The following is a 52,548-nucleotide window of genomic DNA, read 5'->3' on the forward strand; positions in this document are numbered from 1 at the left end:
TAATAATAATAATAATAATAATAATAATAATAATAATAATAATAATAATAATTAATTGTACCGAAAGTCTAAACATTTAACAATTGATGTATTTAGTAAAACCTAAAACTAAAATGAAAATATTAAAGAATGCATGCATCATACATATATTAAATCGCGTATAATTGTCATACCTTTTTCGCTTTCAGGAATAAACAACAACAAAAATATATACAAATAAATACAGTGTCTTAATTAGCTTCTATACTTGTTTTTCTTTCTTTCTTTGCCTTTAAAAGGAATTGCCACTGCAGGGAAAAATAAAATTGATCAACACAATATTATTCATATCAATTATATGTTTATTTGTATAGCGAATTCTGCATAAAAACACCTCGCAGAGCTTGGGGCCGCAATACAGTGTAGTCGGAGCGGTAATGTACATTAGGGGAAACAGTGACACCTATAGGTAGAAAGCAGCAGCCTGGAATGTTGCAGCAGCTATCCGTCTCAGGCACGAGGTCCCGAAGTAACTTGCTGCGGGGTTCAGCAACAGGGTATGGCTGTATACTGAATTCAGTGTCTTGCTGGTAAAGAATGGGGATAAATAATACAAGGTCAATACAGATATGCTTGTGATACTATTATTATTATTATTATTATTATTATTATTATTATTACAACGAATTAATTAAATCAACGTTCGATTCAAAGTGATTATTAGAATAGCAAATACTAGATGCATTCAAGTCTCAATGCAGAATACACTATTAAATTCTGCTCACGTACCTGGGCGAACCCATTATAACTTCTGGCTTTTGTGGAACGGATCGCGCTTATGTTCTACATAGAACCATTACTGTACAGCAGATTCCATTTGTTCTAACAGAATCCTAATTAGAGGTTCTAAATTCGATTCGAAGCACCTGACTGTAAGGAACCCTTGAGGGTTCCAAACCCGTCTGGTTTCATGTTGGTAGACTACATCTATAGCATCATGTTAGCTATCTACTTTATATAGAAGACGAGACCTTTATTTATCTATGTTAATATAATGATTAGAATTCATTTTGGAAATGGTATTATAAAAAGTTACCTGCATTTACGAATGCTAGTAAAAAGAAAATAATATTGTGGTTAATATATATATTATTTATACTATATCTATATATATATATATATCATATATATATATATATATATATATACTTATATATATTAGATATATATATATCTATATATTATATATATATTTATTAACGTATATTTAAGTGCGGTTTGTTCATTGTTTTTAACCCAAAGGCTGGTTTCAAATAGCCGGGCGGTACTCATCCTTTGAATTTTAAATGGGAGATTATACAAATAATATTAGACACAGTAGCTGTACAATGCAACACAGCACTGCAAATTCATTTATTATCGGTCGGCCATTATTAACATTATCTAGCAGATAACAAACATGTTGCAAATAATAATAGTCATAATAATAAAAACGAACGGCATTTCAAAACAAGCATTTCAGAATCGGGTTTTATTCCCTAGCCCTACCACCAGTCCCTTCCACACACACACCCAGGCACTTATACACGTGGAATAGACCAATGGTGTATTCTCCAGAAGGCGCGCACGCCGGAATTCCAAATCAAGAATTGGATTCTTAATTCTGGTGTGTCATTAGAATTCGTTCAGTGTTCCCCCAGTCATTTAGTTTTTGGTCTGCCGGATTCTTACTGTAATCTTCGGAATACGGATTATTATCCATGCCATTACATTATTACTGCATTTTGTAGTAAATGTACCCTTTTTTCCCCCCTGTGTTTTCCTGTATTTGTGTTATCTGATATGGGTTAGGCTCGAGATCAAACTACAATTTATTAAGGTACAGGCTACAGCTATGGCCAAAAGTTTTGCAGCATGCACTAACTAACTTTGCTTCATAAAGTCGAAGGAAATCTGCTGAACAATGTTACGTTAACATATTGAATTACACGCCGCTTTGTAGTTTTTTCCATATATATATATATATATATATATATATATATATATATATATATATATATATATATATATATATATATATTATATTTTTTTATTATATTATAAATAATCAATAATAAATAATAAGAGGTGATGCAGAATTTTTGGATCACTACGTCTGAAAACCCGTATCGACGTCCCACACTAGTCTTCCCGACTTTATATTATGAGTACTGTCGTCTAGAATGGACACCTTATAAATAATGTGTTTAAAAAATTTTCGATAATAAAAGGATAAATTATTTAATATTAATAATAATAATAATAATAATAATAATAATAATAATAATAATAATAATAATAATAATTTTTGTATGTCTTATCAGATTTCAAACAGTCAAAATGAAGGGGTAATACTTCCATGCAGGTGCACGTCATATTACCACTTAACCCAAAATTAAGTACATTTATTAGGTATATTCAAATTCAAAGGAAGGACAATTTGACGATTTCATAAAATAATAAGTAGATTATATATATATATATATATATTATATATATATATATATATATATATATATATATATATATATATATATATATATATATATTATATATTAAATGCACTGTCAGAGAATTTATTTCAAAGCAATTCGTGTCTGTACTTGCAATAGGCTTTGATAAATAATATGATTAGAAATACTGTTAATCTGTTTGCAGTTTGATAGACTAACTCATGTTGATAATTATGAAGAAGGATAAGAATTGAAACTTAGAACAGAAACCCTCTTATCTAATTGAAATGAATGCGTTATCCTAGCCCATGTCTTTGTGTCTCACTGTGCCATATGCTTGGATTTTTAAAGAGAATAATAATAATAATAATAATAATAATAATAATAATAATAATAATAATAATAATAATAATACGATATTAAAGTGTTTGAGTTTGCGTAAAGGCATTGCATTCATATTTAAAGCAAGAAGAATACTTTTCAGCTGTTTATTAATTGAACCATATTTCCGCATATTTCTTTTAAAATTTTAAGTGCCGTTGTTCTCATTCGAGGACAGGCTACTTTGTCATTATTTGGAGCTTTTTTTAACTGATATAATCTACTTGCGAGTTTAATTTTCTCTTGAACTATACTGTTATGATAACACTTTGTTAGCCGCAAAAGTTAAGACATTTAATGTATCTAATTACATAAATACATCTTGGTTCTGATTTTTCTTTCAAAGAATATTTTATTTGGAACTTCATGGGTAAAAGTATCTTTCATCTGGACATCAGATTTACAAACTTTTAGCCACCTCCTAGATTCGTGCTTTTATTTCAGACTTCCCAGCTTGAAGGTTGTTTCAGTGCTGTATTGTTTTCTGAATGTCCACCGTCTTCTATGTCTCTGTGGGTCAAAGCGTGGACTGGCTTCAAGCATCGTTAGTAAAAGTTTCTCGTGTTAAGTAAACTTTGATTTCCAGGTTTCTAATATGTTTCTGAGTCCCACCGCCTCTTTATCGTGATTCACAGACACTCTGAACACAAATACACGGCCTGTTTCATACGATACAGGCGCTAATTAATGAACGGGGGAATGCGAAAGCACCTGCAGACGATTATGCGTTGTCTACGCACGCTTTGTTTTGAAATTTTCAAGTAAAAATGTTGAATTATAATTCTGATGTGTTTAATTCACTCACCAGAGTAAATCAAAAACCAAAATAAGTGGAAGAATCTCTAATGACCGGCAAATGTTGGAGTGTAACCCGATTCCATTAAAAAAGCTTTTACTTTAAATGATTATTATATACATCTTATGCAAGAGATTGTGAACCATTTTAGACCATTATAGAATTGGCTCCTCATTCTATGTAGCCACTAAAAACATATTTAAAAAAAACACATTGAAACCATTCAATGTTGCTCAAGAAATTTCGAAAACTTTCATTAATAGTTTAATCTCAAAGAAAACACAAACATTTAATAAAACAACAATCGATTAAATTGGTATATGTATATGTTTTTTATAACGTATTATTAAAATAGTGAGTTTTCAGTTTGTCAATCAGTTTTCGTCTTCATTAGCAACATACCAACGTTTTTGATCACGTGAAATTATTGAAAAGGGCTGTTGCGATTCCTTGTTAGGTTGGTTTTATATGTGAAACATGTTCCAAACATTTGCAGTGTTTTGCAATGCGACACTTCCAGTGCGGTATAGTAAAATTCTATTCGATCCACCAGTGGAATTCATCTTTTCACAGGGGTTAATAAAACGCAATATTGTACAACGTTATTATAATTTTCTTACAATATCTACAAGTTGAATTTATTATTATTATTACTATAAAGTACTGTAACTCCTACTACTGCTATTAAAGCATTATCATCACTAGTGAAAGATTCACATGTTGTATTCTCTATATAAACTATATCCATAGAGTTCTCCTATTTAAACAAATGGCATTATTTTGCACTATAGGTATTTGACATCACAGAGCACAACAAGTGACCCAGTATATCCAGGCATCAAGTTAATCAAGGCTGTTATATTTTCTAAAGAAAAACTACAATTTTGTTAATCATTTAAAAAAAAAAAAAAAAAAAAAAAAAAAACGGTCGAGCAAGGACCAAATCCTGTTTTTGGAACCTATTGCTTCAGTGTACCTCATAACATTATTTTTTTATTTTTCTTTGAATTTCTCTAATGTTTTTTTTTTGTGAACTATGCTGGGTAGGAGAAGTTGTTCTGCCAAGACTTTGAAAAACAAAAACAAACATATCTGCATTATATAGTACAGCATAGATAATAAATTTAATATGGTTCAATTATACACACAGTGACAGAAGGGCGTTTTCTCAAAGCAATGATAAGTCTGCTCCTGCCCTATATACAAGAAAACGAATTTAATTTCAAAGCTCCATACAAGCGTCTTCATTGTGCCTTTGTAGCCCTGCAAAATTAGCAGCTTGTTTTCAACTCAGCAAAGTAAAGCTTCATGAGTTTGGCTCTTACAGGGTTTTAGTTTTCAAAGTCCTTCACTCTAGAACTCGCTTCCAGATTTTATCCGGAATGCTGGGTCTGTCAGTATTTTAAAATCTAAGCTTGAAACATAAATCTCTTTGATTTGGTCTTTCACTTGCTGTTGGTTTTTGTAAAGCGCCCTGGAATGCTTGCACATGAAAGGCGTTATATAAACTCTATTGGTATGGTATGGTATGGAATGGTATGGAATGGAATGCTATGGAATGGTATGGAATGGAATGCTATGGAATGGTATGGAATGGAATGCTATGGTCTATTTTATTTAAGCAGCAGTGGATATTTTAATACCATCACCTTAAAATGTATTCTGTTTCCGATCGCATTCCACTGTCATTTTAAATAAATCTTTAGTAATTTTAATAAAGGAGGTCAATAGATCACCACTGGAGGACACCCCAGGAAGGATTAAGACAGAGTTAAAAGGGAGGTGGTATTTAGATTATTAAAATAGACCCCTAAATGTGCTTCTCAATCAATTCGGATAGTGTGGCTTACTGTACTACTGCAGGGACCGGCTCATTTTAAACAGACCCATTTAATTGAACTGTGACGGTCTGCAAGCTGTCCAAATAAAACAGTAACAGGAAAACTGCTAACAACAGTAATATCTGACCCTAACGTATAAATGCTTCTACCTAATGGACAGAATTGGTGCAGTCTTTTATCACTGTTTTAAAATAATAGACCAAATCTATTTCCGTTGTTTTTGGATTTTTTTGCAGGGGGGTCCATTATAAGTAGGACGAAAAGGGCAATGCTAGTTCAAACACAGTAAAGTAATTCTTAATGCATTCAAAGGAAGGAGCAGTCAAGAGTAATTTCTGAGTACCGTATCTTGTTCTTTTAATAATAGGTATTATTATACAAGCAGATGCAAGTATCTGCACCTTAATTTTCATGAGTTATATTAGTAACTGTATCTATATCAATCTATATCAGTAACTGTATCTGTATCAGTCTATATTGATCTGTAAAACAGAGAAGGCTTAACAACAGTGTTTTGAGGATAAACCAGAAAAATAAAATGCCCCACTGTGCAGCACAGATTTAGATTTCAAAACTACATTTTGAATCAAGCAGTGTTTTCGTCATGCAGGTAGAATATTCATTCCAAAAGGTTACATTCGTGCAGATCCCAATTTCTAATTATGCAATGAAAAATGAGAGGAAAAGGTCTCTGTTTAAAGGATGGATCACCAAAAAAGGAAGACAGGTGAAGGACTCTCTGGAAGTAATATTAACTTGATACCATTTTTAAAAAAACAATACTGTGGGAAAAAGGTTTGAGGTCTGAGTTTCAAGTCCTCTTCCGATAAAACAACATTCAAAGCCCGTCCACAAAGCCTGCTTCTCAATGCTTTCTTCTGCAGACAGGACCCTGTCCTATGTCTGGGGACAGTAATTCAAAGATCCCTGGAGCGATGGCAGCCTCTGATTGGTGCTTGGTCCTTTTTAAATAAATCAGTTACAGAACGACTTCTCTTCAAAATATCAGACACCTTGACCTTGGCATTTTACAGGACCTTAGATAATAACCTGTCCGTCAAACCCAGCTGTGTCACGTCTATAATTTGTAATGCTTATTTGTTGGAGCCCTCCATTCCCAGACTCCTTGTCCTCATCTCTGTCCAGCAAGCCACTCTAGCTTCTTCAAAAAACTGATCTTAAAGTGCCGGGAAACTGGTTGTCAATCTGGATATCAGAGCTAAAGTCTTGAGACATACAGTCCAGTAGCAATCCCTATAGCATAGGGGTTAATTTGACTGCAGAACTCTGGGGTCGCGCTCAGCAGATGAAGCTAATATTTGAGCACTGAATCTCTTGGGTCAGGGACTTGTGTCTAGATCATGTGGCCAGTCTGCCTAGGGTCTACAAGGGGTCCTTTGATGGTGAGTTTTAAGCCAAAAGCTACATTTAATGAGGAATGTTAAACCATCAAACAAACCAAATCTAGGGCTATGAACACATAGTTCTGAGTAATGGTTTTCAAAGCTATTTATCACAAAGGAGGGCTGTTTTAATAATGTAAACCGCAGAGTCGTAATACTACAGCCCTCTTAAACTTGCTCTAATGCAGATCTGATTCCACTGCATTGTGGTTTGTAATGTTAATCAGGGCAAAAACGCCAGAGAGATTCATGGAAAATGTAATATAAATCTCAAATGAATAGAAAATCATTCTCACAGACTTCAAAGTGCATTGCTGCGATGAACTTTGCAATGCAGTGCCCCACACCAGTTTTTGTTCAATATCTTTAAGTAGGTTATATAAGCAATTTGTTTGCTCTGTAAAATTGTATTGGTATAATAATGCAAAAAGAAAATGTGAGCCAGAAATGTAGAGTGAATTGAAGGCTAAATGGACATTTGTTCAAAATCGAGTGTGATTGCGGGATGCTGTGGCTTTAGAGACAGTGGCACAAAAAGTATGTATACAGCAACAGCATCAACACTGATGACACAGCATGTAGCTGCCTCCAGCACATACAGGAGCTGCTATCCACTCTCTCTGTGTGTGCCTGAGGATGCACAGCAGCAAGGTGCTGAACTCACTTTCGGATCCCCTTGCAGATGAGAACTTGGCAAAGCATTTCATCCCCGGTTTTATTCATTAGCACACAAACAAAGAAACAAACCTCTACAACCTTTTGTCTCTCCGTGACGGGCTACATCAAAGAGTGTTTTCTTTTGTCAATGCAGCACTGCTACAACCCTCACTTCATTCCTTAAAATTAGCGACGATTTCAAACAAAAACCCAAATCCACCAGTGCAAAAATGAAGCCTGTGCATATTCCAGGAATGCATCTGATTTCACTTATTGTTAATTGTTAATGCACAATACAATCCTACAGCAAATATTAAAGAACAAGAGAACAGATTAGCACCTGGATATGTGATTAAACCACACACTATAATACCAGCAGCATTCTTCAGATCAATCTGGCAATATGATTCTTGTCAATTCATTAAGCTACTGATATTAGTTATTACTTTGAAGAGGCAGTTTCTCAGCATTTCAGTATGGATAACATATTGCAATTTACAATCCATATACAGTATATATACACACAGTCTATCCATTCACATATTTTCTTTTGAATTTTGTCATGTGTGTGTAGGTGCTGCAGATGGCCTGGATTCCTGTATTGCATGCATGTAGAGCTTTGTTAGGGGTTTAGTGCGTAAGCTGTGTTGAATCAATGTCGATTATGATGTCATTTTACATCAATACGCAAGCATAGCAGTATTCAAGTACTCACCCAACACCTGTTAGATGGTACCTGTACTGTTATACAAAAAAAAAGTTATTGGGCTTGTATAGAACCACATGCTTCCATCAGTAGTTCTATAAAGAACACATACCGAGAGTTCTATAGAATGGGTTCTAAATACAACAATTTGATCCAGGAACCAGTTTTTTCTTTAAGTGTGTATATACTGCTATTCTTAAGGGAACTGTCTTCTGGGAAGATCTTATGCATGCAGTAGTAATGGTACAATGTAAAAGGCTAGAGTTGCATGGCTCTATCTTTGCTGATCTTAATACAGTCAATATGTAATGCCGGTACATTACTGCAAACCTACACAAAACCAGCACAGGCAAGGTTACTCACTGTGACTCTATTTATGTTTATAAGCAAGTGTGATGCTTTCAATATAAATAAAACGCTCTTGTTCTCCAATGCAAAAATGACACTTAAAATACAATTCACTGAGACAAACCATGATAAGGGATAAGATGGCATCACTTCCATATATATTATTAGTGCTGATTGCACTAGAGCATTCATTACAGAGATGTGCTGTTCATGAAATAACAGCAAGACTTACAAGGTCAATGTCATTATCAGAATACAGTAGAATTTTATAAGGACTTTTAATAGGACTTATTGAAATGGTTTGTTACACACACACACACACAGAGTAACTTTCTATAACATTCCTGAAGACTCTTTATATATTGATAATGCGCCAGTAACTCTTTAGAACACCGAAACAGTCATTCATTGTGCTAACAGCAGTGAATCTGCATAGTGTACCAACTTGTACTGTCACAAAATGTAATGATATATATATATAGACACACACACAAAACGTCAAATGCATGGGGCAACACAGTTGTTTCATTCTATCAGAGTGTGAGCCACTAGAAAATCTATTGGCAGCTGCCAGTAAGAAACCCCAAAAATTCAGCTGCTTGTAACATCAAGGCTGATGAAAGAGACATATTAACATGGCATAGGCCTTCGTTTAAAGGAAGGGACATAGGTAGTTATGTTTGACATGTGTCTTGTGCAGCTAGTGGCAACAGCAAAATCCTATCAGTTTAAATTGGAAGTATTTTTAAGCGTGTACACGTGTAGGCAATGTATTGTACTTTTCAAGAACTATTGAAAAAGAATAATAAGTCACAGCTTTGTGTTCTTGTGTAACTCTTCACCTCCAGAGCACTCCATAAAGATATGCCAAGGTGTATTCCCAAGAGGTGCCCACCGTGCAGGTGACGTTGAGCCAGTGATAATGCTGATAAATGCTGATTGCAAAGCAACACATGTTAAAAAAAAGACCCAGTTTTTGTGTTTGAATGGGGACGCCAACACATTATAGTTTGTAGGCTAACCAAGAAGAACACAAACATGATTTCACTTACACAAATACACAAACACTAAGTCATTTTACATACAGGGCAACCAAACAAAACAAAAAAGTTTAATAATATAACAAAATGATTGCGTTGAGTATTTGAGACGCTTTTTAACTTCAGGACAAACAGCCATGTACACCAGTACTACTAATTCTAATATTAATAACCTTTTTATAATACAAAGTGAGAATAAACATTGTATATGGAAGCTGGATCTTGAAATAGAAGTCCATAAACTCCGCTTTAAATGTGATATAGACTTATAAAAAAAAGTAATGCTTACTTACCACTGAGAAAGCCGTGTGGTGCCGGGTGCTTGGTGCGGAGTAGTGCGTGAGGACTCTGGCTGTGGTGTCTGGTGAAATAAGCCCCTCTCCCAACTGTTCCTTTTCTTTAATTAGAAGCGGGCTGAGTTTTATGATAATGAGGGTTGACATCAGCCGTAACAACTTGTGCAGCATAAAGGAAGGGGCGCAAGGGGCACGGGAGCTACCTCATTTCGCATGCAATTCCCATGGTCAAGTTCAAGCTTAACCGAGCGCTCGCATAGAACCGAGTGCGACTTCGGATCAATTGTTGTCTGTGTGCATTTCAATGCGTCCCACACGCAGCATCTGCTTGGGGAAAATACGTGTTCATAAAAATAACAAGCATATCAGAGCTTTGACTTGTGCACTTAGTAGATCATTTGGTTTACACAATAATGCGTTTTTTTATGTTATTATTGCTAAAGGCAAAATTAAAAAAAAAAAATGTGGTGGAGACTGTTTTATAAATTCGGTTTTTGTTATGATAACGAAAATAAAATGTAAAAATGGTTGTAATTTTAGTGTCTATCACACTGCGTTAATTCTGTAAGAAAGGCCATTATAATAGCCTATTGGCAAAATAGTTGTGCAATATAATCGGGTAGCGTCCTATCAGCAAAGTCTGAACAACTTTTTGCAGAAAGTGATGAGACGATGAATACAAACCAAATTGTGTAGACCTACTCCAATCGACATCTGCGGTTAATATAAAAATACAATGTATAATATTAACGGATATAATTATCACCACACTGATTATGAACGTGCTTTAATAGTACTTAATTTCTTCATCTAAAAATAACATAATTGCCTACATGATGTACTTTATATTAAAAAAAAACACAAATACAACAGCATGTTTATTGCATAAAAGCAACATAGAAAATGCATCCAGAATGCATTATGAACTTTATTCAATTATATTAATGTATATAGCCCAATACCCTACATCCTTCTTGTTTAACAGAATGTTATATTGATGTCACGAAGCCCAAAGGTTCTGTATAGCTGGACCTCAAATTATGGGGCACTATCTTCACTATCTAAATGAGACAGATCCTATTACAAGGGTTTAAGATAACAGAATTTTATTTGTTTTAATATGTTCATGCATGTTAAACTGAGCATGCAGACTGCAGTAGGAACAATACTTGATCAAGGTTCAACATGGGCACCCCTATTATAAATCATTAACAAACGCAGCACTTCTAAGTAAGAGGGTATGCAATCTTTTAAGTTAAATTACTGTAGATGCAAAAACAAAATATGTGCAAGTTGCACTTCTGATCTAGAAGCATGCTGCATCCTTGATATTAATGGAAACGCATCATGGATAGGGCTATATTGATTAACAAATCAGTGCATTGTTTTTCAAAAGGCTAACACACGTCGAGATTCAAATGTAAAAGCATGCCCATACAGGATCAGCATTTACTGTGCACTATTCCCTGTATTCATTTGAATAATTCATGTCATTGTGCATCACTACTGTGCTTTATGTTAAAACACTGCCCAATAAACACAGTCTCCTGTACTGAAATGCTTTAAAAAAAAAAAAAAAAAAAAACTCTTCACTGTTTTGTTTTACTACATTACATTATGTCGGTAGAAAGGTAATCTGTGAATGGATTCTTTATTTCAAGGGGAGTCAGTGTGGGGTGGCATAAGTGCCAAGCCGTGGCCAGCGAGCCCGCTGTGTATCACTGAGGCAAACTGGTTCAGGAGAGATTCAGGACGGGCAGATTCAGATTTTCTTCAGAGAGAAAGAATCGCTTTGGGGTTCTTTACTTTCTATTCTGCACAGAATAGTTACATGTAGCCGACTTTCCTACCTAGTATATAACAATACCGGGGACCAAACATGGTAAGACTAGCACAGCTAGAAAGAATGAACACATGGTAGCCAGACATAAAATCACAGAACATGTTAGCCCATGAGTAATCACACAGCAGTTAGTTGATCAGCAGTTGAAGATGTTTATTTAAGAAAAGCATAAGGAGACGTCACTGATATCTGCATCTCGTTTGCACACAGGGCTGCGTTCAAACACACTTGGCTGATTTCACAGACCCTGATCAGCTCTAATCTTGGAAAGCCCGCTGGCAGTGATTCCAAACATTTCCAATGTACACTTAACATTTCCACTGTATTCTTCCTAAGAAAAATGCATGAAGCGATATACTAACCAACTGGTGTAAAATACAAAGCTATACCTGATATTGAGCATTCTGACTCAATCAGAGAAAATGATGTAAATTACAGTATTTGGAATCTCAGACATGAAAGATTTTGTTTAGCTTCACTAGGACACACACCCCCCCCCCCCCCTTTGCTGGGGATCTTGTCTTTTAAACAGGCCGCATCGCCCAGAAGACCACAAAAGACGCCCAAACAGCTCATGGTAACAACTTGTATAGATATGTACTGGGAAATGCCTGACAGGAAAACTAGAATGAACTGACCACTGGCTGTGTTTCTAGGTGACTGTCATTCCCTTACAATGGGATAATGAATAGCAGAGAATAAACACAGCTAGTACAGTACAACACAATGTGTAATGATGGTTTACAAAAGCAAAACTCCATCAACATTTCAATTGTACTCTCACTGTAGTGCCGTTTACCCCACTCCTGTATCTCTTCAGTTGGATGACTGAGTTTTTAACTGGTTATGGATAATGCGAGTTTATTGGGACCCCTTGCAAACTAAATCTCAAGGATGTAAAGAGCGAACAAATGGTACAGTCCTTTGTCATTTGAACTATTTAACTTACACATCGGGAAACATTGAAAACTGTGACTCGGTGAATGTCTCTTTTACAGTGAATTATAGTACAGGCACAATTTACTGTGGACGTGGCCTAACCCTGAATTAACCACATTTACAAATGATTCAGTCGTGAAATAACAAGGAGAGCTCTTTAGTTATCGGGAGAATAACTAATGCGTGGATTACAGTGCTATACCAGACAGAACAGCAGGACCCCTCTTCAAGAAACAGTTCGCTTCCAACGAGGGTGCAAACCTGTCTCCATTTTCTCATCTCATTCCCACAATTTCTGATGTTCCATAGCCTCCCCCCCCCTCGTATTTTATTATTTTTGCCTTCTGTCACCCCCACCCCCCATGGGATGCGGCTGTGTCTGCAATGTCATGTTCATGAATCTAATGCCCGTCTTCCAGAGGATTGAAATGTGTCTCGTCTGCCTGGTTGCCATAGCTATGCCAGAACCATGCAGATGTAAGGCGTGTAAAGGAAGGGGGAAAGAAAAGGCTCATTTGCATGTATTTAAATTAGGCATGAATAGATCACAACCAGCAGACAATGGGGAGCCAATCACAGCTTCCTTGACCACCCCTCCCCCCCCCGAGCCTCTCCAGGAAATCCAGACTAGCAGTGTGGGAACGGCTTCACCATCGAACATAAAACAAAATAATGGGGCTTCATTCACACCCCCCTCGTTTGTCTTTTCTCCGTGCATTAGCATATTTATTTGTATTTGCATTTTTTATTTTAATGACGCAGGAAAATATAGCGCCGATCAGAAATGACATGACTAAACAAGTAAAAATATGAGATATATGTGTCTATTATTTATCTATATATATATACACACACACATAATTAAAAATAATACAGATATTTAGGATATCGTATAATGTTCTGGGGAGTGAAAGACAGTTTCAGTCCATGCTTGTGTCTCTCAAACAAACAGCTTCAGGCTGGAAAATTTCCCCAGCAAATCTCAGTGTGTCATTGTGTGAGTGCCCTGCCCCTGACAGACGAGGCTGCAGTAAAGCTAGCATTGCAAAGGCTGAAAGGCAGCCTGCCAGCTCGAATTACTGCTGCCCTGTCACATTTCACATGGGTGAGCAATACTGCTCTGATTAATTGTACTGAGTTTGTCTTTCCCTCTAACTCCCTATTCATCCAGCAAACGAAACAGCGACCACGCCATCAGAAATCCAGAATTACACCTCCACTGAATAAACAAACTGGACTAGATCTATCTTCATCCAGATTTAAAGAAACATTTAGATTGATGTCTAGAATGGAAGGATCCATTCTAGACAGCATGTATCTATATCTATCTGTGTGCATGATCCACTTAGATGGCCAGCTATCTAGCTGTGGGTATTATTGCTTGAGCACCCAGTGCATTTCTTTAATTAAGCAAAGCCAAGGCTCTGCTCCCCCAGGCTTGTTTGCACAGTATGTGCATCTGAAGAACAGGTTTATAAACCACAGTGTCTTTTTCACCACCCTGCATCATGTCTATATATATATATATATATATATATATATATATATATATATATATAGAGAGAGAGAGAGAGAGAGAGAGAGAGAGAGAGAGAGAGAGAGAGAGAGAGAGAGAGAGAGAGAGATAGATAGATAGATAGATAGATAGATAGATAGATGGTAGTTGTTAATATTAGATGTCTCTCTATTCCTTGCTGGTGTCTTGCAGGTATGCCCTGTTTCACAGAGAACATCCTGATCAGAGTGATACATGACATAACTTACAGGACAATCCTGTATATCTCTCTATCTATAGACATAGAGATAGGTATAGATCAATGAAGTCTAGAATGGATCCTTCAAGTTCTTTTGTTCTGCTTCAAACAATAGTTATTTGATTTTGTTTTATTTTATTTATGTAACTGTTATTTAACCAGGAAAGTCCCAATGAGATCACAAATCTTATTTTAAAGGGAGATCTGGTCAAGAAGATGATGTATACAGTAATACAAAAAACACACACACACACACACACACACTAATTCAAATGAGCTCAACCAATGCACACAACTTAACTGAACTACAAGGAACAGTTCAGAAGCACCGGCCAAAAAATAAAAGAAATGTCTTGGCTACATAGATGTACATTTTTTTGTTTGAACTCCTATTAACGGTATGAAGACACAACCTGGAGATAATATTTGGAGGTGTCACTCCCCTTCATCGGGGAACGGTGTGTTATTATCCCGGGTGCAATGCAATCCATATAGGCTGGGTTTGAGGCTCTACGTTTTGTTTACATGGCTAGCTTTTATCTTTTATGCATGCCTCTGCCTGCCTGCAATGCAGCTTCCTGGCCTGTTTCTGAATCTACAGTACAGGGCATTCCCCCTCTATCCCTCTCTCCTTGTCCCTCTCCCTCTCTCCCTCTTTCCCACTCCCTCTCTCCCTCTCCCCCTCTCTCACCCTCTCCCTATCTCTCCCTCCCTCTCCCTCACTTGCAGGAATTCAATAGGATGTATTTTAAAATATCGGGAAAGAATTTGGCACTGGTTGTTATTTATAACAACGACATTTAATGGGTTAAAAAAAAGAGAATGTGCAGGACTTTTCATTTATTGACCCTTAACTCTATTTATTTAGGAATGCCATTCTTCGCCTAGCTCATGTTCGACCAGACCAATCTCTTGAACAGAACGGGGCCTTAGCTGTCTTCCATAGCGATAGCCGCCCCAGAATACTAAACCGGGTGCTCTCTTTATATACTAGCAACTCGACGCCGCCAACGCATAGGCTAAAAAATGCCCTTGAAGAAATAAAGTCCTAATGCAAGCTAACACTACTAACACAGCCTGCCTCCACGGTCCCGCTATTCAACGTGAATATTTAAGCGGCCCAATCTTAATGATTTGCATAATTCGCTCTCCGGGCATGTGTGCGTGTTAGACGTGTGAGGACCAAGCCACGTTCAAAGCTTGCCATGGGAAGATTAACATTAAAGGTATTCCCAGGCCGCCCTCAGAGTAGTTCAGGAGCGTGTTGCATAAGCAACGCTGCGGTAAAAAGCAAATGTTTAGCAGCAGCGACATGACTTTGCGGCTTGGAACTCTTACTAGCCCTGAGCCCAGCCCTCATGTAGGAGAGTGCAGGTCAGTTTTGCTTTTTCCCTGATGCGCAATGCTGGGCTCTAAGTCTGTATGAATGTGGTACTACGACAATGTGGACACATTCTGACCTTTCTTTGAGATAACTTGTAAGAGCTAATGCCGCTTCTGCACGGCCAGTAAGACACACACCCACTGAAATAGTATGAATATGATATGTAGCACGCAAATGATCAACATGCTTTGAGTAAAATGTGTATATTCGTGAAACTGATTGTAATGTAGAGGTACAGTTTATTTAATCCACTATTTAAAAAAAAAAAAAAAAAAGACAAATGGGGACTGCCTCTTTAAATACGAGGGGCTATTTTTACCTCTTACCTTTTATGGTAAACGAACCATGCGGTGCATGAATTATTAAACACGTCAGTTTGCATATACTGCCGAACAAAATAAACACACAACTGCATAAAATCGAGCCATTTACCTCTCCGAATCCCTGCCTGTCACACGTCACATTGACAGCTTGTTTATTTGTGTGCAGGCAAAATCACAGATGAGCAAAGACGCAATGACTTATGGGGTATGTACACTTTATTATTATTATTATTATTTATTATTATTATTATTATTATTATTATTATTATTATTATTATTATGTTATTGTTGTTGTTGTTTTATTTTTTATAAATAATTTTAATCATTTTTGACTGACTGCGTTGAAAACTAATTCTAACATTGAGCTTCATATCAGAAGAAAGCATAGGGCTTTTTTCCTTATCTTTTTTTTAATTAAAACTGTCTTTCCAGAGCTGAAAACATATCTCTACATTGGCAGTGTAATGCAATGTCACATCAATGTGCTACTTCAAAAAAATAAAAAACAGTGTAAAGTCATGTGTATTTTAACTCTTTAAAAACTACAATTCCCAGTGTCCTTTCCTTCAATATCGCCAAATCTCGTACACGTTCAACTTTAATGGTGTGCGATTGGTTGATTCAGTAGATCATCCCGCCTCCTGCATGTCATATTTTCTAAACAGTCCAATCATCACCATTCTAAGTCATGGCTCCTCCAATCAGTGTTGACCAGGGAATCGGGTCCTGAGCAATGATCTACGATGTGCAAAGTCCAGCTGGTGTATGACAGGCAAACTGCTTGATTGAAACGATCAAACGCCGAGTGAAGCGTTTCAGTGAGCAGTTGATGTATTATTATTTTTAATAAATCTTTCCGGAATGGTAAGTGTAATGTATCACCGTGCTTGATTTATAAACAGTTTGTAACTAAACCTCACATCGCATTACTGTGGATGAGCTTTTAAACTGCTACAAAACGCCACTTTATAAATCGCATTTTTACTGTAGTTGTGTTTTTGAACGATGCAAATGAAATACTTATGTACAGTAAATCTGATGCAGCGCTGTTTTCTGGGTGTCATTTGGTTAGTGATCGTGCAACGAAATTTACTGTTACTGTTGTACACCTTGTAATTCAAAATGAATTAATACAATTGGAGATCTATAATGCCTAGCGATGAAAAAAAAAAAACTGCTTTAGTAGTTAAGTTACATTTTCCATTGCAAACTTTTGTGTTTTCAACAAAAACTTGGGACTTGGGACAGTTGTCCTCAGAGCCGTGATCCAGCAGAGGTGTCGCCAGTTAAAGATCTACCACAGCCTCAGGTTGTGGCTCACTGATAACCTGTTGGACTTGCAAGAGGGGCTCACTTCAGGAGTGCAAATGAACACAAAAATGCATCTTGATTCCAGCTGTCCTACCTCCTGCATTGTATCAGTGCCTGCCTCTGTGTTGTACTCTTGTAACGTATGAACCCTGTTGTAAGACAGTTTGATGGGCTGGACAGCAGACCCTAACCCACGCTGCTAGAGGGACAGACGGTGCATGCTTCTTTATCAAAGACTGCGCAAGTTACTCACGTTTCAAGAGGAACCGTCTACAAAGCGCTTGCTGTTTGGGCTGTTCTGCAATGCAGTGCACCTTGAACATTTCTAATCACGGTCCTGGTGCTATTCCACTCCAGGTTTTACAGGTCAAATGAGATGATGAATTACTTCAGGGTCTGGATGGAGGTTTAATTAGTTAACAATTTAGAACAGGGTTGGAACAAAGACCAGGAGTGGAAGGGACCACTTTAAACACCCCTGACATAACAGATTGGAATTGATTTAAAAAAAAAGAATTGGAATTGTCTTTTGAAATGGTTTCTGTTTGTTTTCTCTCCGGCAGGCGTTGATCGGGATTCAGCTGGTGGTCAGTCTCCTGATGGCTAGCATCATGCAGAGACTGGCTCCTCACTGCTCCTTCGCTCGCTGGCTGATCTGTAACGGCAGGTAGGCACCCCCTCGCTCCACACTGAGCAGGGATGGAAATCAGACTCAGACACAGGGATATCGTTTTTAAAATAAACTAGTTTTTTCCACAGCTTGTACAGGTTCAAACACCCTTCGGAGGGGGAGCTGTGTGCGCTGGCTGGGAAGCAGATACCCAAGAACACCAAGAGAGAAAGGTAGAGGTCAGTGTGCCAGTCTGTGCAGCTCAGAAAGAGGCAGAGATCAGGGTGCCAGTCTGTGTAGCTCAGAAAGAGGCAGAGATCAGGGTGCCAGTCTGTGCATCTCAGAACTCCAACAGTGTTTGCTGCATCTTTTAAGTACGGGGTATTTGACTATTTAGTATACCAGCTGGGGTCAATTAGAATTGTAATTTATAATTAATTGCAGTGTAATTGTAGTTAGCCCTTGGCATACCTGTGTAATTGTAATTAATCGATTACAGTTCACTTGTGCATTTATTTGTCATTCCATCATTACTCTTGTATTTTCAATCACGTTTGGTTACACATAAATAAATCAGTAAATTCCACGGCATGTTTGTGTGTTTGTACCTGTGGTTGCTGCTGGTTATTTAGAATAAATCAATGTTAATTTGTGGAGTTGTTTAAGTCTCTTTTTAGTGTAACTGATTCTAATTGTAGTGAACATAACTGCAAGTGAACAAAACGGCATTGCAACTTCAGCAAACAATTCTGCGGATCAACTTCCCTGTTTTAATAGGAGGCAGAACGGCGTGTCGGAGAACAAGCCGCTAACCGTGCCGAAAGACATCGACCTGCATTTGGAAGCTGCTCCTGTCAAAGCTTTGGACGCTCTGGGTGAGTCCGACACACTGGAGAGGAGCACAGTGTCCAATATAGGACAGGCTAAAACAACCGTGTTCATCCAGCGCAATTTACACGCCGCTGAATCGAAAAGACGCAGAAGAAACCAATGCATGAGTGACTTCTGAAATAAATCGCAGGCATTCTGATGTGCAGTACAGTCTCTTTTTAATAGATTATTTAATACCAATTTTTTTTTTTAGTTTTTTTTAGGAGTCTTATTTCCATCCCTGGAATTAGGCGTTTTGTTTTTCAGCTAATTCAAAATTTTGGAATATTAACATTTTACAAGAATATATTAAAAAAAAAAAAAAAAAGCACTAGTTTACCCCAGAGTTATAGAAATCCAGTTTGTAAGCAGGGCAGGTCAGTATCTGGAGGGCAGAAGCTCTGTTAGTGACTCGGTGGGATATTCTTGGTAATGCTGAACCTGGGTGTCCTCTTCCCTTGCGTTCCAGTGCTGCGCTTCTTCCTGGAGTACCAGTGGCTGGTTGACTTTGCTGTCTATGCCGCTGGCGTCTCCCTGTTCACGGAGGGATATTACTGCCTGGTGGACGGCAGCAAGGAGGTCAATATCGGGGCCATCTGGTGCCTCTTTACCCTCATATTCTCCCTGTATCCTTGCCAGGCTTTCTGTAACTTGCATGCTTAACATTGATCTGATCACTGAGAGTAATGCTGCTTGGCATCTTATCAGAGCTGATCCTCAGGGCTGTGCATGCAACTGGCATCATCTGGAATACTGCAGTAGTAGGAATGGGAATAAGACTGCTGTTGCATCCACCCTGAATAATAATAATGAGGTAGCAGCAGTGGAACTAGAGCCATCCAGTACTCTTCAATTTTAATCCATGTGCCATTTGATAAATCTCTTGCATTGTAAACATTTTTTTACATTTGGAATCTTAGGGTTAATAATAATATGTGCCATGGGCCAAAAAAACTTTGAGAAACACTGCAATAAAACTCGCTCATATCTTGTCGTCTTCATGCTGTTGTGAATGAAGGATGAATGGATCTCCCCACCTCTCCGTGCCTCTGGTTACCCCTCCTTGACCGGTGCTCCCCAGCAAGGTGCTCTTCACCCTGATGAGTCACTACTTCCGCTCGGAGGAGGGCGGCGAGCGCTCGGTGTGCCTGGCCTTCGGTTTCCTCACCCTGCTGATCGCAATGCTGGTGCTGGTTGTGCGAGACGAGTACCTGGAGTTTGGCCTGGAGCCTGGTAATCAAATCTAAATCGGACAGTCAGACGATCCCAATGCATCTCTGTGTCTTAAATAAGGGCGAAACGATTCATTGTGCATCGCTGAGTTGTGATACTTTCCTTGCATGAGCTGTTGTATCGTAAGTGAGGTCTGTATCGCTTCATATCAGGATGCAAGACCAAAAGGAGAACATTGGAGATCACCAAGTGGTTCTTGAATGGAGAACACAGTGTGTTTTCTAGTTGGTGACGTACTCTCCCTAACTGTTAACGAAACTGACCATCTTTAAGTGACCATTTGATCTTATTGTGCAGCCCGTCAGGGCCGTCACATGTGTCGTGATACACATCGCACTGAGACCTGCGTGTCGTGATATGTGTGGTATCATGACATTAGTACACCCCTTATGTTCAACCACAAACTCGTAATTGATCTTTTTGTATTTTTTTTTAGATATTTTATAATACACTGTTTATGTTTTTATGTTCCAGGTTTCGCAAACTTGTTTGATAACTTGGAGATTTTCCTCAGGCAGCAGGGATGGGAGTGGTCATAAGTTACATTTAAACATCTTTGAAATACTAGAAATAGATTTCTGGTGACGCTTGAACCTTTAGCCAAAGTCCTCCTGCGCTTGTAACGCTTGGATTGTGTTTAAAGGTTTTAACTCCAAGTTAAACCTCTATCCTAGGTGCTCTGCCATCTCGTTTTGTACAGCCCTGTACTCTGCAGGCTGCTGTTTAATGTCTCCTCTCTGTGTTTGCAGGGTGCCCTTCACCAAACTCACTGTCAAGCTGGGCCTGGCTGCTTTCTGCTCTTTCATTGGTGCCCTGCTCGCCTTCCCTGGACTCCGATTGGCTCAGACCCACCTGAACGCTCTCAAGATGACATCAGACAGGCCCATGATACAGTAAGCGCTTCGGAATGTTGCGATTCACAACGCCCGGGCGCTGTAGAGGTTTAGTGGCACCTAGAGCTGTGATGCTGAGACTCGGAACTGAAGACGCAGGGGTGGGGTGGAGAGTATATTCAACTAACACAAGCAATTGCAGATTACAGCTGCTTGTTAAAGCATTAATACTACTCCCTCCCTGGCCTTTCACTTGTTAAATTGGGGGTGGAATTACGACCTACTGCATAGCAGTTTCACCCATTCCAGTTTTTCCTGTAAAGGTAAAAAGACAGTGAGGAGATTCGGACTGGTACACAGTGTAGGAGATGTAGGAGTTCATGAAGTTTGTACACAAAGGAGATGTCCTTCCACGCTTGTGTGTGTTGCTGTCTTGCTTTCAGCTCCAACTCTCTCTTTCTCTCTCTGTTCTTCCCAGAATTCTCCTGCACGCCAGCTTCCTGTCCCCCGTGATCGTGGTCCTGCTCTGGGTGAAGCCCATCACCCGCGACTTTCTGGAGAACGCCCCTCTTGGCAAGCAGTCCATCACACTGTGAGTACAGAGAAGAGAACTGGGGGGGGGGGGGGGGGGGGGGTTGCTGTGTTTTCATTACTCTGTTGATAGGATCACTGCTCTATACAAATGTAACGACATTAGGTATTATTTTATATGTATTTACTTAACTTGTGCGGTCCAGTGAGATGCAGATCCTGTCTGAGACAGCAGTGTGTGTGTGTCTCTGTCTGTCTGTGTTTCACTGTCAGCCCTGCGTTGGTATTGATTTCTGATTTCCCCTGTGTGTCTCTCCAGGATGTCCAGCTCCACCTTTGACTCTGTGCGCTTGTGGACGGTGGTGGCTCTGTGCGCGCTGCGCCTGGCAGTCAATCGGATCCACCTGCAGGCCTACCTCAACCTGGCTGACCGCTGGGTGCAGCAGATGAAGAGGGAGGCTGGACGCATCGCTGCCATCGACATCCAGAGGAAGGTGAGGCTCCTATCTGAGCCAGGGGCTCCCCGCTGCATAGCAGTGTGATCCATTCCTGGTTGGACTGGGAGTTTAGAAGGGAGCTTGTCACCTACCCACCAAGCAGGCTTGTGTCAAAACCTGGAATGTATGTAACTGCTATGCAATAGGCCCCTTACTTCCATCTCTGATGATCAGAGTCTGTTCGCTCTCCCCTAACCATGCTGGTCTCTTTCCAGGTGACTCGTATCTTCTGCTACCTGACTGTCGTGACTCTGCAGTACCTGGGACCCATCCTGCCCATGCTGTTCTCAACCCTGCTACTCAAATCAATGGGTGAGTAAAGGACAACCAAACAGTGTCTGTACTTCATATCAATCCGATGTAGGCAAGTCAACAAAAGCTGCAAAGTGCCCCGCCCATTCCAGACAGCCGCACAAAACACCTGTGAATAACAAGGCTGCAAACTTGTGTTAGCAGACACAGATGGAAACATTTACCACAAATTGCAATGTATTTAAAACTGTCTGAGATTTGTGTAGTACGAGTAACCTTAGGGCGGCACTGTAAAAGGATGGTTGAAGATTATTTGATCCTCCCTCTCATTTTCTCCAGGTGATTACTCGTGGGGTTTGTATCCCGAGTCCCCTAGGGTGACACCGGCCGTGCGCCCCGCCCCTGTGGTTCTGTCCCCTAGCCTGGACGAGGAGGGGGAGGAGATGGAGGAGGACATCCAAGCGACAGTGGCCCGTGTCTCAGAGGCCCTTGGCTCCCTGCGCAGTGTCTTCACTCCCCTGTTCTACCGTGGCCTCTTCGCCTTCCTCACCTGGTGGATGGCAGCCTGCCAGCTCATCACCAGCTTGTTCGGAGTCTACTTCCACCAGTACCTCGTGCAGTCGTAGTCTTGGGTCAGTGTGTCACTGCTGTCTTTGTCTTGGACTCTAAAGCAGTTAGCAGATTCAATGACTGATTGATCGCTCTACTGCTGAGCTGTTGAATCCAGCCAGGAGAAGATATTGGACTGTGAACAAGCTTACATGGTGGTTGCTAGGAATTCAAATGCTATAGATATTACCAACAAGGTTGCTGAAAGAATTTCATATATTCTTGCAGTATTATTTTTTTTTCTAATTTAAATATTTAATCTGCATCAAAGATGTTGTAGAGCAGAAATCTCGGGCTCACAGCCAGGGTGATTTTGAATCTGGCAGCTCAGAGGATGGCACTGATCTGATCGGACGACTTCTGAAAGTTGCAAAAATATTACTTGCTAGAAAGCGACACACAGATGGCTGATTCTTTTTAACAATTTCTGGCAATTTTGCACTGGACCCTTTTAGTAAAATATGTTTTGGGGGGGGGCTGCTTGGTCCATTGCCTGAAAATAGGATCAAATTTTTTTTTTTTTTACCAGTATTTCAATAAGTTACCAGTATTTCAATAAGTGCCTGGACCGCATGAATTTGAAGCCCTTTGTTGTTTCTTGTCAAGCCAGGAGACCCTGCAAGAATCTGTTTCACAGCTGCTTGCTCGTCTCCCTCATACTGCTGAGACAGTACTCTATGCAGAGCACTCCATTGGGAGTATTTCTTTATGTACAGAGTTTAGGGCTTGGGTAGTTCTCTTAATAGCATACGTTTTCTTTATAGCTGCAAATCAGTCACAAATCCATACCTAACATAAGGCTCTGGCCATGTGCAAACTATTTTAGTTGGAGCTATCCGTAAAGTTTGTATGAAGCTATTTCAATTTTGTGCTTGATCAATCTGGATTGATTGACCTTGCAATTTTTTTAAAGTTTTTTTTTTTTTTTTTTTTTTTGTGTGTGTGAGTTTTTTTTTTTTTTTTTTTTTTTTATTAGGAAAAAAAAAAAAAAAGAAGCAAAACCTTTTCTCTGTAGCAGTTGAATCTAAAGAATAAATCATGAATAAAAGAATAAATTTATCGGAGAAACATGTTGAGAGAACTGATGTGTGTGAGTTTTAATGATAAAAGAACGGTGTTTAAAGGTAACCCTACTTTACGTTGTCTTGTCCTTCTGTCAGCATAGTAAAACAGATACTCTTACAAGCTTGGAGCCGGTTTCCCTGCTTCTCTTATCACTGTGAAGTTGAGCTATTCATTTCTATACATCTGTTGAAAACTCTCCAAAGGTACATCTCTCCATGTTGGTCTGCACTTATGAAAACTCTCTCCGAAGGTACAACACCGAGACCCTCTTCTCTATGTTGGTCTGCTCTTATTACGAGTCCCCACCTGGCTTCCTGCTGAAAGGAAGGAAAACCATGAAGAAAGATGTTGTGAACGATGGGTAAATTAAGAGAATTAAAGCAATTTGCACATACATAAATATTAATATTACCTGAATAGCACTATTACTGTTCTCTATAGTCTGAAGTGCATAAAATCACCTTCTGAGTCCAAAATATTTACAAAAAATAAATTAATCATCCATAAACAATTATTGAAGACATAGAAAAAAAAGATTTATTCTCAAAACATTCGTCATTGGTTTTATTAAAACTTTCAGTATTTCTTCACAAATAAATAAATAAATACTATATCATTCAAAAACACTTGGTGCCTTGACATTAATGTGTATTTGTTTGTTTTCAAGTGACATCTTCAAACTGGATTAAAATGACTTTTAAAACAGACAGATTACACTTAGTTAGCTTCAGGTATTTGGTTTAAATATCCAAGACTACTCCTGGTGTATGGGATTGGAAATGTATGCTAAATTTACAAGCTGTGTGCTTATATCCGACTGAAATGCAGTTATATTGGTCGGTGGCTTTAAAAGAGAGAACTTTTTTTTTTTTTTTTTTTTAACTACAAATGAGAATAAGTTAGAGACACACAGACATTACATGAAAACGTGACTCATTAAAAACAATGGGTAGGGCGCTGGGTAGTTTTATAAATCGATTTTATTTCGTCTGTATCGGATTTTGTTCGATATTTGCTAAAGCTAAAAACATAAGCTAATTTAGTGCAGTCTGTTTCACTTTAAAAAAGTACACGACGAGACACGTCTAGCCGGCTAGCCCCGACACTGTCACTGGTGACACTGGTGCTGTCTGCGACCCCGACCCCGCGTGTATTGTCATTTAATTGCTCTTAAAGTCCTGGTGTTGCTCGGGAGCGGATGGATTCGTCGGACAGAGGGAGCCGGCGGGGAGGTGGTGGGACGGGGGGCTGGCTGCGGGGTGTTGTTCCTGCTACCCTAGCCTTCCTAAACCTGCCCCCCTCGCTTATTTGACTGTAGCGCCGCAGGCTGTATCGCTCTTCGTCTGAACGCTGACATGATTTACGAGTGATATTATTTGATTTTCACACTAAATTAGAAGCGACAACCGAGCAACTTGGAGGGATAGGCGGCTGTCTTTTTTTTTATATATATATATATATATATATATATATATATATATATATATATATATATATATATAGAGAGGATTAATGGTGTCGGGTTTTCAGTGTACATCAAAGCAAACGGTGGACGGACGACAACTTGATTAATATTAAGTGATGGACATTAAGATAGGCCTTACCTTAGTAAATAGGTAAATCAGTTCACGTGTGTGTGTGTGTGTGTGTGTGGGGGGGGGTGTAAGCATTATTTTTTAAATATAATGGATCCCTGTAAAAGTTTACCATAGTGAAAGCATGGTAAAGCATAGGCAAGCAAACAGATTAGCATTAGTTAATAAACATGACAAACCAGGGTAAACTATGCTACGTGCATAGTATAACCGTGCACAGTAGCTGTGGTAAACGTGTATAAATATAATGTAGTAATGCGAGAAGAAGCATACAGAATGACGTTTCTTGTTATATGTGGAAGAAGCGTGAAGGACTTTGTGGGCCACTACATCTTTATTACCTGGTCCAATATTAGTGACGTGACGCTCGTATCCGGTCCCAGCCGGGTCATTCACCGGTTCAGTCAATTAATTTAGCACCAGCTCGAGGTCGGGGCACCACTGCTCTATCTGAAACGGACTATACTGTAAAGGACTATACTGTAAAGGTGTTACATCCACTCCATGTCTTTGTTCCACCCTGTTCTAAATTGTTTCATTGAACCGATTGCACTTTCATCCACACTCTGAAGCAGTGAATGATCTCATTCTACCTGTTAAACCTGGAGTGGAATAGCTCTCCAGGACCGGGATTGGACTCAGCTCCCAGATAATACAATGTGTTGTTGTTGTGAATCAATGAGTTGAACAATCGATTCCTCATCAGGGCATTCCAAGCAGAGGTCAGTGGGGACGGAGGGAGGGAGGGAGGGAGGCATGAGGAGGTTAAGTGGCTTCTTGACCCCTTGCATGTCAGAGGTGTTGAAGGGGTTAAGCCCAGACTGTGTCTTTAATGCACCTTAGCTTATCAGAGGAGCACCTTTCTGCCCATCCATCCATCCATCCATCCATCTCTCTCTCTCTCTCTCTCTCTCTCTCTCTCTCTCTCTCTCTCTCTCTCTCTCTCTCTCTCTCATGATATTTTTGCAGTTTCCCATGGTTATACAGTGCATTTACAATAGTTCACCCTGGTTTGCCATGTTTATTAATATGCTTTCCTACGCCTCATAGTTCTTTACAATGCTTATCTGTGCTTTACCTTGCTCTCGTCGTGCTTTATTACTCTTTGTTGTGCTTCTACTGTGGGGAACCTTTATAAGGGAAATGACAAATCAAGGTTATTTAGTAGAAATTAGACTACAGGTATTTAATAATAATAAATCATAAATTATTATTATATTATTATTAATAATAATAATAATAATAATAATAATATAATAATATCATTCACCACAAACCCCTAATTACGTTGACAAATGCTGCCTGCCTGTCTTTCTGTCTGTCTATCCCTCTGTCTGTCTGCCTGCCTGCCTGCCTGCCTGTTTTGTCTGTCTCTCTCTTTTGTCTTTTCTGTCTGCCTGTCTGTCTGCCTGTCTGCCTGCCTGCCTGTCTATCTGGCTGTCTCTTTGTCTGTCTGCCTGCCTGTCTGTCTGCCTGCTTGAATTTCTGTCTGTCTGTCTCTTTTTGTCTGCCTGTTTGACTGTCTGTCTGTCTCTCTTTTTGTCTGCCTGCCTTCATGTCAGTCTGTCTCTTTGTCTGTCTCTCTGTCTTGTAATTAATAATAATAATAATAATAATAATAATAATAATAATATCATTCACCACAATAATTACATTGACAAATGCTGCCTGCCTGTCTTTCTCTCTGTCTATCCCTCTGTCTGTCTGTCTGCCTGCCTGCCTGCCTGCCTGTTTTGTCTGTCTCTCTCTTTTCTTTTTGTCGCTGTCGGCTGTCTGACGTCTGCCTGCCTGCCCTGTCTATCTGGCTGTCTCTTGTCTGTCTGCCTGCTACGGACAGTTCTGTCTGACCTGCTTGAATTTTGTCTGTCGTCTGTTAACTTTTTGTCTGCCTGTTTTGACTGTTGCTCTGTCTCTCTTTGTGTCCTGCCTGACATTCATGTCACGCTGCCTGTCTGTCTGTCTGTCTGTGTGCCTGCCTGCCTGTCTCTATCTGTCTGCCTGCCTGCCTGCCTGTCTCTCTGTCTGCTGTTTCTGTCTGCCTGCCTGCCTGCCTGCCTCTCTCTGTCTGTTTGTCTCTCTGTCTGTCTGCCTGCCGGCCTGTCTCTCTGTCTATCTCTCTGTCAGTCTCTCTGTCTGCCTGCCTGCCTGTCTGCCTGCCTCTCTCTGTCTGTTTGTCTCTCTGTCTGCCTGTCTGCCTGTCTGCCTGTCCATCTGTCTGCCTGCCTGCCTGCCTCTCTGCCTGCCTGTCACTCTGTCTGTCTGACTGTCTGTCTGTCTGTCACCCAGGGGTTGAGCAGTGCTGTTTACATGCTAAAACAAGATCATGGAATACGTAAAACAAAAATAGGTAAATAGGTGCTTCTCTCTGAAGATAAGAGAATGCAGTTCAAATTTTTATCATGGGATTTTCCAGGCTTTTTCCGTGCTGGGATATTTAAATGCTGGTACATTTTAACAATGGAATAGACAACCTGCTCCCCGCCACTCCCCCATACACTCTCCTCCTTTTGCCCCATGTATGTATCGTACAATATATATTGTAACGCACCCCTTGGGCAGTTGCAATGAGATTTTTCACAAAACCAAGAGGCTCTTGACAGGTCTGGGATAGTGTCTTGCTTAATGAACTGGAAGGTGACAGGACTGACATCTCTATATAATGACATTAATTATGTGCATCTGTCTGGAGGCCTAGTTGCGGGCCTGGCTGTTGCTATAGGGACCAGGGACTCTAGTATTCAGACTTGCCCCGCAGACTGCCCTCACTCTCAGGGGAGGTGCCCAGACATAACCCCAGGGGGGTTACTTTTTATTTGAGGGGGGGGGAGGACGAAGGATAATTTAAGAGAATTAAAAGTAGACTGAAATAATTGAGAAATACAGATACTGAAATATAGATATATAAAACATATTATTATTAATGTGTATAGATATATAAAACATTATTTATAGGCAAGATAATTCATGTTTAAATCATGCTATAGTAGATTTATCTACATATCAACTATATTGCCACATTTTGCTTTTTTAAATTTTATTTGTAGCTTATAAAATGTAAAATATTGCCCTGTGTAAAAATGTTTCTGTTCTCAGCATTTCAGATGTGGTTTTGAAAAAACAAATAAATATCGGCTAAAAACTTTAGAAATGTAATAATCCTCAGGGGCAGCAGGGCATCGGAGATTACAGTGATAACTTGAGCAGCCCACAGCCAGCCCATTCAAAGACACGTTTCGCTCAAGGCGGACAACATCAAGAAAATTCAAGACAACGCGGCTGTAATTGTCACAGTGCTGGCAAGTGCGCGGCTGTGGCACAGGCTTATTATGAAAGTAGCCAGCGTACAGTTCAAATCTGTGCGAGCGGGTTACAAACCAGACAGTGATGCGGCACTTAATGCACGGAAATAGCGCATTTTGCATAATTCGGATGACAAAAGACTTTGAAAAGCGTGCATTTCCAGATTGGCAGCGATTTTCCCAGGCTGTTGCTTAAAATGTCTCTTTTGTCAAGAAAAAAAAAGGAGGAGGGCCATTAATTAGAATAAAACGTGTGATTTCCTTGGAGGGACAAACGCCATCGAGTCGTGGTCATGTTGGGCAATTTAAAGGGCACAGGGTGACCTCTAGTGGACAGATATGTGAACTACTACAGACTGTAGACTGGCACCAATGAAGGCCAATTACGCAACTGTCTTTGATTTGATATTTACGGTGCCAGTGCTACAGATTATTTACAAGCAAAGGCACGTTTTCAGAGGAACCACACAACAAAATAAAACATACAGTGGCGGCTGGGTGAAATTATTTAATGATAAAACTGCATACAATGCCAAAAAAAGCAGGTTTGTTATCGGAGCTAGCAGTACTGTGATTAAAAATAACTTTTGTTTCTTGCGATATGCGCTAAGACTGAATTATCCAAACAAAAACATATCTAGTAAGACAAATATATGTTTTTTTTAATTAGTAAAATAGTGCAATAATAACAAAAACAATACAATTTTTTTTTTTTTTTTTTTTTTTGAGTTTTTAAGCTTTATCTTTAAAACCTATTGCTATGCACATATAGTATCATAAGATGCTCCCTTTTTAAAATCAGGAGTGATCCAGCAGTCAGTGAGGCAGTATCTATTAAGACACTGAGATTGAGCTGTCTCGCTGGGCAGAGATTTCTGTGAAAGTGATTTCTGGAAGATAAACATGTATTATTACACAATAACACAGCTAAAGCATCTCCTAATTCCAGCCAGATCCATGCATGTGGATCTAAGATGGACTTATCGAAGTCTGGCCAGTGTCTTTAATTCAGTTACCCTTAACTCACTGTCTATTTAAACATGCCCTGAGGTCTGAGAGCATTTTGAAACCGACAAAACTTATAAACACCCTAGGTACATTTTGTAATAATATCAAAACCTTATTAAATTAATCCATCCATTATCAATAACCGCTTAATCCTTTACAGGGTCGCGGTGAGCTGGAGCCTAACCTGGCATACACAGGGCTCAAGGTAAGACTACACCCTGGACAGGATGCCAGTCCGTCACAGGGCACCACAGACCGAGGGCAATTTAGAATGGCCAATCAACCTGACCAGCATGTCTTTAGACTGTGGGAGGAAACTGGAGTACCTGGAGAAAACCCACACAAACACAGGGAGAACATGCAAACTACATACAGACAGACCCCTAAGCTGGAATCAAACCCAAGATGCTGGCACTGGGAGGCAGCCACGTTAAACACCACGCCACCTTGCTGCCCTCTTATTGAATTAATCCAAATAAAAAAAAAAAAAAACTGTCTTTAAATGAAGTGTGAGTTAAAAGTTTAGTGAATACCATCTCATTAATGATAAACAGACCCTGAAACAGCATCCCGTATCACACAGTAAAACCTCTGCTATCTGATCAGCTCCTTGTCAACCTGTTCTGTTGTGAGTTGTGCTCTTCTGCCCTGATAGCAAAGAGACTGTGTGATTCAGCCCTCACTCTCCGGTATTTACAGGACAGTGCAGTGCTATGTACAGCTCTGCCCAAAAGTTTTGCAGTACCCTACAGAATTAACTCATTTTGCTTCCTAAAGTCGAATGAAACCTGCTGAATAATGTTACATTAACAGAATGAATTACACGCCACTTTGTAGTTTTCCATAACGAAAAAACGGACAAAAATGAACATGAAATACCATTTTGTGCTTTCTTTGATGACGTGATGCAAAACGTTTGACCATAGCTGTGTGTTATATATTTACAGATAGGGGGTTCCTGATTTCACAGTTTTAATCTGATTATCCGAACAGTTCCACTGTTCCGGACGCACCCTGATCCCAATCGGTTGGGAAAAGAGAGGTTTTCCTGTAAAATAAAACCAAATGGACAGGCCCTGTTATCTCTGCCAGTCCTCCTTGATTTCTAACCTCCTGCCAGGCAGCCCTCCTTTGCCCTCAGGGATCAGTGGGCAGGAATACCCGCCCTTCAGGTAGTTGTCCCTCTGATTGGCCAGGTAGCTGTCCAGCGGGGCGGTGTCTGTGGAATCGGGGTTGCTGATTGGAGAGTGCCGGGTGAGGTGGTGCTGCGGGGGCGTGGCCGGGGAGCAGGTGTTGACCGGAGAGAGGCGCTCTGATTTGATGCAGACGTTCAGAGACTGTGGAGGAGGGGTAGCGAGAGGGGGGGTCGGAGTCGGGTTCTGCCCAAGAAAGGGGCTGCCAACGCTGGATATCCTGTAAGAAGGAAGATGGCTAAAAAAAATCAATCATATTGCTGTCAGCATTCTACCCCTACCAAGGTCACTATATATATGTTTAGATCATTTTAATGTGTGGTGCAGACAGTCAATGGGGTGCTGCTTTAACAGAGAACACCCTGATCAGAGTGATGTATGATATTTCCTATGATGCCTGACTGAGTATATATACGCAAGATGCTTTAGATGCCTCTAGGGAGATTTTTTTAATTAAACAGTTAAGATCTTTATTCCACTGGTTGGTGAAAATGATCTTCTTAATGATAAAAGGCATGCTGTGCATATGTAGAACACGTTAGCATGTTTAAAAAACGCTATTCATTGATACAGGTTTAAATTGGCCCCCGATGCCACTTACAAACATTTACTGGCTTTCGTCTGCAGAACCTTTACTGTGATAATTGCATTCAGAGCTGGGACATAATTGGGAGGAAGATTCAGAAGACCACGGCCCTGGTAACCATTTAATAAAAGAAGCGTTGAATTAATATATAAATCCATGCAGAAGATTGGGGTTTCAGTAAAGCTTTCAAAAACGACACCTGTTTGCCATCAGGTTTGGTTTGCTTCAGTCACACATGGACCAAACACCCTTTCATTTCCTGTGTAAATAAATAAATAAACCTCCACTAGATGGCACTGTTGGACAACTGATGAAATTCCTACCACACTGTGACATCATTTCAGCTGGCTGATTTCCCATAAAGTTCCATTCTAACTTCTAGCTGTTTGAGACTATGAAACTGTTTCCCACTAACTTACCCCAGACTGCTGTGTGGCATGACGGGCATGTCCTGGTGCTGTGGCTGATGCCAGGGACTGACTGGATTGCGTTGAAGTGACACTGAATGGGCAAATCCTGGTTGGGAATATTCTACAAATAAACAAACAAACAAACAAAAATAACATGGAGAGAATATTGATGAGCACATATATATATATATATATATATATATATATATATATATATATATATATATATATATATATATATATATATATAAACACACAATGAATCATATATTCTTAACTAACCGATAAGCTCAATTCAGTATCATTCAAAGGCATCATGTTTTGTATCGTTGTTTCCTAGCTCAGTTATTTTGGTATATTTACCTCCAGAGAAGCATTTCAAGGCTAAGAAAATGTCCTAGAGATTAAATGTTCAACAGCACAGTAATCAGAGGAATAGTGAGCTAGTGCAGGACTTAAGGAAGGGTATGGCTGTTAACTGCTATGCCAGGACTGCTGCACAGTGTCACTATGTGTGTGTTGTCCACAGGAGCACTGTTATATATTTCTCATGAGGTCATTTTTCAGCATTGCAGTGGCACGAGGTTGCCCAGCTTCAAAGGACCCTGATTGTGAGCGCTCGCCTGTGCGGAATCAATGCCCATGTGATCTCTGGTCAGCTCTCTCTCACCTGGTTGCCCCGCAGCAGAGAGTGTGTACCCAGCTAAACCTGCTTTCCCTGTGGCAACCACCTGGCTTCCTGTGTGCATCCCTGGGTATAGCCCCCTCTGCAACAAACCAAGAGCATCATTCAAACACAAGAAATCTGCAAGAAGACGTTTATACTTTGCAGGATCACAAGGATCCGGGTTCGCAGCTTTTCAACAGACAACAGCAAAGCTCCTTTACTTAGTTATAAATTGTGCTTCTACAGTATCGACTGAGTGCTGCAGCATGGGAAGAACACAAAACAGAAGTAAAAGTGAGCTGGTCTCCAAGCCTAGCCAATGCCTGGGTCTCTCTGAGCTTAGAGATATTGGCTTTCTCTTTACTAGGAACCAGACCGACATCAGAACTCAATTCACACAAGCCAGATTTGGGATCAGTCTCCAGCCCCCCCCCCCCCCTCCCCCCACCAGTCCCAGTCTCACCGCAGTGCCCAGACCAGCTCGGGTCCCGCTCAGGGCTGCGTGCATCTCCGCTCTGCGGCTCTCCGCACCCAGATCCAGGGGGGGAGGAGTCTTCGTATCCAGGGCGCGGTTCTGATTGCTGTGGGAGAACATGGAGTAGCCGATCCCTGTAGAGAGAGACAACCAGGCAGTGATCCTTACCCTTATAAAAGTTTGTAAAAGCATAGCAACATGTAATAAAGCATAAAGGGATTGATAGGGAAATACATGTTTCAGGTTATGTATTTAGTGAATTATAGTTTGTATTGTATTTAAGTGGTAAGAAGCTGCCCTTATTGATGGTTTATCACATCTGTAACTCTGCCACACAATCATTTCTCATGCTGCATTCATTAGCACACAGTGGCCCTGGACCTCATTCACAGGGGAATGGTTGGTGTGGAGAAAAAAGCAGTAGCACGACCCATACAAGCCTGACTGTATTTAAGACACAGTGCTGCCCCAGCACCCCAGAATCTCTCATTTAGCACCCAGACCTCGTAGTAATCCCTCCTGGGACGGGGGCAGGCAATCCGTGGCATCCAATCTCAATCTCTCTCTCTCTTTCTCTCTCGCTCTCTCTCTCTCTCTCCTCACCTCATCTTCTCCCTTGCTCTCTCTCTCACTCACACACACACACACACACACACACACACACACACACACACACACACACACAAACATTAATCAGCATTTTCCCCCATGAATGGAAAACCTTGTGATTATCTCTGAGGTTCCCTCTTCAAAGGGAGCTGCCCACACTCCAGACAGCAGCACAGACAGGGAGGGTGTTAGGACCCAGAGGAGGGTTTCAGAACTGGTAAGCCAGCATTACCTTCATGTGGAAAAACACAGTAATACAGTACAGTTGCAATTTAGCACAGTTTCCCCACTCTTGCTCTGTGCTCTAAAACAGTGTTTGCAATGCTTTGTTAGTTAAAGCTGGTATAACACTACTCACAATATCAACCTAATTACAAACGTTTCGCATTACCTAGAATTTTATGATTGAGACATAATCAGAAAATTATACACACACATATTGATTATATATATATAATAGTCTCTATATTAACTATAACAAATAGATATATATGATGTTTTAAATCTATGAAAATGTAACTTGAGAGCACATTAGTGTGGCTTTTATTGTTAATTAGATCTTTTATTGAACATCGTGTAATCAAAGAAAATACAAAATGATTTTGCAAAATTCTACCAGAAGCCATAATAGTAGTACAGTATTTCATGTTAAATTTCAAAATGTCACATTTTGCAATTGTCATGTTTTCATTAAGTATATGGAAAACTACAGGCTGAATGTAATTCAATATGTTAAAGTAAGATTATTCAGTAGGTTTCATTTGACTTTCTGAATTCATTCAATAGGGGATGCAAAACTGCTAGCCATAGCTGTAAAGCGCATAGAGACACAGATAAACTTTTCAATTGTCAGTGTGAGCGCTGCCTTATTGCAAAGGCAGTTTTGCATGTTGACAGCATCCCAGTGCTTCACTGTGCCTGCCCATGCTTGTCCTACACCTTGCTTTCACATACCGCGCTGTGCTTTCGACACAGTGCACTGCAGGAAGCGGGAGAGCATGTGGTACGACAGAGAGACAGATGGAAAGAGTGACAGGCTTGATGACCGAGGCGTGTCTGCGCTGCCAAGTAACCACAGTGGAATCTTGTGTGGACGCACGGAGGCACTGTCTGAAGCATGCCTTATACAAGTGTTCCACAGTAAAAGCACAGCAAAGGGTAATAGAGCACAGATAAAGCGTGGTAAGCATGTAAAGCACAGAGAGGTCTGGTAAAGCATAGGCAAGCATTGTAAAGCACAGAGAGGTCTGGTAAAGCATATTCAAAAACAAGGTAAACCAGGGTAAACTACAGTAAATGCCCAGTATAGCTGTAGGAGAAGCATGCTAAAAGTGCAAATACTACTGTGCAAATATAGTGGGTTGTCTCTCTCTGTGAGTCTGCTTGGAGGGCTGCAGGTGGTGTCATGACTCAGGGCGAGGTGTTAAAGCCACAAATCAGGTCTGAGTCGCTATCTCACAGGGGTCCTTCCGCCCAGCTGGCCTTCGCTTCCTGACTGCACAGCTCACTGCACTGGCTGACTCAGCAACAAGCGCCCCCCCCCCCCAATGTTGTGGTTGGCGGGGGAGGGGGGGGGTGGGGGTGGGGGCATGGTCACAGTGCTCTCGACGCGCGAGGACAGCTCTTCTTGCTTTTGACACATAAAGAGTAGGTGCATTCTACCCACTTCACTGTATATCATTTCAACGTATATCATTTCTGTGTATATTGTTTCAATGTATATTGTTTCTGTGCATATTGTTTCAGTGTATATTGTTTCAGTGTATACTGTTTCAGTGCATATTGTTTCAGTGTATATTGTTTCAATGTATATTGTTTCTGTGTATATTGTTTCATATTGTTTCTGTGTATATTGTTTCAATGTATATTGTTTCTGTGTATATTGTTTCAATGTATATTGTTTCAGTGCATATTGTTTCAGTGTATATTGTTTCAGTGTATATTGTTTCAGTGTATATTGTTTCAGTGTATATTGTTTCAGTGTATATTGTTTCAGTGTATATTGTTTCAGTGTATATTGTTTCAGTGTATATTGTTTCAGTGTATATTGTTTCAGTGTATATTGTTTCAGTGTATATTGTTTCAGTGTATATTGTTTCAGTGTATATTGTTTCAGTGTATATTGTTTCAGTGTATATTGTTTCAGTGTATATTGTTTCAGTGCATATTGTTTCAGTGTATATTGTTTCAGTGTATATTGTTTCAGTGTATATTGTTTCAGTGCATATTGTTTCAGTGTATATTGTTTCAGTGCATATTGTTTCAGTGTATATTGTTTCAGTGTATATTGTTTCATATTGTTTCAGTGTATATTGTTTCAGTGCATATTGTTTCAGTGTATATTGTTTCAGTGCATATTGTTTCAGTGTATATTGTTTCAGTGTATATTGTTTCAGTGCATATTGTTTCAGTGTATATTGTTTCAGTGTATATTGTTTCTGTGCATATTGTTTCAGTGTATATTGTTTCAGTGCATATTGTTTCAGTGCATATTGTTTCAGTGTATATTGTTTCAGTGCATATTGTTTCAGTGTATATTGTTTCAGTGTATATATGTTTCAGTGCATATTGTTTCATGTATATTGTTTCAGTGCATATTGTTTCAGTAATGTATATTGTTTCTGTGCATATTGTTTCAATGTATATTGTTTCAGTGTATATTGTTTCAGTGCATATTGTTTCAATGTATATTGTTTCAGTGTATATTGTTTCTGTTTATATTGTTTCAGTGTATATTGTTTCTGTGCATATTGTTTCAATGTATATTGTTTCAGTGTATATCGTTTCTGTGCATATTGTTTCAGTGCATATTGTTTCAGTGTATATTGTTTCAATGTATATTGTTTCAGTGTATATTGTTTCAGTGTATATTGTTTCAGTGCATATTGTTTCAGTGTATATTGTTTCAGTGCATATTGTTTCAGTGTATATTGTTTCAGTGCATATTGTTTCAGTGTATATTGTTTCAGTGCATATTGTTTCAGTGTATATTGTTTCAGTGTATATTGTTTCAGTGTATATTGTTTCAGTGTATATTGTTTCAGTGTATATTGTTTCAGTGTATATTGTTTCAGTGTATATTGTTTCAGTGTATATTGTTTCTGTGTATATTGTTTCAGTGTATATTGTTTCAGTGTATATTGTTTCAGTGTATATTGTTTCAGTGTATATTGTTTCTGTGTATATTGTTTCTGTGTATATTGTTTCAGTGTATATTGTTTCAGTGTATATTGTTTCTGTGTATATTGTTTCAGTGTATATTGTTTCAGTGTATATTGTTTCAGTGTATATTGTTTCAGTGTATATTGTTTCAGTGTATATTGTTTCAGTGTATATTGTTTCAGTGTATATTGTTTCATGTGTATATTGTTTCAGTGTATATTGTTTCAGTGCATATTGTTTCAGTGTATATTGTTTCAGTGTATATTGTTTCAGTGTATATTGTTTCAGTGTATATTGTTTCAGTGTATATTGTTTCTGTGCATATTGTTTCAGTGTATATTGTTTCAGTGTATATTGTTTCTGTGCATATTGTTTCAGTGTATATTGTTTCTGTGTATATTGTTTCAGTGTATATTGTTTCTGTGTATATTGTTTCAGTGTATATTGTTTCTGTGTATATTGTTTCAGTGTATATTGTTTCAGTGTATATTGTTTCTGTGCATATTGTTTCAGTGTATATTGTTTCTGTGTATATTGTTTCTGTGTATATTGTTTCAGTGTATATTGTTTCAGTGTATATCCTGTTTAAATGTAATATTCTGGTAGTGTACAGGATATTTCCATTTAGCATTTTAAGTGACAGTTATTTCTTGCAAGTCAAAAGGGGTATTTTGTGAATGTGCATCGCTGTGCGTTGTTTAGTATGTAGTGTGCATTTAAATACAATATATTATAAACTGAGAGCTCTGTGTTTTCTTATTCAAGTTAAATAATTAATTGTTGGTCCAAATTAAGTGCAGCCTCAAAGAAACGGTAAATACTTAGGACTGTAGTGTAATGCATTATGTTACCTGCACAGTCATAATTTATAAGAAGAACTGGGATCGCAGATCTCCAGCCTGCTTAAGTGTAGACTCTGTTGAAGTGTACAAATATTTGTGAAAGAAAAAGAAGGATGCAGAGTGACTGTGTGAACGCACCTGAGTGTGGGGGTATGGGAGAGTGCTGGGGGGCAGCCCTGGGCCCAGCTGGTTTGTAGGGGGAGGGTCTGTGGGAGCTGAGGTGGGCACTGGCTGGGCTCCCTGTGGAGCACCCGTTCTCACAGGAGCCTGAGAGTAGGTACTGTGCCTCTGAGGAGAGGAGAGGGGCACCCTGAGAGAGAGGAGAGGGAAGAAGAGAGCATGAATGAGGGAAGACCACTGCAAAGATAGTACACACCTTACTGTATTTAATTAAGTCAGGTCAATTTATTCTTAAATTGATTTCTTGTTGTTATGCATTCCCTTAACCTGGGTTACATGGCCTAAATGAAGAGGAATTCTCCACACAGCTTGATAAGGGGAAGTTGAAAATCCAGACCATGACTGCCAGAAAGATACCCCGAACCAAGTGATCTTCAGTGGCTTTTAAAAACACTCACTGTGGAAGTTAAGTGCCATTGACTGGTACGCGATTGTAAAGGTGAGGGAAGGACCGTTTTTCGTGTTTGACAATCAACACGTCAATCAGTGGATTTAATTAAAACCTGCTGATACATACTTCTTAAAGGCAGTTATGAGCATGAGTACAGGTAACAGCGCCCCCCTCGTACAAGTAGGGGTACCAGGGCCCCCCTCGTTTTTACTCACATAGTACCGTTGGCGGCCGAGGGACAGGTCAATGCCCTCGTTCATTTGCCGGTATTTCTCCACTGCAGCGCTCATTGCCTCCTCGCTATCCAGATCCGGAGCTTCCAGCCCCAGGCCTTTCCTCCGCAGGGTCTGCAGGACACAGAACAGTTAGACACCTCCAGGATGTCCGTGTTGGTCCTGCTGTACTTAGTGTTTCACAGTGCTGAGTGGGGAGAGTAGGGGATGGGATGGGAGAGAGGAATTGGAGGAGAGAGAGGGATTGGAGGGGAAGGATGGAGAGGGGAGGGGGTGTTTATACCTCCAGGATGTCCGTGTTGGTCCTGCTGTACTTAGTGTTTCACAGTGCCTGGTGGGGAGGGGAGGGATGGGACGGAAAAGAGGGATTGGAGAGGAGAGATGGATTGGATGGGAGAGAGGGATTAGACCAGAGGGATGGAGAGGGGAGGGGGTGTTTATACCTCCAGGATGTCCGTGTTGGTCCTGCTGTACTTAGTGTTTCACAGTGCCTGGTGGGGAGGGTAGGGATGGGAGGGAAAAGAGGGATTGGAGAGGAGAGATGGATTGGAGGGGAGAGAGGGATTAGACCGGAGGGATGGAGAGGGGAGGGGGTGTTTATACCGCCAGGATGTCCGTGTTCGTCCTGCTGTACTTACTGTTTCACAGTGCTGAGTGGGGAGGGTAGGGGATGGGAGGGAAAAGAGGGATTGGAGGGGAGAGAGGGATTGGAGAGGAGAGAGGGATTGAAGGGGAGAGAGGGATTGAAGGGGAGGGATGGAGAGGGGAGGGGGTGTTTATACCTCCAGGATGTCCGTGTTGGTCCTGCTCTCGTGCGGTTCGCTGTACTCAGTGTATTTCAGCAGCACCTTGTCCATGTCTGTGCTGGCGTATTGGAACAGTCGGTTGTTGCTGTTGAAGACGATGAGCGCAATCTCGCAGTCACAGAGCACGCTCAGCTCGTACGCCTTCTTCATCAGACCGAACTTGCGCTTCGTGAACGTCACCTGCGGGACAGCAACACAGGGGCCCGGTATTCACTGCACTGCTGAGAGCCCAGGGGGCGGGCAGGGTAACAAAAAGCACTGAACTCAGTCCTGGTCTGTCAGGCGGTTTGAGAAAGTCAGATATGCAAACGTTTACCTTAAAAGCACACACAAACACAAGATAGGATCAAGTCCCTAATGTGCAGGAATTCCCATGCAGCCCGCACTGCGATGGGCTCTGGTGTATAAATGAGTGAATAGCTACCTGTCTGTTGCGCTGGTCCATTATCCTGGAGATCTGGATCTTCTTCCTCCCCATCCTCGCACCTCAGCCCTGATTCAGGTTCTGTGATCAGACACAAGAAAGTCCAGTTGACCTAATTTCCTCGACTGATCCTGATACAAGCAGGGATGGGAATAAGGTTCCCGTTGCACAGCAGTTTGATCCACTCCTGGTTTTACTATAAGTTTAATACCTGTGCTTGTTACCTATACGCTGTGGCTAATCAAGCTCATATTAAAACCTGGAATGGGCGAAACTGCTAGGCAACAGGAGTCTTATTTCCATCCCTGAAAAGTTTACCTCATGAGCATTTTCACTTTAAACTTGCCCCATGTAAAAGCTATGCATTTCCCATGGACAAAACACCAGTCATTTATTCTCCATGTCATGGGGCTAAATGTGTTGTTCTTAAAGTTAATAAACACGGCAGCAATCTTGGACTTCAACAGCGCCTTTCACAGCCAAAGTGCTTTACAAAGGTGAGCTCATTGTAGTTTCTTGTAGTTTTATCTAAGAAACTGGCTCAAAACTATTTAATTTGTCTGGGCATTGCTGAAACAGGCACCTGTCATCCACATGAATATCAGTTAGGAGAACCTTTCGGATGTCTTCTGCACAAGTTTTGGGGAGATTTATACAGTACAGTTAAATGTAATGGAGGGGTGGAGCTACTCTGTGATGAGAATATGAGGGGATTTTTTTTAGCCAGAGCTACTAAAAACAGAGACCCCAGCTATTTTTATATTGAAAGAAACTATGAATGATTTCTATGGGAAATGGCAGCAGTCAATGTGTCAGCTTCAGTCAGCTATTATTAGTGAAGCTGGCCTGCTTAGGAGGGGAATTTCCTAAATGTATCCACACCTCCTCACACTGTGCAGCATCCTGGGACCACTGCTGGTGCTTCTGAGAACCGGGGTTATAAATACCCAACCGGCTTCTAAACATTCACAGCACTGGCCACCCGCCTTCCTGCTCACTCGTGATTGGTTCAAATGAATAGACAGACAGGAAATACCTTATAAAAGTTCCCCATAGTAAAAGCACAGCAAAGTGCAATAAAGCAGGGTAAAGCATAGGGAAGCATTGTAAAGCACAGAGAGGTATGGTAAAGCATAGGGAAGCATTGTAAAGCACAGAGAGGTCTGGTAAAGCATATGGAAGCATTGTAAAGCACAGAGAGGTATGGTAAAGCATAGGGAAGCATTGTAAAGCACAGAGAGGTATGGTAAAGCATAGGCAAGCATTGTAAAGCACAGAGAGGTCTGGTAAAGCATATGGAAGCATTGTAAAGCACAGAGAGGTATGGTAAAGCATAGGGAAGAATTGTAAAGCACAGAGAGGGATGGTAAAGCACAGACAAGCATTGTAATGCACAGAGAGGTCTGGTAAAGCACAGAGAGATATAGTAAAGCACAGGGAAGATTTGTAAAGCACAGAGAGGTCCGGTAAAGCATAGGCAAGCATTGTAAAGCACAGAGAGGTATGGTAAAGCACAGACAAGCATTGTAAAGCACAGAGAGGGATGGTAAAGCACAGACAAGCATTGTAATGCACAGAGAGGTCTGGTAAAGCACAGAGAGATATAGTAAAGCACAGGGAAGATTTGTAAAGCACAGAGAGGTCTGGCAAAGCATAGGCAAGCATTGTAAAGCACAGAGAGGTATGGTAAAGCATAGGCAAGCATTGTAAAGCACAGAGAGGTCTGGTAAAGCATATGGAAGCATTGTAAAGCACAGAGAGGTCTGGTAAAGCATAGGGAAGCATTGTAAAGCACAGAGAGGGATGGTAAAGCACAGGCAAGCATTGTAAAGCACAGAGAGATATGGTAAAGCACAGGGAAGATTTGTAAAGCACAGAGAGGTCCGGTAAAGCATAGGCAAGCATTGTAAAGCACAGAGAGGTCCGGTAAAGCATAGGCAAGCATTGTAAAGCACAGAGGGGTCTGGTAAAGCATAGTGAAGCATTTTAAAGCACAGGGAAGCATTGTAAAGCACAGAGATGTCCGGTAAAGCATAGGGAAGCATTGTAAAGCACAGAGAGGTCTGGTAAAGCATAGGGAAGCATTGTAAAGCACAGAGAGGTCTGGTAAAGCACAGAAAGGTATGGTAAAGCATATTTAAAAAAAACAGGGTAAACTAACCCTTATAAAAGTTTCCCATAGTAAAAGCAGTGTAATAATGCACACTGAAAGTAAAAATACAGTAACAGATACAATCAAAGAATCAGAAGAATCTATTATCAAAGTTTACCACAGTGTATCTGCATGGCGAGTTTGCAGCTTTGCCAGTTGTATAATTATGACTTTACCATACTTTACTATGGTTTTATTTATTTTATTTTTCTTATCATACCTCTCTGGGCTTCACAGTGCTTACCTATGTTTTACCATGCTTTGCTTCATTACACTTTGCTATGCTTTTACTACAGAAAAGTTTTATAAGGGAAAGGGCAACGGTGGTGCTAATAAGAGGGAAGAGGTTAGCGTTCAATTAATTCACATCACATCAGTTTTCACATCAGTTTTGGACACATAATAAATCTATTTTTCATTAAAAATGTGTTCTCATTTTTTCCACTGCTTTACATGGGGATAAATGACATTCTCACATGAGGGCATGCAATTGGGTCTTCCATATTCCCCATATAAAGACTAGAAGATTTTTCATCTGTCCGCATATGAGGTCGCCACGCTTGAAAGGGTTAAGCATGCTGGTGTTGTTTCATGTGTGCCGTGCTTCTCTGCTGAGATTTCCCCCGGGTTCAGAGACAGGGCGCGACTCTAAACCACTGTCCAGCTGCACAGCAGGCAGGACCCTCCCTCGTACATTCCCAACGAGGACCTGCACCCCCCATCATCTCATCTTAATATAGCTTGTAGAGAAATGCGATGATCACGTAGGCCAAGTGGACCAGCAACTGGAGCGAGAGAGTTTTACAGCTCTAAGTGGAGAATAACTGGGAGTCATGTGATGCTGAACGATGTGCTCAGTGAACTCTGTGTGGAAGGTACACATGCCAAGTGGAAATGACTGAGTGTGCCAAAGCCACGTTCAAAGACATGATCTGGGATCCGGTTCGATCCGGCACAAATGAACCCCTGGCTATACCAGAACTCCTAAACCAGCCTCACTCCCTACCAGGACTGGAGTCAATTACACTGTAATTATGTAAATCATATTTAATTGCAACTACACTGTAATTATGTCATTTGTTTGAAAAAAAATGCAAGTTATGTATGGCATGCTTCTGTATTTGTACCTGTGATTATTGCTTGGTTATTTAGAGTAAATTAAGCAAACATGTTCATGTGTGTACAATGTTAGTTTTTAGTGTCATTGTAATTGATAATCGTAATTACTGCAGCATAATTGTAATTGTAATTGTAATTGAACACAATTGTATTGTTATTGGAATCACAATTTCAGCAAGCAATGCTGCTGTAATTGTAACTGTAGTTCTAATTCTAATTGATCCTAAAGGGGGCTGATAATCAGATCATTAAAACTGACCCCTTTCTAGCTTCACACGCTCATGTCATCCAAATTGGAATAAAACTAAACTTTGATGCTGACGTTAAAGAGATTTTTTTTTTTACAATTAGTGTTCCCTGTTTTGCCTCCCTATAAGGGATTCCTAATTAGCTGGGATGACCCTTTAATGCCGTTCTCTAATTAGAGGTTAGATTAAGCCCTCTGGGCTCCTGCCACTGAAATAGTGTGATATCACCTGTGATAATGACACTGTAAAGGAATAACCTAGAGGGGTTCAGTCAAAGCCTCATTCATAAATAAGACACTGATCAGCTGTTGAGATGGCCTTCAAGGGTTGGGTCTACTGCATAGTATATAACAGAGCAGGTGCAAACCGCAGTTAATAGGTCCCAGCCTCGTGCGACTGTCCCGGAATGAGGAAATCAAAGACAATGGTGGACAGCACTTTGAGTTTACTTCAGAGACGATGAAATGAAGATGTCTCAATAATAGAACCGCCACTCAGAGCTGTCTCAATAATAGAACCGCCACTCTGAGCTGTCTCAATAATAGAACCGCCACTCAGAGCTGTCTCAATAATAGAACCGCCACTCTGAGCTGTCTCAATAATAGAACCGCCACTCAGAGCTGTCTCAATAATAGAACCGCCACTCTGAGCTGTCTCAATAATAGAACCGCCACTCTGAGCTGTCTCAATAATAGAACCGCCACTCTGAGCTGTCTCAATAATAGAACCGCCACTCTGAGCTGTCTCAATAATAGAACCGCCACTCAGAGCTGTCTCAATAATAGAACCGCTACTCAGAGCTGTCTCAATAATAGAACCGCTACTCAGAGCTGTCTCAACAATAGAACCGCTACTCAGAGCTGTCTCAATAATAGAACCGCCACTTCGAGTGAGTGGAAAAACCAAGAAGTTACAAGAAGCTTACATCCATTTTATTGCATTGCATAACACTATTCCCATGCATGTTTTTTAGTTGTGTTTTGTGTATAGGCTACACATTCAGTTTCTTGGTTTTGAATTATAAAGTATTCTCACTGTAGATTATTACCTGCCCGATATTCCACTAGGAGACAGGTGGCGCCTCCAATGGAAAGGAGACAGGAATTCTTGGTTGGCAGGAGGCCCCAGGGCTCCTGTTTACAGCAGCACTATCTCTCGGGATGCCCCCAGGGAGGCCTGAGAGATATAAGGCTGGTTCGTAACCAAGCAAATGTGAGGGAGAATTTCACATGTTGCTGGAGGCCAGGGCTGCCCTTAAATTAAGGGAATGCATAATAACACAACACATGACTCCATACTTGTTTGGAGTCTAAATTTGCAACTCAAAACAGTCCCCAAAAGGGAGTGCAGCCTCTCTGATTTGCCTGAAATAATCTGTACCTCCCAAAACACCTTACATTTACTTTCAAACAAAATAACTGCATCATCAAAATACATTCACTTGACTCCTTACACAAACGTGATGGCAGGCTGCCTCTAACACAACACACAGAGCCCTGCCTGACTCACTCACTGACTCTCGGCACAATCAAGTTCCCTATGTCACGCTGTGTGGATGACACTTTCACAGTGCATTTTTAAAAAGCACTACCTGCAGGGGACCTGCGTCTGCAATCCTGAATCTCCAACAACCTGATAGCTCTAATTACAATCCCAGCCTGCCACTAAACTTTAAATGGAAAACAAGACATTTGTGAAGTTATATAAAATATGTGCAGAATGTAAAAAAATAACACCGTATAGGAAAACAGTTCATATTTCAATTCTTTGTTCAACTAATAGCATCCTAGGTGCACTGTAGCGACACATGCACAAGGACGGAAATAAGACTCCCATTGCACAGCAGTTTGATCCATTCCTGGTTTCACTGTGAGTTTAATAAGACACTTGTTACCTATACACTGGGGTTAATCAAGCACATATTAAAACCTGGAATTGGTGAAACAGCTATGCAATAGGAGTCTGATTTCCAGCCCCGCATGTGTTCTGGACCCAGCTAGGCTTTGTTATAAATACTGTCCGAATGGACCTGCGGGAGTACAGCCTGGCTTTCCACTGCTAACAGAACCCATCCTACTCAGGATCCTCACTCAGGAAGCTCAGTCCAGTTCTGTTGACATCGATCCCAATGCCAATTACAATCCAGGGAAAATGTTCTCCTGGATTTGACCTATGAGGACCGCTGCTATATTTAGCCACAGAGCTTTTATTTCAATTTCGGAACGGATACGGTGCCACTGTTCCCATGACCCCCCAGGGATCAGACATCTGTCCTCCCCCACACGACACTGAGGCATTTGGGGCATTCCTCTGCACTCCGCTCTGCTATCAGTATTGCCTTATAAAGTATACACCGGGCTTGCCCCTTGAGCCAGGGCATCTTACACCCTGTTTATAAAATGAACACGTATTCAAAATGTAGTGCTTTTTTTTAAAACTAAGTATATTCCAGCCTGGTAATTACATACAAAACAACACGTTTTATTGGGACCAGCCAGTTGTCTGGTTAATAGACTTGGAGATAATTGCTTTCTGTGAGGCCTAAACTGAATACTGTACAATACTTTAATGTGAACCTCTTCCCTGCCTATACAGTAATAACACACAGGCAAATGTATATATATATATATATAGACATAGTGAGAAAACGAGAGACAGAGAGAATTAACATCTATGTGGCTTTGCAGGTTTGCCACAAAACACGCTCAATTAAATTCACACACATCCCAATGCTTGCTGATTCTAGCTATCTCTGCACTGTATAAAAACCACAGGCTAATTGATGGCCTACGCAATAGACAGGATTCTCAACTGCTTTTAAACTCAGTCTGGGACCCATAAGGGAGAAGAAAATAAAATAAAAACCACAAAGCGGTAGCGTCCACAAAACAGAGCCCTGCACGGATGCAGAATGCTTTGAATTGCACACAGCAATCTACTGCAACGGCTTTCTTTAAATATTAGAGCTCACCGCTGCTGAACCAGTAATTCTGTAAATGATGCAACGTAACTGTATGCTTACTGATCCATGGTGCAGCTTGTAACGCTTTGAACCTAGCAGGCTTCACAATGAAATCTAAGATATTGATTGCAGGATAACTTCTAGGCAACTGGGGTACCCTTTATAAAAGCTTAGCACAGCAAAATGTAATAATCCTAGTGAAAAGATGGTATAGCACAGGTAAGCACTGTAAAGCCCAGACAGGTATGACACAGTGTACTGCAAAATGTGGCAAACAATGGCAGATACATATTATAAACATTGGAAAAGCAGACAGGAAAACTGCAGAATTACCGTGCACGTTTAAGCTTGTATAAGGGATATGATCGATTTGAAGGGAGTATGGACTGCTGCTGTTGCTGTTTCTAGGGCACAGCTCAGAACAGGTGCATAACAGAGCCATGCAATGATTCAATGATTGCACTATCCCCCCTCCGTCATCACCACCTGCCTCTCCACCCCAAGTCTCCCGGGCCCCCACTTCCTCTACTCTAGCCAGGAGCCTGGTCTGCAGAGAGCAGCAATGGAACAGAGCAACACAAACACAGCGGCCCCGGGGGGCCCTCTCCCCTACAGTCACATAGGCAGGGCTCCTAATTACTCCACTGCTGCCCACAAACAGCTTTGTCTTTACATGTTTTACGAGTCCCAATGCTTGAGTATAAACATTTAAACATTAGCCGAATGATACAATTTCGCTGTTTTTATCCATTGCCAAAAATATCCATGTCTAATAAAGATCTCAGTCTTAGTGCTCATTCAGAAGCACATGTGCTAATGTGCTTTGCATATTCAATGTATTTTTTTCCATATTCAGTATGACATGTTTCACACAATCTTATACACCACAGCACCTTCTACTAGAGCGATGTCCCTGTTGACGTTTAACCCATTAAATACCAAATGAACACCCGCTGCATTTATGCAATTTGATACATTAAATTTAAACCTAACTTTTGTGCTGAACAAAATCACAAAAAAAAATGACAAAGCAGTCTGTCCTCCAATGAAGACAATGATAAAACCGCACTGCGCTATTTGCATTGTTCTCAAAAACGAGAAGGATCCTGATATCAAGATTCCCTTTTTTTTGTAGTTTGTAGTCTATTTCCTGTAGGGTTCACAGATACAGATTTGTACTGCAGACTCTCAGAGGGAACACATGCATGCGTTGTGTAGAGTGTAGTGAGCTGCAGTCTCTTCAGTGTGAACTAAGAGTTCAGTAAGTGTGGAACGACTGCTGAATAGAATCTTATAACAGTCCTTAGCAAGCATATATAGCCCAGAGGCCCTATTGACTTCTATGGCATAGGGTAAAGTATAACAACTCTTGAATTGCTTACACTTATTATATGGGGGATAATAAATACAGAATATAAATACACAAAAATACATAAATAAATAATAATAACAGTAACTGACTATGGAATGCTGCACTTTGCAAAGGCCTTGAAAAGACAAACAAATAAAGCAGGGCTGTTACTGCTGATCTTGTCCTGTAATGGATTCATCAGATCATGTGAATTGTCTGATAAACCCTATAATTGCACATCTTACAGGTTTCGTATGATGTGGAAATGTAGTAGTAATCTAATGTCCCAAAACACTGCATGTAGCAATGCTGACATGAACCCCGTATAAACAATACAGCCCTACATACAATAAGCACACGCTTACCTGAGATCCTCAAAAAACAGGTTTCGAACAGGGGTGTCTAATCCCGATCCTGGAGGGTTACTCCACTCCAGGTTTAACAGGTGATGAACTGCTTCAGGGTCTGCATGGAGGTTGAATTGGTTCAAAGAAACAATTTAGAAGAGGGCTGGAACAAAGACCAGGAGTGGGAAAGCCAGCTTTGTCCCTCCCCTGATTTAGATCATTACAAAGTTTATTAGAAGCGGTAACTTACATTGTGTTTCAGGTTTTACTTTAATATATAGTCGATTTAAGCAGTCTTCTGCGTTTCACGTTTAACCAGTCGAACATAAGCAGCTTTTCTGAGTTGAGTCTCATGTTTAATTTGGAAGAGTGTCGATGCCTTCCCCGACGGGACGTCTGCAGCAGCCTGGCCCTTGAACCCCTGTCCAATCCTGTTTAGTATTTGCAGTTAGACCCACCTTTGGGTTGCTGTTAATAGGTTCTGAATTAAGCCGTGACGCAGAAATGTGGTTCACCCACTTCACCCACATCACCCACTTCACCCTGCTGCAAAAGGGAAGGGTTGAAATGAAGACGTGTTGAGACTCAGAGGGACTCCAGCACTGCTTTGCTAGCTCTGACTCATTCAAGACCTTTAGAAGTTCTTAGTCATGGGTTAAACCCGATAAAGCCCAAATTATACCCAGAAACAGATCTTTTTAAATTATAGTGAATCCTCATTTCACCCCGAAAATGATATTAAAAGCAAAGATCATGAGATAGATAGGCCTCCTCTGAATTGTTTAATTGCACCAATTAAACCTCCATACAAAACGTTCAACAGTTCGTGATATCTTTGTACCAGTTAAACCTGGAGTGGAATAGCCCTCCAGAACCGGGATTGGACCCCTCTGATCTTAAGCCTTGTACAGCTGTACCTTCAGAGATGTCTTTATAGGGCTATAACAAACAAAAACCTATAAAAGGCTTCACTTTGTTTTGTTTTTGAGTTTCGTTTCGTAACTACACTACACACACCGCTCTTGTAAGCACAGTGCTGGATGTAGTTAGTATCAAAATACAAAGTACTACCGCACAGCACAATCTCCACGGAACTGGACCTCAGAATACGCTCAACTGTCCGGTGGTGCATGGGAAGAGTCAACCCGGCTATTAAATGCACCGTCAACGCTCACCGGCTATACCCTACTGCAATGCTTGTGAATTTATACAACTTACTGTAAGTAGGATTCACAGAAAGATTAATTATTATTATTATTATTATATTATTATTATTATTATTATTATTAGTTATATGCTGTCACATATGGACAACCCTTTTAACGCCTTGCCGTTCCTTCGTTACACATTTTAAATAATCACACCTACCCAGTCATTACATGACGTATTACCTTGAAAGTTTTGAGTTTTCTTAAAATGAAAATGCCCGCCTTCACAATAACTGCAATACACGGTTGCATCATTGTATTCAAAAACATATACTGTATTTCTAGCACTATTACCTGTTCTACACTGCGGTACTCACCTTAGCACTGCGGTGTATTCAGCGCGACCACGCACATGCAGTTATCGGCTCCTTTGAAGAGATTCAGGATATAAAAATATAGTAGGTAAATTTCTATACACAATTCAAAGCATCAAAGCTGCCTGTTACCGTGTCTTCCTTGTTGCTTTTGCCAGCACCGTGCTCTCAAATCCAAAGTTGATTTGTTTATAATAACAGGGAGTAGTTGTGTGCAATGACACTGTGCTGCTGTTCGTTAGTTACTGTGTTACCAATGACCGCTCATACCCTACAGCGACCCAGGCTGAAGCTTCTCAACTCAGGGATGCTGGCTGATGACATTCAGCGTGGGTCTCCCCGGCGCTGATTGCTTCACTGCTTTGCCTGATTTGCATAGTCACGCCCCCTCCAGCGAGACCATTGGTCCACTGTGTTATTCCAGCATCATTACCCCGCCCACTTGTTGATTCCTATTTACAGTATGTGAGCAGGCAGCGGGACATTAATTATTCATTTTCTTAATTGCATTTTATATTCCATGATCTGTTAGTTCATATTAGAATGCACTTAGCTCGGTTATTGTGTCAACACATGTAAATAAGAGTGCATTACCTTCACAACTGCTCACATGCAAAATGTTGCCAGTTCTGTGTGCAGGGCTGTGTGCAATCTACACCATGCTATATAGCAGAGTCTGGCATATCATTAGTTTATACATATTTGGCAACATTTGGAAACTGTTCAGCGGGTCACACATGGGAGGAGTCATGCGCAAAAAACACTCATTATCATATAATAGATGTATCCCCCCCCCCCCCAACTCAACAGACAGGACCATCATGACAGTAAAAAAAGTAAAAATAGACACAATGAAGCGTTCTTCCCTTTGTATTAGCAGATGTGTCTCAGCCACACCAAGAGCACAGCGTGTGGTTTTCACTGGCTCTACCGTGCACAATAAATGAGTTTTTTTTTTCTATGGGTAAAATCAGGACTTTCTTCCAATGCCTCGGGACGGGGGACATTTGCTAGAAATCGGGACTGTCCTGACTATATAGGGCTGGGGTGTCCAACCCTGGTCCTGGACAGCCCCTGTCCAGCAGGTTTTATAGGTGTCTTTATATCATCAGTGGCTAAAGATCTGGAACATCTGTTAATCTTGACTAATTAAGTCAATAATTGGTTCAATTAAGTAACTGAGAGATTGGTTGAAACGAAAACCAGCAGCCACAGTAGCTCCCCAGGACCAGGGTTGGAGACCCCTGATGTAGTGACTGTTGGCATGTATGCTTTATAATGTTTCAGTAACCCTTACCATTGGAATGTACACATGTGCCGATCAAGGACATAGTATACATTGACCAGTTTATATACATTTATTAAATGCAGGGATGGAAATAAGACCCCTCTTGCGTAGCAGTTTCCCCATTCCAGGTTTTAAAGGCTGTCTAGTCAGTGTAGAGGTAACAAACTCAGATGTGTCTTATTAAACTCACAATAAAACCAGGAATGGATCAAACTGGTCTGCAATGGGAGTCTTATTTCCATCCTTGAAATGTGCTATATTATTTCTTATAGGGCACCATACTTTAAATGGAATTCACAAACATTCGGCATGCATTTGCTGTAAAGACACCTGTGTAAATTCAACATAAAAAGTACAACACATTCATACTGTGTTCTGTGCAGTGCAATACAGACTTCCTGTTCTCTGTTATGCATGCTTTTCCAGCGACAGCCTTTATGAAGTGATATATCCAAAGGACTGATGATTGATTGAGACACACAGGACAGTTCTTTTACCCTGCATGCATGCTTCCATCCCAGGGAGGGGAGGAAGCATAGCCTCATTTTCTGGGGGAACTTCACCAGGGCAGCGATACTTCCTCAATTCTTTGAACAGTGCAGCAAGATCTTTAACCCATGCAAATCAAGAGAGATCTCGGTTTGACAAAGACTGCACCTCTCTGCAGACTTTCCTGGGTCCTGTCAACCCGAACATGGTCAATGCATGACGAAGTGTAGTAAAGGGTGTTGGAAACTAAGGTAAAAGCAATATGTAAGCATGGCTAAAAAATGTAATGTGTATACATAAGAAAAGGATTCAGTTCTCACATCCACAGTACAGTAAACCCTGGCTTTAGGACCGCTAAAAAGGCCATCTCATAATTAGCCAGTTTGCTCCTTTTAACGGCAATATAAAGTCACTTTCAATATTAAGACCACCATCAGCAGTGCTAAATGCACCAAACCACTGTTAAATCATCTCTCTAATGAGACCAACATGCTCTAACTATCAAACCACCTGAACACTTTGAGTGCAACATTATGCACGTCATTCGATTTACAGTCTTAAAAAAAAAACAAACAAAAAAAAAACAATTAAACTAAAAACATTTATTTCGAACCATCGGCATAAACGATACATAAATAACATCTAAGCTAAGTTTACCCCAAGCAGGATCTGCTCGAATCATTTTAACAGGAAAAGAAGACACTGTCATTTTCTTCCCATCCCTAGGAGTGTAATTAGCAGCTTAGCACGACTCCAAATGATAATTGATCCTTGGAGTCTGCTGCAATCCTCTCTCATATTAAAAAATTAAAAAAATGAAAATGGAGTATGCATGCTATTAGCATGCATTATTATAATGTGTTATCTAGTCTCTCCAGTCAGTGCGTAGGCTTGCATCTGCAATGTATTTCTTGGCATGTGAATACTATGAAGGGGAACCACAGCAGAAGAAATAATGCAAATTCAAACAGAGATGTTTCAAACAAAGAACAATCCGACTCGTGTTACATGTCACGTCTGTTTCGGACATGGTGATAAAACATGGATTTATTTAGCCTGTCCGCTGTCAGTTTTGGTGTCTGCAGTGCATGTGTATGTTGAAAGGACACATTTAGCTTCTGGGTCTTTACTGGGAAAAGGTGACTCCCCCCCTTCCCCCCTCCGCCCCTCCCCCCCTCCTCCTCCTCCCCTCCACCC

General features: G+C 40.3%; 2 protein-coding genes and 1 long non-coding RNA gene across 4 annotated transcripts in view; 1 reads left to right on the forward strand and 2 right to left on the reverse strand.

Moving 5' to 3' along the window:
- The window catches only part of LOC121301078, a 61,288-nt gene extending 51,044 nt beyond the window's left edge, over positions 1–10,244 (reverse strand). Inside the window, exon 1 of the long non-coding RNA XR_005947585.1 lies at positions 9,937–10,244. This is a non-coding gene — a long non-coding RNA (uncharacterized LOC121301078). The remainder of the gene's footprint in view (positions 1–9,936) is intronic.
- A 6,691-nt stretch (positions 10,245–16,935) lies between these two features.
- LOC121300619 (transmembrane protein 161A-like) lies at positions 16,936–23,464 on the forward strand. The gene is made up of 12 exons (XM_041229229.1): positions 16,936–17,046; positions 18,057–18,160; positions 18,253–18,336; positions 18,881–18,978; positions 19,443–19,599; positions 20,055–20,206; positions 20,681–20,738; positions 20,956–21,099; positions 21,518–21,631; positions 21,890–22,064; positions 22,283–22,379; positions 22,659–23,464. Exons 1-12 carry the CDS (start codon positions 17,044–17,046, stop codon positions 22,943–22,945), a joined length of 1,473 nt encoding a protein of 490 aa, XP_041085163.1. The 5' UTR covers positions 16,936–17,043; the 3' UTR covers positions 22,946–23,464.
- Positions 23,465–30,786: 7,322 nt separating this feature from the next.
- On the reverse strand, positions 30,787–49,876 carry LOC121300972 (myocyte-specific enhancer factor 2B-like). Of its 2 annotated transcripts, none has more exons than XM_041230014.1 (9): positions 49,578–49,876; positions 39,874–39,954; positions 39,426–39,629; positions 38,626–38,757; positions 37,978–38,149; positions 33,215–33,360; positions 32,755–32,851; positions 32,094–32,205; positions 30,787–31,326 (listed from the first exon to the last, which is right to left on the reverse strand). In XM_041230014.1, the coding sequence occupies exons 2-9, from the start codon at positions 39,925–39,927 to the stop codon at positions 30,975–30,977; spliced, it is 1,269 nt and encodes a 422-aa protein (XP_041085948.1). In that variant the 5' UTR covers positions 39,928–39,954; positions 49,578–49,876; the 3' UTR covers positions 30,787–30,974. The 2 variants fall into 2 exon arrangements, with proteins under 2 accessions (XP_041085948.1, XP_041085949.1); XM_041230015.1 differs by having other exon boundaries at positions 30,787–31,308; positions 49,578–49,873.
- Positions 49,877–52,548: the final 2,672 nt, after the last annotated feature.

Source organism: Polyodon spathula, chromosome 26 (assembly GCF_017654505.1).
Source record: "Polyodon spathula isolate WHYD16114869_AA chromosome 26, ASM1765450v1, whole genome shotgun sequence".
NCBI lineage: Eukaryota > Metazoa > Chordata > Actinopteri > Acipenseriformes > Polyodontidae > Polyodon > Polyodon spathula.

What these genes read in the sequence shown, in the direction of transcription:
- LOC121300972 (XM_041230014.1), bottom strand. Translation starts at nt 39,927, where the DNA reads ATGGGGAGGAAGAAGATCCAGATCTCCAGGATAATGGACCAGCGCAAC. An exon ending in TCGGCCGCCAACGGTACTAT is followed by an intron (nt 38,150 to 38,625) that starts GTGAGTAAAAAC and finishes CCTCTCTCTCAG; the next exon opens with GGTGCCCCTCTCCTCTCCTC. An exon ending in GAGCTGGTCTGGGCACTGCG is followed by an intron (nt 32,852 to 33,214) that starts GTGAGACTGGGA and finishes GGTTTGTTGCAG; the next exon opens with AGGGGGCTATACCCAGGGAT.
- LOC121300619 (XM_041229229.1), top strand. An exon ending in TCAGACAGGCCCATGATACA is followed by an intron (nt 21,100 to 21,517) that starts GTAAGCGCTTCG and finishes TGTTCTTCCCAG; the next exon opens with AATTCTCCTGCACGCCAGCT. An exon ending in CCATCGACATCCAGAGGAAG is followed by an intron (nt 22,065 to 22,282) that starts GTGAGGCTCCTA and finishes GTCTCTTTCCAG; the next exon opens with GTGACTCGTATCTTCTGCTA.